The sequence below is a fragment of the Bubalus kerabau genome, chromosome X (genome assembly GCF_029407905.1).
Source record: "Bubalus kerabau isolate K-KA32 ecotype Philippines breed swamp buffalo chromosome X, PCC_UOA_SB_1v2, whole genome shotgun sequence".
NCBI classification, from domain to species: Eukaryota; Metazoa; Chordata; class Mammalia; order Artiodactyla; family Bovidae; genus Bubalus; species Bubalus kerabau.
The window spans coordinates 131,764,589-131,836,677 of NC_073647.1; the positions used below are offsets into that span (position 1 = coordinate 131,764,589).

Here is a 72,089-nt window from a genome sequence, read left to right on the forward strand (position 1 = left end):
TGGTGAGATTAGAGAAAGTGGTATGCAGGGTGGGAATGCTGTAGAAAAAAAGGTGAGGGAGAGTTTAAAACCTTGAAGAGTAGTGAGTTCTCCATTGCTGGAAGTATTCAAGCAAAGATTAGATGGTTACTTGTCATCTAAAAAGCTATAGACCAGATTTAGTTTACAAAACGATAACTGGAGAAGCTTATAAAGATGTTGTACAACACCTCTTTACTTGCTTCTCATATTTAGGTGCCAAAAGTTTTGAAAATTGATAATGCCCATTTGAAGATTGTTTACTAACTTTAAATGATTTCCAAAAATTATTAGGGGACATTAATTGGATACGCCCACATTTAAAACTGACTACTGCAGATTTAAAGCCTTTGTTTGATTGCTTAAAAAGCGATCCTAATTCCAGTTCTAAGCGAAAGTTGACTAAGACGACAGACGGCTCTTGTTAAAGTAGATGAGACTTTAAATGATCAGTTAATTAGGATTAATATTACCAAAAGATGAGATTAAATTATTCTTGCCACAGAACATACACCTACAGAGTGCTTGTGACCAGTGACCCCAAGAAAAATAGTTTTATCTTATCCCAGCTTGGTGGCACAATTAATTATAAAAGGAGGAAAAAAGAAGTGTAGAACTTTTTAGAAAAGAAGTAGCAAATATAATAATTTCACTTAATAAGGATCAACTGCAAGTCTTTTACAAAATAGTGATGATTGGCAAGTTGCCCTGATAGATTTCAGGAGTCAAATTTTGTTTCATTTGCCCTCAAGCCCCCACAGTAGTTAAAAGTTCAAAAATGTTAGATTGGAAGTTTGAGGATACCTGTGGAACTTTCCAACCCTATGTAGTTCCTATGCTCCCCTTTACCCTATGGGGGAGGGACGTGCTGTCTCAAATAGGAGATACTCAGAGAAGGGTTTTCTCAATTTCTTAGTCATCAACAGGCGGTACAATTAACAATACTTTATATGTTGTTATAAATACATAATATAAATATATTTACATAATTACAGTTTGCCTAGTTAGGTATGGGTATAAATAAAATATAATAAAGGTATACCTAATTCTATTTATAGATCTATACTTGATTAATTTGTATATAAATATGTATACTATATATGCATATTATATATATACTGTATAATTAAATATATATTGCAGTAATATAATGTGTGAGTGGCTGATATTAATTGGTATGGATTGATGTACTGTGATATATGTTCTATATACTGTATTATTATATATGTGTGACATGTATTATTGCAGTGCATTGGTTTGTGTTGGTTGGTATTAGATGTGTACGTGTTGTATTGCTGTAATATATATTAATTAACATATTAATTATAAAGATTAATTCAAGTATATTGATTATGTCAATAAGTTTATACTTGTTGCCATATATAAATACATATATAAATACATTTTGCATTTAGGTATATCTGTATACTAAAATGAGATAAGGAGGTTATACATATATTATTTAAATTTATACAGAGACTTAAACTAAACATTAGACCTAAATTAACATATCTTTAAATTCATGTTGTTAAAATGTAAATTTTAAAAATTAAAAAATTAAATTGACAACTGCTTGACAATTCCTTTGCCATAAAACCCCCATAGGTGTAATTGGGGAAGCCAGACAAAAAATTGGTTTTATGGCAAAACGGCTCCCTAGAGTGGGTCCATCTTCCCGCTCAAACTAAAAAAGTAGTGGCTTCTTATCTAGGATTGATAGCTACTTTGATATTAAAGGAAAAAAGAGGAGCATTGAATTATTTGGTAAAGAGTCATCAGAAATTGTAATTCCATATAATAAGGAACAATTTGATGCTCTTCTAATGTTTGAAAATTGGCAGATTGCTATAGGAAACTATTTTGGTCAAAATTTTTGCATCATTTACCTTCACATGTTTTGCTGAATTTTATATCCAGACATCCAGTTATTTTTCCTGTCAGATGTAAACAATCTCCTATTCCAAATGCTCAGATAATTTTTACTGACGGATCAGCAAATGGTAAAGCCTCCATAGTTACTAAAAATCACCAAAAGGTTTTAGAAACACAAAAAACTTCAGCTCAAAGAGCTGAAATAACAGCAGTCATAGAGGCTTTTGCTATGTTTGCAGATGAGGAATTTAATCTTTACTCTGATTCTCAGTATGTGGTCAGGCTGATTCCACACATTGAAACTGCGGTTTTGCCTGAAAATAAAACCACCATATTTCATTTGTTAACTAAATTACAGCAACAAATTTGGAAAAGGAATAAAATATTTTTCATTGGACACATTCAGGCTCATTCCGGATTGCCCGGCCCTTTAAATGCCTTTAATGATTTGGCTGACTTGTTAACCAGAAATACAGTGGCTGCTGTGATTGAGGAGGCCAGAGCCTCTCACTCACTTCATCATCAATACGCTACTGCCTTAAGGTATCAATTCCAAATTCCTAGAGAGACTGCTCGAGAGATTGTGCGTTCTTGCTTACACTGCCCTACTGTTTCTAATAGTCTACCTATGGGAGTTAATCCTCATGGTCTCAAACCTAACGTACTCTGGCAAATGGATGTAACTCATGTTTCTTCATTTGGAAAACTGTCCTTTGTTCATGTAACTGTAGATACCTTTTCTCACATTATTATTGCAACTGCTCGTACCGGAGAGGCAGTTAAAGATGTGATACAACATCTCTTTACTTGTTTTTCATATTTGGGCCTGCCAAAAGCTCTGAAAACTGACAATGCTCCTGCTTACACTTCTAAGTCTTTTCAGGAATTTTGTATAAAGTTTCAAATTAAACATAATACAGGCATCCCTTATTATCCACAGGGACAAGCCATTGTGGAAAGAGCACATCAAACATTAAAAATCCAAATTCAAAAATTGAAAGAAGGGGAGTTTAAGTATAGCTCTCCCCATCAAATCTTGCAACATGCTCTCTTCATAATAAATATTCTAAATACTGATCTGGCTGGAACTACTGCAGTGCTTCCTCATTGGTGCCTGGAGCAATTAAATGCAAAACCATTAGTCAAATGGAAGGACCTCCTCTCAGGACAATGGAAGGGTCCTGACCCATTATTAACTAGCGGTCGAGGATGTGCGTGTATTTTTCCACAGGATGCAGATTCTCCAATTTAGACAGGCTGATTCGCCATGTTGCAGGCCCCCAGACATCCAGTTCACCCATTGCTTCGGTCACAAAAGAGGAGCCCGCCAGAAGGGGAGGCAAGATAAACATCGAGATCCCGGTGGGACCGACGGGGCTGCTGCAGCGCGAACTCCAACCAGAAAATAATTCTACTTATTCTGATTTGGCTTGTCTACCCTCTCCTTATGTTTTTTCTCTTTACCAACGATTCTGGAAAACTTAATGTACATGTGACTTTAAACTGGTGGACCCAATGTAGTGACCTGTGAACAATGTATGCTCTCATCTTGTTTAAACCCTCAATATAATGTTTGCTCCTTTGTAAGTGTTACAACGTCCACCTTATCTTATAATGTAACCACTTATTGATATAACTATAGTCTTGCTGTATTACAACAACTTCAGGATTTAATGCGATTGCGACGATTTGTGGGCTTACTTATTTTAGGAATATCAGCTTTAATAACCGCAATTACTTCTGTTACTGTGGCAGCAATATCATTGACTCAACAAGTGCATACTGCCCAATATGTTGATATCATGTCTAAAAATGTTTCACTAACTCTAGCAACACAGGAAGCTATAGATAGGAAATTAGAGATGAGAGTAGATGCCTTAGAAGAGGCAATAATGCATATTGGGACTGATTTACAGGCTTTAAAAGTGAAAATGGCTCTGTCTTGCCACGCTGATTACCGGTGGATATGCGTGACATCTTTAAAGGTAAACGAGACAGATTAAGAATGGGAAAAAATCAAAAATCATATCTCAGGTGTTTGGAACAGCTCTGACATTGGCCTGGACTTAGGGAAACTTCATAATCAAATACAGACCCTGGAACACTCTCGACTGGATTTTACCGCCACTGGAGCAGCTAATGACTTTTTTCACACCTTCTCTAACTTTTATTTCTGGAAAAAACATTCTGTCTAATCTTCTCATAATCATTCTTCCTTGTATTGTCAGGATTCTTCGGCAGAACATTCAGAAGCTTGCGACTGAGCTGCATCTGGCTGTTTTAAGAAATAAAAAAGGGGGAGATGCCGGGAGACGGCATATTGCATATTGAGTGATGATCTGTAATAGCTCAACTGGAATCCTATCACTGCCAGGAGCCAGCGTGAGGCACTCCGCCCATGACAAAGGTCATGAGGAAGGAGGCTCGGCATACGCAAAGGCGGGATCGAGCCTCAGGAGTCCCCCTGGAAATTCTCGAGCATCTACCCCCAAAACCAGAGTCTGCCTACTTTCTGCTTTGTGCTTTCACCTACACCTCTGACTTTACAGGGGGCTGTCCCTCACTACCTCTCTCTGAAAAAAGAGTTAGCTTACAGCTCCAGTTAATAATTCCTGAGTGTGACAGTGTTTAACCTACAAACTCCTTTGGAAATCCTCTAGCCTGCCTGAATAGGTTTTTCCAGCCACATGTGATTGTTCAGAGCCTCCCAACTGTGAGAGGCAGGAGATGTTCTAAACTGCCTAAACACAGATTCCTTTGAGTAGTTAAAAGATTGATTAGAAATTGTATTGGTGAAGGGTTTTTCACTTGTTGGGCCAATGTTTGCTGCTAAGTCTCCATACTCCTTACCTACTGTGTCCTTGGCAGTGTATTGATTGATATAATGGGTGTATAGAAATGTAAAATGCAGCTTTGTCCAATGCTTTTTGGAAGGCTGGTGCCTGACTTTGGAATAATCACCTTTAGAGAAAAATAAGTTTCTTAAAATGTTAACAGGCCTCCGGGCCAGAAGATGATGTCAATCACCTGAACTTTTGCATATGATAAGGAAGAAAGCCTGGCTTGCTGCATGGCTCTACCCCTTCCCCCATTATCCTCTATGCATACCTTTAGGTATAAAAACTACTTTGGAAAATAAAGTGCGGGCCTTGCTCACCAACGCTTGGTCTCCCCATGTCATTCTTCCCTTTAACTTCCAGCTGAGTGTCCATCTGGAGCGCGGATGTCCTCTGCGACCATTTATTTGCCTGGGCTTCTAAGACCCACTCGAGAAGGTGTCTAAGGTGGGGCACCTTCCGCTATTCGAGAGGGCGCCTGCGGCCTCCGTGGTCAGAGCTAACCTGGTGTCACGGGTTATATTGATTTTCCGCGTAAACCAAGCCACTCAGCTTCTTTTCTCCACTGAATTTTCCTACTGAGCTATCTTTATTTCAGCCGCTTTTCTCCACTGAATTTCCTCACTGAGCTATCCTCATTCTATTACTCTTTATATCTTTGATGAATAAATAATTAAATAGGTCGCCGACGCCGTCCCTGCTTCGAATACCCTGGATCAGCCGGGGCTGGACCCCGGCAATTGACAATCATTTCCATAGAGTACACTGTGTAATGAGTTTTAAAGGTCCCTTTGACCCTCTGATCTATAGGCTGACTTAAAGATGTTGTGTTCAGGGGAAAGGAGACACTTTGACGCCTTCAGTGTTGAACTCATAGGGTTCTGGGTGGCCAAAGCATTGTCCAGTATCAAAAGAATTTTAAAAGGCAGTCCCTTACTGGCAAGGTACTTTCTGCATCCAGGGACGAAGCACTGATGAAACCAATCCCCCAAAGGGTTCCTGCTGTCCAGCCTTCTTGCTGTACAACTGAAACACTGGCAGAGCAGCTCTATAGGTTAGGGGAGTCCTGATCATTTGCACAAAAACCTGACGGCATTTACACAAAATCATAGAATTAGCCTATCTCATTCGGTCTCAAATCCTGGAGCTCATTTCCCTTCCTTACCAATGAATGTACTTTGTGGTATTTTGTCCAGAATAGAGCACTTTTGTTTACCTTAAAACCTGTCCAGACAGATCTCCTTTCTCCTCAGGGATTTTCTTTTTTAAATTTTATTGGAGTATATTTGATTTACAATGTTGTGTTAGTTTCAGGTGTACTGCAAAGTGATTCAGTTATTCATATACATATATGCATCCTTTTAGAGAATCTTCCCTCATATAAGTTATCACAGACCGTTGACTTTCCTGTTCTATACAATAGATCCTTGTTGGCTGTCTATCTTAAATACAGTACTGTTTATATGTTCATCCCAAGCTTCTGATTTAACCCTCCCTGCCACGTTTCCTCCTTGGTAACCATAGGTTCATTTTTGACTTCTGTTCACTCTTTTTCTATTTTGTAAATAAGTTTATTTCTATCATTTTCTCAAATTATATTTCCACATTTGAGTGATGTGATATTTGTCTTTGTCTGACTTCACTTAAGGAGAAGGCGATGGCACCCCACTCCAGTACTCTTGCCTGGAAAATCCCATGGATGGAGGAGCCTGGTAGGCTGCAGTCCATGGGGTCAGGAAGAGTCGGACAGGACTAAGCGACTTCCCTTTCAGTTTTCACTTTCATGCATTGGAGAAGGAAATGGCAACCCACTCCAGTGTTCTTGCCTGGAGAATCCCAGGGATGGGGGAGCCCGGTGGGCTGCCGTCTCTGGGATCACAGAGAGTCGGACATGACTGAAGCGACTTAGCAGCAGCAGCAGACTTCACTTAATATGAAAATTTCAAAGATGTCCATTTTCTCCACTTTTATTCAACATGATTTCAGAGTCCTAGCCGTGGCAATCAGAGAACAGAAGAAATAAAAGGAATCCAAGTTGGAAAAGAAGTGAAACTGGCACTGTTTGCAGATGACATGATACTAGACATAGAAAAGCCTCAAGTTGCTGTGAGAAAACTACTAGAGCCCATCAATGAATTGGTCAAGTTGCAGGATACAAAATTAATACCCAGTGAGTTTCTTGATGACATATGGGAAAGCACCTGTTGCCTCTTGTTTGCAAAAGCTGCTTCCCCTATTATTTAGATATTTTGAAGTCAAACCTCTTTCTGAAATTATCAGATCATCCTTTGCTGGCATTAAATTTTCCAGCTTTAGATCCTTCACCCACTTTTGCTTTAGGATGTCATAACGACTTTGCTTTTTCTTCAGTCATGTTTGAGTCTATAGATATGCCTTGCTTATAGCAATCCTGCACCCACATACAAGCTATGGTACGGGGAGGGAGGAGGGAGGAAGGTTCAGGATGGGGAACACGTGAATACCTGTGGTGGATTCATGTTGATATATGGCAAAACCAATAGAATATTGTAAAGTTAAAAAATAAAAAATAAAGTTAAAAAACAAAAACAAACAAAAAGAATATTTAAATAAGCTCGAAAAAAAAAGATAAAAACATACTTCACAAAAAGCACAAGAGTTTCACACCTGCTGGTGTAGCTGCAGTGATGGCTTCATAAAGTCCCTTTTCTTTTTCTTACAGTAGTCCTTATGCTGGATTCATTCATCTTGAAATGTTGGCAACCATGACTGCAGAATCAAACCAGTATACAAGGAGCAACTCAACTTTTTTGTATAATGTCATGACTTCTCTCTCCTTCGTGAGAGCACTTCCAGCATCACTAGGGGCACTTCACATGAGTCCTATTGTGTTTCTCAAAGTTGAGAGTATCGTACTAAACAGAGTAAGAAATAGCTGTGAACCACTGGTGATCACATTTGCTGAGTTAACAGTTTAGTCCACAAACTGTTCATCATAGATGAATAGTGCTATTCATGATCCATAAGAGTGTGTGTGTGTGTGTGTGTGTGTGTTGTTCTTACCCATTTCAAGTGCAGCTGATCTAAGTTGTATGCTTACCTGTGGTACTGCAATTTCTGAATTGGACTCTGGACCTTCTAGAAAGGTTATTTTGCTACTTATATACTTTTAAGATCTGGGTTGCTGAGGGGAAACAGGGGCTTGGAATTCCTGTTCCACTGTATTGCAGATGCCACACGGACAAGACCATTTTTTTTATTTCCTGATATGAACAATTTCACTCACTGTCCATTATCATTGGCAAGAAATTCCCAATTCTCTTGTCCTGTCATCTTGTTCTGAACCACAAAAGGAGATTCAAGGATTTCTGACTCATTATACAAAATATAAAAACCTTTATACTTATACTGAAATACAGCAATAAATGGGATATACTTTGTTCATAAACACAAATATGGAAGTCAAATTAACTTTCAATTACAAGAAGGTATTTCAATAGTGCCACAAAGAAAGTCCTAAACAGAAAAAGTTACATCGTCCAGTTACTGAGGTCAAGCAAGAACAAAACAAGACATAAAATGTGTTCCCTTCAGATCCACCTTGGCACTCAATTACTTGGAATACTTACTTCTCTTTTCAACCACAAGATAAAGGATCTTCCCTGGATGTCACTATGTGGGAGGAGCTGGCAGACTTGGTTCTGGAACGTGCCCTGCCCATGGCGGTAGCGCTCTGTCTTTCTCAGCTCTCAAGGCCTCTCTCTACCTCATCCCATGATGGAATTCAGGACCTCCGAGGGCTGACAGCAGCAAGTGGACACTACAGAACCCCAGTGGTTCTGGGTGGCTATTTCTTTCCCTTCTTTTTAAGGGGCTTCACATATATATTTGACAATTCCTACTCTGACCTGAGATTGCCCTCCTTAGACCAAAGGTCTCACGTCCCTGACAACTGTACTGAGACAACAGAGAAAAGAGATGTTCGGCTTGAGAGCTCTGGCTGAAGCCTTCTTACACCTAATATTCTGGGGCGTTGCATTCCTCAGTCCAGTTGCATGGGTGTCTTCCTAAAGGGCCTTGCCCCTTTGATTAAAGCCTTCTTGGGAAATGCCACATCCCTGAAAGGCCCTGAGTGCTTTCTCCACTGTGGACCTTGCAGAGAAGGAATCCCTGTCCTAGGAGTGATAAGAGATAGGAAATCCATGGCATAAGTAAGGGGGCCCAGGCAGAGACCTGTGAGGGAAACAAAACGTGGTAACCTGTCCCTTCTCTCCTTCAGCCAGACTTCTCAGGCAACCTCTGTTCTAATAAATAAACTTTATATTTTAGATCTAATAGATATTTTTTATACAAAGGAATGGCTGTGAGATGTTGTTTTTGAGTCCCTTACTGATCTTATAAGCTTATCTGCAAGTTAAAACGTTCAGATATTTTAAGATGTCTGAATCCTCATATGTATGGACAGATGACCCCCTTGTCAGCAAATACTATCTCTTTTTTCCTCTCTTCATATGTCACATTTATTTTGGCATAATTATTATTATTATTGCTCTGGCTATGTATTACAATCTAATAGTTGGACCCGAGAGTCCCTCTTCTTAATGCCTCATACATTTCACAGTAATGAGAATAAAAAGGGAATTAAGGGCACAAGGTCAGATCAGGCTTGCAGGAGTGAGAGGGTGAGCTTTAGACTAACTCAGATCAAGGGCCTATGGCCATCCCTGTCACTTAAACAGCCATGGAGAAGTTTGTCACATCATTCAACTCTCTGAGAGTGCCTCGGGCTCTTTAACTGTGAAGGGAGTTTGACAAGCCCTGTCTGGAAGGACTGCTGGCATGTGGTGGTAACTGTAAAGCATCTGCCACAGTGCCTGGCAGGCACCTACCATACCCCTCCCTTCTCAGGACTGGTGGCTATACTTTGCAACGAAGATCTCACCTCCCTTAGGCCTGATATAGGGCTTCCCTGATGGCTCAGCAGGAAAGGATCCGCCTGTGATACAGGAGCTGCAGGAGACGCAGACTCAGTTTCTGGGTCAGGAAGATCCCCTGGAGGAGGAAATGGCAACCCAGCCTAGAATTCTTCCTTGGAATATCCCATGGACAAAGGAGCCTGGCGGGCTACAGTCCATGGAGTCACAAAAGAGTCAGACATGACTTAGCAATACAAGAAGAAGAAGAAGAAGATGATGAAGAAGAAGGCCTGGTATAATAAGTGAGGGAGAGCCTTGCCTGACAGTCTTCCCCTGAGCTTTCTAGAACTGACATCAAAGGGGAAGGCATGACTCTCCTTTGCTCCCTCTATTCAGGGATGAGTATACCCCTCAGTCTCCACTCGGGCTTCACAATTTGACTTCTTTTGGAGCCTGGGGAATCCCCTCCTTCTTGACCTGAGGCCTATCTCCTCATAATAAGACAGATACCTCACTGTGAGCCTGCAGGAGGAAATAAGGGTGGCCTTATCTAGCCAAGCCTACCCATAGTCTCACAAGAATGAAAGCTGTGGCAAGCTCCTTGGGAATGACAGATGGTTCCTCTCAGGGGCCCAAATCGGGGTCCCAAATGTGACTCTCATCCAAGCCCAAGAGTCCCCCTTCTGTTGACACCACCATCAGATCAAACCCCAACTTTCCTGATACTCCTCGGTCAGAGCTGAAGGGCCCCTTGGCCTGGTAAATCTGCCTGAGGCCTTCTAGGCTGAGAGTAGGGAACATACTGTGTGGCCATCCTGGTATTTGTGTTCTCACGTTCTTTGCTGTCCTCACCGTCCTGGAAAGAACCTGGAAATATTCCCCAACTGGAAACATTCCTTGACTTGCCTTAAAGCTTCTCCACCCAGGCCAATAGTTCCCTGATCCCTGAGGAAGAAGAGGAGTTTGCCTCATAGGGCCACCACAGGCCATGGTCTTCTGAGGCTAACAGGAGTGGAAGGAATATGTTCTGTCTCCACTGTTTTGAGGCGAGTGGTCTTTTCAAGAATTCAGGGTTCTTACCTTGACTTCTGGCACAACGTGGAAATCATCCTTCTGCTGAGCTTCAGCTGCTCCCTTTGATCAGGATGAGGTTCCTTACCTCCATGTGATCCTCTGGGAGGAAGTGAGTAGGACCCACCATGTCACAAGGCTTAAGTGGCACAGTCTCAGGCCTGACAACAGGGACAGTGCCTTCTATATAGCCGCCTTCTTTCTGGGAGTGATCCTTCGCTGTCGGTCAGTATCATCAGTTGATTCCTGATAGGAACGGGGTACCCTTCCTCAAGCTGATAGAGGCTCCCTCCATTAGCCCAAGGACTTTAAGGTCCTGAAGCCATTCGCCTTCAGAAAATAAGGGATAAACCTAGTCTGAAAGCCCTGCTTGTTCCCTCCCAGGGCCCATTACAGTTGCAGGACTTTCTAAGAATTTATCTGTAATGGGGTAGTTGGCTGACACACTCCTCATACAGGACTGTACAAATGTCATGCCTGGGATTTCCACTCTATGATGAAGAGCCAGCCTGTAAACCAAGGTCATCTCCTTGAAACCCTCCAGGCAGAAGTCACGGGGCTCTTGAGCTTGCCAGCACTTACCTATGCCTCCCAGGGCTAACTGGAGAGGAGGGACTTAGTGTCTTAGTGGAGAGGCTACATTTAGTGTAGCCCTGTCGGCTGTGGATTGAGGGGCTTCATGTCCACACTCTGGGTCCTCACTTTGACTCTGCACCCTTCCTGGGGCTCTATTCTCTGCAGATTCCCAATGTCCCCACCTCCCACGGACCTGAGTTCAAAGTGTTAACCACAGCAGCCCAGAGAGTTCTGGACTTCATGGGCTTGCCAATGAGGACGGGTCTTTACAGGAGCCTTCTGTTCTGGATGGGTCTTTCCATCACCCTCACTCAGGTTAATCACCATCACTTCTGCGAGACTGATTCTCTCTACCAACCTCAGAACTCTGCGCCAAGACCAGGTTTCTTAGGTCTCTGAGAAGCCTGAAGAATAAGTGAGGCTATGCTAAGGCTAATAGGCTAAGCCCACCCGTTCTGAATTTCTCTGCGTCTGAGATCAGAAGGGAGTGCTGTCCTAGTGACCACCATCCGCCATATTCTTGGGTCTTGTTCTCCTCAATCCTCCTTCCTGGGGCCCTCATCTTGCTTTCTGTGTCCTGGATTAAAGGCCTTTGGGGAAATTCCACGTCTCTACAAACTCCTGAGCTATGTTTGCTCTGCAGTGCTACAGAGAATGGGTCCCTGTCCCAGGAGTGACGGGAGGTGGAGAAGCTATAGTCTAAGGCGGGAGTCCCAGGACAGGTGGCAGTCCTTTAGGGAGAAAAAAAGTAGATCAATCTATCTCATCAGCCAGGTGAAGATTCTCATGTCATTTCTGTTCTGATAGGTTTACTCTCCACAGGGAAGAGACTGTAAGGATGATATGGAGACTCCTTGGTCTTCAGAGGTTATCTAACATGGCCAATGTACATGCTTGTACTGTCCCTGAATATTGTTTCTTTCACTTATCTATGAGTAATGAATAAGGGATACATATCGTTGGTTAAGTACATCTGGTATTCTTACTGCTCTGGCTACACATTTCAATCCAGTAGCTTGAGCATGAGGGCATTTTTCCCTATCACCTAGGACAAATTTTGAAGTGCTGAGAAAAACACTGAAATAAAAGATACAGGGTGGGGACTTTCCTGGTGGTCCAATTGCTAGGACTCCAGGCTCCCGGTGCAGGGGGCCCAGGTTCGATCCCTGGTCAGGGAACTAGACCACACGTGCAGCAACTAAGATCCAGCACAGCCAAATAAAAAAAATAAATAATAAATAAACAAGGAATTGCCAAATGTTAAAAGGACTTGTTAAAGAACAAAGACAAGAGTATGTCTCAGGTTGGGGGGAGAACAACAGTATGAGTGATAAGTAGTGTAGAGCAGGAGTCTATTGCCAGCTGTCATTTACCAGCCTCATGTATTTCAGCACAAAACCAAACCCTAACTCTATGAGCCTTGGGCTCTCCCCTGTGAAGTAAGTTTGATAAGCCCTTTCTTGGCAGATTCGTGGAATGTAAGTATTTATGGAAAGCTTCTGTCACGGCACCTGTCTCTACTGAGACATTAGGAGCAACGGCAGTTATTACTATGATTATCTTGACCTCAGATGTTACATCAGCTGGATTTTTTTTTTCAATCTATCAGATGTCAGGAACTATGCAGTGTTCCAAGTGGGGAAAAAAAAGACCCAACCTCCCAAATCAGCCAAAATTCCACTTAGGAATGAAACCAAAGTAATATGTTCTCTCCAACCCCTCTTTACCCTGCTTCTTTCTTGTTCTTCCTGAAGTACAGAGTATCTCAGCCTCTTCCATAGAATGACATCATCTCTGAGAAACTGTAATGAGTGGACAGGAGCTAAACTTTTTCTGACTAAACATCACCAGTACAAGCATGAAGACTTCTTAAGAGCAGATTCTCAATGTTTGTGTAAAAGAAGAGCCATGAATAAATCATTTGCTATAATTTATATTCTCATTCTTTTTTTTATTTTTTATTTATTTTTATTTTTATTATTTAAGTTCAACTCAAACATTCTTGAAAACCATAAACCATAAGCAGAGGCAAGTATGTGTCTTTTATATTTACAAAAAAGGAGACTAAGCAGAGAGTAAAGCCAGCCAAAATCTGAAGAAATTTCAGCTCTCTCCCTAACAATGTATCAATGTTCTGAGCCTCTATTAGTGTGGTGTCTTTCACATTTCTAAGGACACTCTCATCCTAAAGTGATGTTATTCTCATCCTGGATCACAAAAGTGATGTGAGGATTTCCAATATTTATTGGAGAAAACAAAATTCTTACTCCTAAATTTCACAAACAGCAAAGTGTATGTGACCCATGTTATTCATATACTTATATCATGACTCTAAATGACCTTTCTGTTGAAAAATTTTAACAACTGAAAATTGGGGGAAATAAAGTCAACAAGTTATTGATGCATATCAGGAACACAGGTTGACCGGCTTCTCTAGCCACAAAGTGAACAACGGGCTTCAGATCACACTAGGGGCGAGATGAGCGGCTGGACTCGGCCCTGGGGTGTGCAGTGGCTGAAGCAGAAGGGCCAGCGCTGGCTGAGGCAGCAGTGCCAGGCCTGGTTGAGGCAGAAGTGCCAGCGCTGGCTGAGGCAGTAGTGCCAGGCCTGGCTGAAGCAGAAGGGCCAGGGCTGGCTGAGGCAGAAGTGCCAGCAGTGGCTGAGGCAGCAGTGTCAGCCTGGTTGAGGCAGAACTGCCAGCAGCGGCTGAGGCGGAAGTGCCAGGCCTGGACGAAGAAGAAAGGCCAGAGCTGGCTGAGGCAGCAGTGCCAGGCCTGGCCGAAGCAGAACGGCCAGCAGCGGCTGAGGCAGCAATGCCAGGCCTGGTTGAGGCAGAACTGCCAGCAGCGGCTGAGGCAGAAGTGCCAGGCCTGGACGAAGAAGAAAGGCCAGAGCTGGCTGAGGCAGCAGTGCCAGGCCTGGCCGAAGCAGAAGGGCCAGCAGCAGCTGAGGCAGCAGTGCCAGGCCTGGTTGAGGCAGAAGTGCCAGAAGCGGCTGAGACAGAAGTGCCAGGCCTGGCCGAAGAAGAAAGGCCAGAGCTGGCTGAGGCAGCAGTGCCAGGCCTGGCCGAAGCAGAACGGCCAGCAGCGGCTGAGGCAGCAGTGCCAGGCCTGGTTGAGGCAGAACTGCCAGCAGCGGCTGAGGCAGAAGTGCCAGGCCTGGACGAAGAAGAAAGGCCAGAGCTGGCTGAGGCAGCAGTGCCAGGCCTGGCCGAAGCAGAACGGCCAGCAGTGGCTGAGGCAGCAGTGCCAGGCCTGGTTGAGGCAGAACTGCCAGCAGCGGCTGAGGCAGCAGTGCCAGGCCTGGTTGAGGCAGAAGTGCCAGCCCTGGCTGCACCTCTGGCTCCGGTGCTCTCTACTTCCTCTCTCCAAGCCTCTTCATATTGCGGCTGCAAGGCAGGATGGACCAAATCCTTGACCTTGGCCAAAAACTGAAGGACTTTCGTCTTGCTGGTTTCTGTGAGCGCTTTAGGACCGCACAGGAACTCATAGCGAGGGGGATCGCTGCCGGGCACCTGCCGGTACTCCAGGTACCCTTCCCGCACCAGATCTTCTGTGATGAGCTTCCTGGGCTCTCCAAAGATGAAGTGACTTCTTCCATCATAGATGCCCAGCATATTCAGGAACTTCCAGATCTTCTCCTCAGGGGCGTGGTTGCCATTCAGGTAGATGACACCCAGCAGAGGCATCAGAAGACCATTCTTTGGCAGCCCCAAGTCACCTCTCATAGACTCACTGTCGCTGAGATCTAGGTTGCTCACCAGGGTATAGCAATGACTGTTGGGCCTGACTTCCTTCAGCACCAGGCCAAACAACATTTCTATGCACTCGGAGGCCCTGCTAAGGATCTCAGGGAATTGTTCCTTGTACCTTCTCTTGATTTCCTGCAGCATTTCGGACCTCTTAATGAGCTCCCTCATCTTATACTTATACAGCATGTACTGCACCAATAGCTCTGCCTTCCAGGTCAGAAGATCTGTGTGAGAGCTCGCAGCAGCAGCTGAAGCCTGGGAGGAATTTTCACCTTCCTGAACTTGGCCCTCAGCACCTACACCAGATCTTGAGCGTGCTGCACTACCTACACCATATCTTGAGCGTGCTGCGCCACCGACACCAGATCTTGAGTGTGCTGCGCCACCGACACCAGATCTTGAGCGTGCTGCGCCACCGACACCAGATCTTGAGCGTGCTGCGCCACCGACACCAGATCTTTTGCGTATAGCACCTGCAGCAGCACTGGTGCTGCCTTGGGCTCCCTGAGGCCCCTTGGAGGTGCCAGCAGCAGACGAGCTTGACGGAGCGCTCTCTGAATCAGGAGGGGAGGAGGAGGTGGTCTCTTCTCCCCCAGATGTGGTAGCCTGATCATGAAGACCCTGGGTCTCAGTTTGGGCCTGGCAACGTTTCTCACAAGCACGGTGCTTACTCTTCTGCCCACGAGGCATGATGGCTGTGGTCTGAGACCGCAGGCAGGAGTCTGGGCCAATACACAGGAGATTGGGGCACCTAGAGGATGGAGAATGAGATGACATGAGCACCTTAAAACAGGGACACTCCACCTTGGCTTAATCAAAGGCTGCCTCTGCAGGTGTCCTTGAGGACACTGCTCTAGGAACCCATAAGGCTCCTGTTTTCCTGCTCAGACCAAACATGGTCTCCTCAGAACAAAATCTGGTGCAGGCAGGTTGATGTCCCTGTGGACCCTCACAAGATCCCAATTCAAGGTCTAAAATATTTTTTTGCTTCTGGTTTCTCCTATATGTCTTTTTGAAATAAAATTATTTTTTGCAATATTACAATATTAATTTATAATAGTGTACCAGTTTCTGCCACACATCAGTATGTATCAGCCATAGGTATATCTTATGTCTCCTCCATCTTGAAACTCCCTCCCACGTTCCCACAGAATCCCACAGAGGAAGAACAGAGGCCTTACTTTTCCTCTGCATCCTCTCAGCCCTGCTTTGGATCTACTCAGGTGACAGCAGGTGCCAGCAGTGGGGTTTTCTAAGTTCTACTTCAGTATTATCATGTCAAGTGCTGGCAGAGCCTTGGCACCCTTCCCTCTGCTACTCTGATGTAGACAATTTAGACCTCCCCATGATCCAGAGGCAAGTGAGGGGATGCCTCAGTCCACCTCCCTGCCAGGAGATAGATAAACAGTGCTGAGAGGTAATTAGGTCTTTTCTATCTTGAGTTCACTGGGATCATCATTCAAGGTCCTTACCTTGGCTCCTTAAAACGTTGGGCACCATCATCCATTTGCGGACTGGTGTCTTCACCTTCAGACAAGACATTTCCCCTCCCGTAGACTTCGTATAAAACAGAAAAGAAGGTGCTCAGCCTCACAGCCCTTCCCTGAGATTTCCTGGGCTGAAATCTGAGGGTTGGGATGGATGCAATGAGTCCTCACTCAGGTTCCTCAATTGGGCTCCCTGTAGAGAAGCTCAACTTTTTCCTGAAGTGATGGCTGCTTGATAGTAAAAGCCAATCACTCCGTGTCCCAAAAGCAGGAAGTGAAGATGACCTTATTTTACCAAACACGGTCTCCTGAGAACAAAATCTGGTGCAGGCAGGTTGATGTCCCTGTGGATCCACACAAGATCCCAATTCAAGGTCTAAAATATTTTTTTGCTTCTGGTTTCTCCTATATGTCTTTTTGAAAATAAAATTATTTTTTTTACAATATTAATTTATAATAGTGTACCAGTTTCTGCCACACATCAATATGAATCGGCCATAGGTATATCTTAGGTCTCCTCCATCTTGAAACTCCCTCCCACGTCACACCCCTCTTAAGTTATCACAGAGTACTGGCTTTGAACTCCCTGGTCATAAAACTACTTCCTACTGGTTATCTATTTTCCATATGATAATGTGTACGTTTTCAATGTTACTCTCTCAATCTGCCCCTCCCTCTCCTTCCCCCACTGGGTACACAAGTGTGTTCTCTATGTCAGCATCTCCCGGCTGCCCTGCAAATAGGTTCATCAGTACCATCTTCCTGGATTCCATATATATGCATTAATATATGATATTGGCTTTCCTCTTTCTGACTTAATTCACTCTGCTTACAAAAACTAGGAATAAAACTACCACATGAGCCAACAATCCCACTAGTGGTCATATATCCTGAGGAAATGGTAACGGAAAAAGACACTTGTACTCATGTTCACTGCAGCACTATTTACAATAGCCATGACACAGAAGCAACCAAGCTCTACATTTGACTCATGACAGGGTCTAACGTTTCTTCCTCTGCTGACCACTCCATTCAGACCAAGACCCTTATGTCCCCATTAGCCCACAGTGGGGACCGACATGTATCCTTGAGGTCTCCCAGGGATGACGACAGGGAGATGTAGTCTGAATGACGTGGTGTCGAACATCCACAGCCCCCAAGGTTCTCACCATCCACCAGGACACCTGAAACCCTCCCTTGTCAACCTGAGGCTGCCCCCACTGACCTGGTCTCTCACTTCCCTGAGATGTCCCAGGAAGTGTCATGTCAAAACGCCCGATTCTCCCAGTCCTCAAAATAGGACTGGCGCCTTATGTGTCTCCATTTCTTATGGGAGGAGCCCCATCCTCACTCAGCGTCAGAGCCATTAATATTGTTGCGGACTAGGTCCCTTTGTGGAGCTGAGTTTATTCCATTACAGCAAGGCTCTCACTTCCCCCAAACCACCTCCAGTGGACACCAGTGGGCACCACAGTTGGCCAGCTCTACCCGGGGCCTCCTACAGCCCAGTACAGGGGGGACCGCTCAGTGTGGTCCCCTGGGCGGTGTCGAAGTCTGCTCATCAGCCCTCAGGTCCCTCATCTAGGACCTAGACCTCCTCCGGGGGTAGAATCCGGGCCTACCTCCACAGACCAACGCCTTAGCCTGAGACACTCTAGACCATCTTCAGCCGATAGCTCTGAGGGACTCATAAGAGCCATATCACAGGGGTGGGATGTGGATGGGTCACTTTTATTACTGGGAGGGTTGGGAAAGACCCATGAGCTACATTCACGGCCTCACCTTGGTTCCGGACGAGTCCTGAACACTAAGTCTCCACCATATGGTCGCCGCAGCTACCGGTCGATCCGCTGGCTTTCAAAGTGGAAGTGGTGGGGAGCTGCATAACGTCCTACGTGGGGTCTCCCAGGGATGACGGCAGGGGCAGCGTGCTATGGGAACCCCGGTAGCTCAATATTCATTCGTCCTTGGGTCCTACTTGTCTGGTATCGGAGCCCAGGATGCCCCCTCCTATGAACCCGAGTCTTGCAGCTCCCAAACAGAGCCCTCGCCTTCCCAACTCCCTAGTGGTGTGAGGCGAGCTCTGCTCTGAGCATCTCTGCTTGTCAGGTGGGTTGCCACTCTGTGAGCCTCCTTCGTTGGGGGAGAGATCCTCTCACTAGCACTGATGGTCCTCACCTTAAGTCCGGTTATGGTCAAGACACCCCCATCTGCAGATCTGGCTTCTGATCTGGCTAAAGGAGACTCTGCCCTCCCTAAGATCACACAGGTTGAATGAGCAGACCACTCAGAAGTAGCTCCTGTGGGCTTCTCAGGGCTAAGAATTTACAGAATTCTGTTCGGCTCCCTCTGCAGGGGTCCCCGCTAACACTCAGCATCTCATGTGAAGTCCTCCTTGGATTCAGGTCCCTCCCTCTGCGAAACTGCAGCTGATTGTATTAGACAGAGGTCTCACCTCGCTAAGACTTTCTAGGCTGAAATCAACCTGACATCTGTGCCCAGAGCTTCCTGGGGACCACAGTATCAGTGATTTTCCAGGGCCTCCTTTTACAGTATGTGCTACTGTGAGTCCACTTTCAGGTCCTCACATTGACACGTGATGAATCCTGTAACTCCACTCTCTGTTTTATGAAGCTTCTTGTCTTACATCAAGGTCCTAGTCTCCTGAGAATTCCAAGTTGGAAGTCAGGATGATCCTCATGTGATCCTAGTCCATCAGGGCCTCTGAGAATAGACTGTGGGAATGCAACTTGAGTCCTTCCGATTCCTTTTGCTTAGCATCCTCTCTACATCTACCACAGCCTGGGACTGCTCCTTCTACTGAGCTAAGATTCCTCTTCTTAGTCTTTGGGTGACCACTATATTCAGGGGTGATTGTCCCTCAGTCCTCCTTCATGGAGGTTCCCATATCAGCTTCTGTCCCTCGATTAAAGGCTTCCTGGGGAATGCATATTCCTACAAATAGTGAGCAGTTACCCTCTAGCAAATCTTGGAGTAAACGGGTCTCAGTCCCAAAAGTGATGTAAGATGAGGAAAATGCAGCAGAAATTAAGGAACTCAGGACAGATGTCACGATGTCAAAGAGATAGCGGTGATATATTCCTGCTCTTCAGCCAGATTTAATCGCTCAGTCATGTCCCACTCTTTGTGACCCCATGTACTGTAGCTTGCCAGGCGCCTCTGTCCACGCAGATTCTCCAGGCAAGAATACTGAAGTGTGTTACATGCCCTCCACCAGGGATTGTGCCCAACCCAGAGATCGAACTCGGGTCTCCTGCATTGCAGGCGCATTCTGTACCATCTGAGTCACCAGATTTAGGGTAGTTCTAAAATATTTACTCTTGGCACCTCCCTGTTGGTCCAGTGGTTATGCACTCCCAATGCAGGGGTCCTAGGTTTGATCCCTAGTCAGGTAACTTGATCCCACTTGCCACAACTAAAAATCTCACATCCAACAACTAAGAGTTCTCGTGCCACAACTAAAATCTCACATTCCGCAACTAAAGAGCCTGCATGTGGCAACAAAGATTCCAAATATCACAACTAAGACCAAGAGCAGTCAAAAAATAAATAGAAATAACTATTTTTAATTAAAACATATAAAATTACTTTCTACATAGAAGGATAGCACCAGATAATCTTGTAAGCCCTCGATCACTTGAGCGTGTTTGAATTTGCACATGCAGGTGATCATATGCTAACTGAGCATTACCCCCTTCTCTCCTTTATTCACACCTCTTAATTATTATGGTGTTTGTATTGTCTTGGCTATGCATTCCATCCCAGTGTTTTCATCACAGAGTCCTTCTTTCTGTCACTCAAGATACATGTTGGACTGCTAGAAGACAGTGAATTTACTGACTCATGAGCACCTCAGGCCGGGACAAGTGGAAGGGTACATGCTGTGGTTAAATTCAGACCAGCGCTCTAGTCCCAGCTCTGTCTCATATCAGTTGTGTGGACTTGGGTCCATCACAAACTGGGGGAGCCTCAGGTGAAGTGGCTGTTGTAGGGCTAGTGGCATGTAGCTAAAGCACCTGGCACAGTGCCTGGACCACACTGAGACTTTACACAATATCTGTTTTTACTAAGATTATGAATATTTTTATCCTGGAGGATACCACCGACCCTGAGGAATCTTTTAAATCCAGGAGATGTCAGAGAATCTGTGGCATTCTCGCACATGGAACACCAAATCAGTCCAAAATGCTGTTTAGAAAGAATCTTTCATTTCCACTACAAGATCGTATTTTGAGTATGGGGGTACGTTTTTAACTGAATGGAATTTGAAGAATCTAAATTTGATTCTGAGACTAATTCTGTCTTCCTTCCCGGCTGCTCTTTCATCTGAACAACTCCTAGAGATTTCCTTAGTGGTCCAGGGGTTAGAACTCTGCACTCCCAATGCAGGAGGCCTGGGTTCCACTGCTGATAAGGGAACTAGGTCCCACATGCCACAGCTTCGCCACAACTAACAGTTCACATGCCACAACTAAAGATCCTATATGCCACAACTGAAACATTCCTCATGCTGCAACTAAAGAACTCTCAGGCTGCAAGGAAGATGAAGGATCCTGTGTGCCAAAGATAAGACCAAGCATAGCCAAATAAATAAGTAACCAAATAAAATAAGCCCCCATCTTCATCAATTTCACCATCAACTAAAATAGACTCACCTCACAGACTTTGGTGGAATTATCAACATAGCCAAAAACGCTGAATGGAATGCCCTTTCAATAAAATGAGCTCTGTTTACACGACTCACAGCAAACAGTGTCAGCCCACTAGCTTCTGAGTTTTCGGTTTCATTCTACTACTACTTTTATTTCACAGAACCTCCTTGGAGATCATGTGCATGAAACATCTAGGTTGTGCACTGTGTTCACGGGCACTGGGGCAGGAGCACAGGGCACATTCCATCCCCACCCCAGGGGGGATTTCTCTTTGGTCTACTCCTGTTCCTGTTTAGTCACTCGGTCGTGTCTGACACTTTTCTACCCCATGGACTGAACAGATTGCTCTGTCCATGGGATTCTCCAGGCAAAAATACTGCATTGGGTAGCCATTTCCTCCTCCAGGGGCAGCTTCCTGACCCAGGGATTGAACCCATGTCTCCTGCATTGGTGGGCGGGTTCTTTACCACTGAGCCACCTGGGAAGCCCCATAATTCCAAAGCAATTGTTCAGGGTAGTTTTCCATTCCAGGCTTAAGTCTCTGAACTTTGACCCGCCATCTGAGGGTCTGACCCCTATTCAGTGTTTCCACAGCCTCCCTGGTGGGCTCGCCCTGTAGCCTAACTTAAAACTACCTTCCACTGCCAGACTTTTATTGTCCTAAAGTCTCCAAGTGCCTTGCCTCAGTGTATTTACACTAGACTCCTCATGAGGAAGCCCTCAATCCCCTCACCTCCTTACACCTCATTTTTATTAGGCCCCTAGATCTCAGTTCACCAGCTACTTTATATGAATGCTGCTCTTAGACTCTAGAATTCTATAAGAAGGGGTTGAGTTTATTTTTCTTAGCATCCCCAAAACCACCCAGAAGCCTTCCAAAGAGCAGATGCTAAATTGATATTTGAACAATTACAGTGCAAGTGTGCAAGAAAGCAATTTACTGGGATTTCACTTCTCCCACATTCTTAAATAAGCGAAGCCAATCCAGGTAAATAAACTTCAATTTTACAAAGAAAGACTAAAGCAAATAAAACAAACGAAGAAGTGAATACTTCTTAAAATTTTTTTCTGTATCTGATAATCACACAGACTTCACTGTGGAAAAATTTCCATATTCACAAAAAAATCCATATTGCAATATCATGTTATCTTGTTCCGAATGACAAGAAATGATTCAAGGATTTCAGTCTGTGCTATGTAATACAAAAATCCTTAGTTTTCAACTGGATAATCTGCAGTACATGTCAAAGCCGTGCCATTAGTATACTTGGACTCTGAAGCTAAACACGTTTAATTAAAAGGAACAATACTTAAAAACAGAAACAAGAAAAACCTCCAATTTGTGCATATTGTATAGGAACACAAATAAATATGTTATATGCTGAATTTCCATGAGCCCCACCATGGCCCTCCTCTTGTGGGAAGATTGCCTGCTTTCTTGAAAAGCAATGTGAAGTATCTGCTCAGACTTCACTAGGGGTGGGAGGAAATTTGGACATGCTCCAGAAAGTGCACTGGCCCTGGCACCATAGGAGCCCTGGCTGCAGCTCTGGCTCTGGCTCTCTCTTCTTCAGCTCTCAAAGCCTCCTCATACTAGAATGGGAAGGCACTGGACTTGGTATCATCGACATTAGCCCCAAACTCCCACATTCGTTTATATATCTCTATCTATCATGGAAGCACTCCATATTAGTTTACAAAATTGTACTCATTCCTTTTTATAGCTTCGTAGTACTCCACTCTGTGGATATATCATGTTCCCTCAATTAACATGTGCCTGGACATTTATGTATTTTCATATGGTTGTGGATGTCTCCTCAGAATTAATTTCTGAAAACACTGAATTACTGGCTCAAATGTAAAAGCACATTTAATTTTCTGACATTACCGAATTGTATTTACGCTCTAATCTCATTCTTCGATATGTAGCTCTCAAAGAATGAGATCAGTATATTCTCTAACACTATATACAGAAGTAAACTGAAAAGGGATTAAAGACCTAGCTATAAGAGTGGAAACCATAAAACTCTTAGAAGATAATATGAGCAGAACACTCTTTGACACAAATCATAACAATATTTTTTTGGATCTGTCTCTGAAAGCTAGGGAAATAAAAGCAAAAGTAAATAAATGTGTTGTAATTACAGTTAAAAGCTTTTGCACAGCAAAGGAAACCATCAACAAAATGAAAAGCCAACCTATTATATAGGATAAAATATTTGCCAATGATGTAAGCAATAAGGGGTTAATATCCAAAATATATAAACAGTTGATATAACAGTTTAAAAAAATCAAGAAAAAGATGGGAGGAAGACTTAAATACACATTTTTCCAAAGAAGACATACAAATAGCTGAGAGGCAAATGAAATGATGTTCAACACCATTAATCATCATATGAATGCAAATTTAAACCACAATGAGGTATTATCTTATACCTATCACAAGGGCTATGATCCAAAAGGAACAGAAGTAACAAATGCTGGTGAGCATGCAGACATGATCTATGCACTGTTGGTGGGAATATCAATTGGTGCAGCCACCATGGATAACAGTAAGGAGAGTCCTCAAAATCTAAAAGCAGAACTAACACATGACCCAGCATTCCCACTCCTGGTTGTGTATCTGAAAAAAAAAAAAGAACCCACTAATTTGGATGGTCTCCATCACGTACTCGATGCTTGTCTGAGTCTAAGGGTTTCCACTGCTCGTCCCCCCTTCCCCTCCAGTCTCATCTACTCTCTGCCAGTGACTCCACCCCAGGCCAACCTCCCTGTTTATTAAGAAGGCACCTGTGACTGGCACAGCCAGTGTGAGAAGAAGAGATAGTCCTTCCCAGCCACCAGATAATCAGGAGTTTTGGCCAGACCTTTGAGCACACACTGAGACAGTGAGGAGTCAGACAAAAAGCACAGACTGTGGCACTGAAATGGATTAATAAGGAACTTAGTGATGTGGCCAGTGACCCTCCAGCACAAGATTCTGCAGGTCCAGTTGGGGATGATACACTTCATTGGCAAATCACAATTACAAAAAAGAACGGCAACCCATATCAAGGCAGTTTATTCTCTGTGACAATTCATTTTCCTAAAGACTACCCGTTCATACTACCTAAGGTTGCATTTGCAACAGAATTTATCATCCAGACATGAACACTAATGGCAACACTCGGTTCGCTACTCTAAGATCACTGTGGTCTCTTGCTTTCATGATTTCTAAAGTTCTGGTATCCATTTGTTCACTGCTATGTGATCTGAACCCAGATGATAGCCTACCCAGTGCCAGAGGTTGCATAGATCTATAAAACAGAAATAATTACAAAAGAATTTTTCAGGAATGTACTCAGAAGTATGCCATGTGATGCTACCTTAAGTCAGAATAACCTGCATTGAAGCTTGAATTAACTTTCAGTTCAGTTCAGTTGTTCAGTCCACTCTTTGCGACCCCATGAATTGCAGCATGCCAGGCCTCCCTGTCCATCACTAACTCCCGAAGTTCACTCAGACTTACATCCATCGAGTCAGTGATGCCATCCAGCCATCTCATCCTCTGTCACAGTCTTTTCCAATGAGACAACTCTTCACATGAGGTGGCCAAGGTACTGGAGTTTCAGCTTTAGCATCATTCCTTCCAAAGAACACCCAGGACTGATCTCCTTTAGAATGGACTGGTTGGATCTCCTTGTAGTCCAAGGGACTCTCAAGAGTCTTCTCCAACAGCACAGTTCAAAAGCATCAATTCTTCGGCGCTCAACTTACTTTAAATTACTGCTAAAAATGAAAAAAAAAAAAAACCCACTAATTTGAAAAGATCCACACACACACAATGGCATATTACTCAGTCAGAAAAAAGAATGAACTTTTGCCATTTTCAAGAACATGGATTGATTGGAAGGCATTATGTTAACTGAAATATGTGAGATAGAGGAAGACAAATGCTGTATAATTCCATTTATATGGAGAATTAAAAAATAAAACAGACTAGGGAGATGAAGCAGACTCACAGCGAACAAGCTAGTAGTAGTTACCAGGGGAGAGTAGCAAGGGGAGGGTAAGGGCAGGCATAGAAGATTAAGAGGTGCAAACTCATATGTATAAAATAGATAAGCTACAAGGATATATTGCAAAACAAGGGGGATATAGCCAATATTCTATAACAACTATAAATGGAACATAACATTTACAAATTGTGAATCACTTTGTTGTGTCCTTGAAACATAAAATATTGTACATCAACTATGAAAATGAAGTGAAAGTGTTAGTTGCTCAGTCTTGTTCAACTCTTTTTGACCCTAAGGACGGTAGCCTGCCAGGCTCCTCTATCGATGGAATTCTCCAAGTAAGAATTACCCACTGGAGTGGGAAACCATTCCCTTCTCCAGGGGATCTTCCTGACTAAGTGATCAAACCCAGGTCTCCTACATTGCAGGCAGATTCTTTGCCATCTGAGCTACCAGGGAAGCCCACAACAACTATACCTCACTTTAAATATATATATATATATTCTCCCAAATCACCCCACCCTCTCCCTCTCCCACAGAGTCCAAAAGACTGTTCTATACATCAGTGTCTCTTTTGCTGTCTCGTATACAGGGTTATTGGGACGACCCAGAGGGATGGTATGGGGAGGGAGGAGGGAGGAGGGTTCAGGATGGGGAACACATGTATACCTGTGGCGGATTCATTTTGATATATGGCAAAACCAATACAATATTGTAAAGTTAAAAAATAAAATACAATTTCAGTAAATATTCTCTCAGGAACTTTCACATATACAATACAGTATTATGAACTATGCGCTTCCCTGGTGGCTCAGTGGTAAAGAATCTGCCTGTTGAGCAGGAGATGCGGGTTCAATTCCTGGGTGGGGAAGATGCCCTGGAGGACGACACGGCAACCCAATCCAGTATTCTTGCATGGAAAATTCCAAAGACAGAGGAGGCTGGCAAGCTACAATCCATGGGGTTGCAGAGAGTAGGAAACCACTTGGCCACTAGCAACAGCAACGATTAACTACAGTCACAATGCTGTACATTATATCCCTGCTGCTGCTGCTGCTGCTATGTCGCTTCAGTCGTGTCCGACTCTGTGCGACCCCATAGACGGCAGCCCACCAGGCTCCCTCATCCCTGGGATTCTCCAGGCAAGAACACTAGGGCTTCTTTATTTTGTAAGTGAAAGTTGTGAATGTTTATGCCATTTGGACACTTACACCCATTTCATCCATCCTCCAACCCTCTCCTGTGACAACCGCCAATCTGCAACATGATGGACCTAGAGATCATTACTGATTGAAGTGACTCAGACAGAGAAGGAGAAATATTATATGACATATCTTAGATGTATAATTTAAGAAGAGATGATACAAATGAATTGAACTACAAAATAGAAAGACTTACAGTCTCAGAGAACAAATTTATGGTTGCCGCTGGGGAAGGATGTGGGACAGGGATAGTTAGGGGATTTCTGATGGACATGTACACACTGCTATATTTAAAATGGATAAGCAACAAGAATGTACCTTGTAACACAGGGAACTCTGCTTAGTATTATGTGGCAGTATTGATGGAGGTTTGGGGGAGAGTGGATACCTGTATATGTATGGCTGAGTCCCTTCACTGTTCACCTGAAAACTGTCACAATATTGTTAATTTGCTATACCCCAACACAAAATAAAAAAGCTAAAATTTTACAAACACTGTGCCTGCAGTGCAAGGGCTGTGAGTTCAAACCCTGGTTGGCGATTTAAGATCCCATGTGCCACATAGCAAACCAATCAACAAAATATCATCACAGAAAAAGTGATGGGGATCCATGAAAGAAATAATTGATAACCTAGATTTTATTCCCTTCAAACTTCTGCTCTATAAAAATACATCAAGAGAACAAGAAGATGAGCCATAGTCTAGGAGAAAATATTTGCAAAAGACATATCTGATGAAGGCTCTAATCTAATATATACAAGGAATTCTTAATATTAATAAGAAGAAAACATCTAATTAAAAAATGGACAAAAGATAGGAATAGATACCTTGCCCAGGAAGATACAGAGATGGAAAACAAGCATATGGAAAGATGCTCCACATCATATACCATTAGGGAACTGCAAATTAAAAAAACAAGCAAATACCACGACATCCCTTTCAGAATGGCCAGCATTCAAAGGACTGACAACACCAAATGCTGGTAAGGATGTGAATCAACAAGAACTCTCATTCCTTGGTGGTGGTGATGCAAAATGGTAGAGCCACTTTGGAAGACAGTTTGCAAGTTTCTTAGTAAACTATACATATTCAACACTGCTGGTAGGAATATAAATTGGTACAGCCAATTTACAGGGAAACCAGTGTAGCAGTTCCTCAAAAAATCAAAAATAACACATAATACTTTCCACATTCCACTACTATCCAAAGGAACTGAAATCAGGACCTCGAAGAGAGCTCTGCACTCCCATGTTCATTGCAGCACTACTCACAATGGCCAAGAAAGGGAAGCAGCCTAGGTGTCCAGTGACAGATGAATGGATAAAGAAGATGCAAAATATACATATAATGGAATACCATTCAGCCTTAAAAAGAAGCTAACCTCTCCAGTTATGACAGCGTGCATAAACCTAGAGGACCTTCTGCTACAGTGAAATAAGCCAGACACAGAAGGACAAATACTGCATGCCATTTAGATGAAGAATCTAAAATGGTCAAAGTCAAAAAAACAGAGAGCAGAGTGGTGGTTACCATGGTCTATGGGAGGGTGAATGAGAAGGAACTGTAGACTTAAAAAACATTCACAGTCTATACATGAGACAGGGTGTTCAGGGCTGGTGCACTGGGATGACCCTGAGAGATGGGATGGGGAGGGAGGTGGGAGGGGGGTCAGGAAAGGGAACAATGTACACCCATGGCTGATTCATGTCAATGTATGGCAAAAGCCACTACAATATTGTAAATAGCCTCCAATTAATATAAATAAATTAAAAGAAAAAAAAAAAACATTCACAACCTAAAAGCTGACAGGTATGTTCTCTTTGGTACAAACATTTAGGACTTCATCCCAGGAGGCAGCGTCTCGAGTAACCCTGAGAGAACTGCTCCAAAGAAGGGAGGGGAGGAGCCAGGTTACATAGAAGTTTTGCAACAAAGGGCAGGTAGTCTGAATATCAAAAGATTATGATAAATGAAGGAAAACCAGATAACCCTGGTTAAGGAATTTAGCCCTTTTCCATATATGGAAAGATGCAAGAATCGGGGCTCACTGAAATCATTCCTTTGATATGAACTTCACATATCTGGGGCCCGTTTCCTGTATTTTTACATCCTGTGTTCCCTCAGGGTTCACCATCCGTGGTGGCTGCAACTGTCGATAACTGACAGTGTTTATTCACTGATACAGCAGGCAGTATTCCAATTTTCAGTATTAATCAAAAGTTACAAAGTTTAATTATACTATATAATATAGAGCTTATAGCTAAAAATACCATATTGTACACTCTCTCTGAGGTCAAATCTTATGGCAAGTGTTCTTATCCCAGACATAAAACATAAATGGTGAGAAGGCATCTGTCAAAATGGCCATCATCAAAAAGTCTATAAACAATAAATGCTGGAGAGGGTGTGGAGAAAAGGGAACTCTCTTGCATTGTTGGTGGGAATGTAAATTGATACAGCCTCTATGGAGAACAGTATAAAGTTTCCTTAAAAATTCGGACTAAAACTACCACATGACCCAACCATCCCACTACTGGGCATAAACCCTTTGGAAACCATAACTGAATAAGGCACATGTACTCCAATGTTCATTGCAGCACTATTTATAACAGATAGGCCACAGACAACCTAGATGTCCATCGCTGAATGGATAAAGAATTCTGGTTTCTGTATAAAATGAAGTACTACTCAGCCATAAAAAGACCATATTTGAGTGAGTTCCAATGTAGTGGGTGAACCTAGGGCCTATTATACAGAGTGAAGAAAGTCAGAAAGAGAAATATAAACATCGTATCCTGACACATATACATGGAATCTAGGAGACAGCATTGATGAATGTATTTGCAGGGCAGGATGGAGATGCAGACGTAGAGGACAGACTTGGTGACGCAGGGGTGGACGAGAGGGAGGGACAAACCGAGAGTAATACTGAAACATACACATTACCATATGGAACATCAACAGCCAATGGGGATTTGCTGTGTGATGCAGGGAGCTCAAAATGGTGCTCTGTGATAATCTAGATGGGTGGGGAGGAGTGGGAGGTGGGGGGATGTTCAAGGGGGAGGGGACATATGTATACCTATGGCCAATTCATGTTGATGTATGGCAGAAACAACACAATATTGTAAAGCAACTAAACTCCAATAAAAAATAAACTTAAAAAAGGATGAGAGGGAAATTTTGGAGGTAATGGATATGTTTATGGCATAAACTGTGGTGGTCATTTCACAGGAGTAGACTTTTCTCCAAACTCATCAATAAATAAATCAGAAAAATACTGGTTAGCAAGGAAACCTAGCATATCCCAGTTAAGAGTATGCCACTGAAGGTCACCATGTGGTAGACATCCTCAGCCGATGTAACAGAAAGCTCCAAAATGTTTCAAAGGCCCCAATCTTACCTATCTCTGACTTGACCTTTTTCATAAACCACTCCCACTTTCATTCATTTAACCACCCAAAAGTGTCTATTCCTTCCCAATTGCTTGCCAAATTACAGTCAAGATAACTTGATTTCAATTATTATTATTTTTTTTAGTGGCGTGGGCTCTGGCACCCCCACCCTGAGGGCAGAGTACGCCAGTCCAGCGACTTCAAATTATCATCCCACCTCAGGGGAGTGCCACCCTGATTTCTGGGAAACTCCACAGACAGAAGACAACATGAATAAACCATCTAATCTGCACAGGGTTTCCCTGTACTTGAATGAGTGCACAGGACACATTCCATGCCAGCTTCACATGATTTCTCTCTGATTTACTCACAATCCCAGGCAGACTCAGAAAATGCTGCAGGTTTGGGTCTCCACCCCCAAAGGAAAGTCCATATCACAATTGAGTCATACAAATTTTTTGGTTTCCAGTGCTTTCATAAAATTTATGTTTATACTATACTATAGGTTATTAAGTGGGCAATAGCATTGTGCCTCAGAACAATATAGATGTCTTAAATAGAAACACCTCTTTGCTAAAAGAAAAAAGATGTTAACCATTATCTGAGCCTTCACTGAGTCCATCATTTTTGCTGCTGAGGGTGTGAACACTGCAAGAGGTATCAAAACGTGACACACAGACATGAAGTGAGCAAACGGTGTTGGAAACATGGAGCCGAAAGACTTGCTGGAAGCAAGGTTGACTGACACAAACTTTTAATTTGGTAAAGAAAAAGAACAAAGAAAAGAAAAGCAGTACCTGTGAAATACAATAAAGCAACGTGCAACAGAGTGAAGTGTGCCTGTGACTGTTAAAGGCAGTTTCCCATCCCAGGCTTTGTCTTTAAACTATGCGGCCCACCATGGAGAACCTGGTCCCTGGTCACGATTGCCACAGCCTCATCCAGCCTGCCATGCACAAAACTTATAATTACTTCCCACGGATAGACTTATACTTTCCCAAGGCCCATCACTACTTTGCATCAGGGAATTCACATTTGGCTGCTGTCATGTCACCATTTCCTTTACATGACAGCTGCTTTTCGACTCTATAATTTTATGGTGAGTGGCTAGATCTTTTTCTCAGCTCTCCAAGTACTAGCATGGAGTCTTCTATGAGCAGAGGCTCAATTACTGTTTAGGGAATAAATGAGCCTGTGAGCATGAGGATGAATTTCTTAGAATTTAATTTTACATTTTTGAATTAACGAAGCATACATGGTCACTTATAATTTTGTAAAACACAATTAGGAAAAATGAGGAAACAAAATACCATCCATCTTACATTCCCTCTATTTCTTGATCCCACATATTGCACTGTTTAGTGTTTTCATGTTGTAAAGGAAATAACATATTGTAATGCCATGTTATCTTGAACCAGCTTACTGAATAAGATGTGGAGTTAGGGCCTAGGTTTCCTTCATTTACAGAATCAAGTAATCGCTTATCTTACAGAATGTCTTAGATCACGATGTACCGAAGAAATCGGCCTAAGAGAGTTGTAGGAACATTCCCCTGCCAATCACAGAGATGAGACTTTGGGAGTTATCTTTGTTACAGGACAGGGGAATGGTCCCTGGAGTCCACATTCAGGTCCTCACTTTGCCTTCAGATCAGTCCTGGGAATCCACTCTTAGCCACACGAACGCGCTGAACATCAGTCCGAGCTCTTCGCCACCAGCACAGAAGTTTTGCAGAGACACTTTCGGCTATGGCTGCCCTGTGCACGATCTCTAAGGGATGATGGAAGGGGCGGGGCTCTGTGGGGACCCCGTCGTTCAGTGTTCAGCGGTCCCTGGGTCATCCCTTAGGGTCCTCACCATGCCGTCTGTCAGAGCCCAGGACCCTTCACACTACGGACTGCAGTCCTCCTGCCCCCAAACGAAGCCCTCACCTCTCCGAGTCCCTAGTGGGGAATCAGGGCACTTCTCTGTGCATCTCTCCTTGACAGGGGAAGCGCCACTCTGTGAGCCTTCCTCCTTGGTGGGAGAGACCCTCTCATCAGCACTGATGGTCCTCATCTTCCCAGTGGTGATGGCCAAGATGCCATCCTCCTAAGAACTGGGGTTCCATCCATTCCCTCGCTGAGACCAGATAGAAATGAAGAGGCTTCTCATCCGTATAACTCTGCCTGGAGCCTCTGGGGTTAGGAATAGGGGCAGGGGTCTGTAAAGCCTCCTCATTTGTGGGTCTAGTGATACTTCTTTCTTCACTCAGGGATCTCACCATGGTCCTGGCCAGTCCTGGGACCTGACCCTCCAACCTGAGATTCTCCCTCTACTGAACTGAGGCCATTTTTCTTAGACTGAGACTTTGACCTCACAGAGAACTACAAGGCTTATAAGATGGAATGTCCTGTCTGGGCATTCTAGGCCTGAGAGCAAGTTTGGGTAGGTCTCTGAATGACCTGTATTTTGCGGTGCTCGTCTCTACAGTCCTCACCTATGGAAGCCCAAATTTTGTCTATCTCTTCGATTAAAGGATTCCTGGTGAGCACCACATTCCGGCAAACTCTTCAGCAGTGTCCCTAATGCAAACCTTAAAGTTTCATGTCCCAGACTTGATCTGAGATGGGTAAAATAACACAGAAGGCAAGGGGCAAAATGGGGTGTGTTCCCTGAGAAAAATGCTGCTCCATTCTTTTCAAAAGCCAGAGTCAGTCTCTTTTCGTGACTGGTTTTAATTGATTAACAGGCATACTTTTCAAACATTCTACTGCATGTAATCATGCACCACAAATACTGTGTTTTGTTACAAACTGCAAGTTTATGGTCCATGCATTGAACACGTCTATGGCATCATTTCCCAACATCATGTATTCACTTGGGGTCCCTGTTCCACATATTGTTAATTCTTCAAATATTTTAATCTCTTTCCTTATTTTATTTCTTATGGTGACCTGATCAGTTGTCTTTGTTACTATTGTAACTGTCTTACCTTTGTAAATTAAGCTATGTGCATTTTTTAGACATCTTCTAGTAAGTGTACAATAGGATTAACAACTTTTATAAGCACTGGGAATCCCCCAATTTCCTAATGATTTACTCTATGGCAATTTTCACTTTATTGCAGTGATCTAGAACCCAAGTCACTGTATTTGAGATATGAGTACAATTCTAAAGGAAAAAAGCCATCCAAGATGGTTTTGTGCTATTCTGAATGAGGTTATCCGACACTGCACTGAGAGACGATCTTACTGTCCCTATCATCTGTTTCTCTTCTTTATTCATGTCATTTATTGATGTAGCCTTCGAGGCTTTGTGCCTGAAGAAGTGTATTGGAATATATCCAGAGTCCTTACTTTTATCCCAGGATACATTTGAGTGTTAAGGAACACAAGCTCTGCTTTAGAGCAAGAGGAGTATAACAGCGTCAGATCTAGAGGAATTCAGAGAGGAATCTAATTCCAGGCCTATCAGTCACTAGTGTTCCCCAGCAAGGGCTTACTGCCTGATGCACCTAGAAGCCAATACTATGGAACGGGCTTTTGAGAGAAAAACTTGAATCTAAGGTGGACTAGCAAGAAGACAGAAGTGGGGCTCTCAAATCTGTCTCCTCAATCCAGAGTTTGAAGTAAAATGAAAGGGTTTAGGGGAACTGCAAACTTGGAAGCTAATTGGCTAGTCTTGAATTAGTTCATGTAAGCTATTCATGCTGCTAGAAGCCCGATTTTCTGCATTGAAGGACTTCATACAGTTCTCCCCTGGCAACATTCCTACTCGGAGAGTTCCACAGACTGAACCCTCTTGGTTCTGCAGTCATCCTAGAAACATAGGCTCCTTTTTGGCATATGCATAGTGCTGCCTCTAAAAATAACTCAAGGTTTGATTAATCAACAGCCTGTTTAAGGAGGCAAAACCACTTTAAACTGGTCAATGCTTTATGCTTCAATCCCCCCATTTCTCCTTGTACATTCTTCAAGCTTGTGGGAAATCATCCTCAATTTGGTTAATGAGTCTCAAATTCTGTAGAAAATGATAATCCCAGGTCACAGAGTTTTCTACCACCAGGACTGGAGTGTTACATAAGCACTGACAAGGTTGGATTAATTGCCATTTAAGAAAGATATTATCAGAGGCTTTGTTTCCTTCACATGTTTCTTTTCAGGCTATTGCTTGAAGTTTGGCGTTTTGGTGCCTGGATGGAATTTATTACTATTGGGTCATCTGTCTTGGCTCTTCCTGGCCACTCCTCAGCCCAAACTGAGCTCTGCAGTTGACTGACCAATTTCTCCCACTGTAGTGCTCAAAATAGTTTACCTTTTGTCCAGAAAACAGAGCCTGGACCAACTGTCTTTAACCAATGCTTGCTGCCTCTTCCCAGACCTCATGGATTGAAGTCGATATCAACCAGTACTCTTATCAGGAACTTGAGGTCTCCCTGGAAAGCCCTTGCATTCGTGGGAGGTGTAGGAAAGCCTTCAGGGCTTCTCTATCTGTGGCTTAGAGCGCTTTGTTCCTCTCTAGGAAGAAAATGGGCAAACTTGAGGCATCACCCCTTAATTTAGGACCCAATTCCATCTCCTAGTTTGGTTTCTGGAAAGCGTTGGCTGTATGAGCTCCCTGGAGAAACCACTGAGAAGAATGGACAGTCTCAAGGTGACCAGCTTGGATCTGAGTGTTCACATAAAGAACCTTGAATAGTTTTCCATTATTATATGTGGTTGTCAAACTGTAGCTTGAAAGGCACACATGCTACCCAGCTTCCAAGGAATCTGTCCCACCAGATCCAAGACCGCAGCCCATTTGGTCACAGGCTCCTAATATTTCTGCCCTCCCATGTGCTGAGGGCATACTTGTCTACTGAGGAGGGTCCTATAGAAGTTCAGGCTCTGTCTCAGTCTCCATGTAGAAAAACTTACCTAGTGTGTAGGAGGCTGAGACAGTGATTGCATCACATTGAAGAAAGTGAAAGAGGAAGCTGTCTTAGACTCAGGCAGAGCTGACTTTCAGAGAGCAATTCAGGAGCACACACATTCAAACACCGATTTCCTCACTTCCTTTCTGAGCATGCTGGGGTTTAATCTTTCTGGTACATGACCAAAATACTTTACCCCTCCAGCAGAGATCACTGATAAGCAAATCTAGATGTCTGGGCAATTTTCAGGGGAAATACATTGACTCCAAGGCCTCTATGTAGCCCATGGCCATTAAGACCACAACCAATGGCTATTTTTCCTGGTAAAATTTCATTTTTAACATCACGCATGCACAAATATCGGAGAAGGCAATGGCACCCCACTCCAGTACTCTTGCCTGGAAAATCCCATGGACGGAGGAGCCTCGTAGCCAGCAGTCCATGGGGCCGCACAGAGTCGGACACGACTGAGCGACTTCACTTTCACTTTTCACTTTCATGCATTGGAGAAGGAAATGGCAACCCACTCCAGTGTTCTTGCCTGGAGAATCCCAGAGACGGGGAAGCCTGGTGGGCTGCTGTCTATGGGGTCGCAGAGAGTAGGACATGCGACTGAAGTGACTTAGCAGCAGCAGCATGCACAAATATATAAAAGTAGTTCAGAACTACCTCCCTGCTATTCTGGCTGATATACAATAGGACTGGACTTTTTAGTGAGGAAACACCAGAATGTCCCCTATTGTATGAAATTCCTTAGCCGGCAGGTTCTTTACCATCTGAACCAATGGGGGAAGCCCAAAGACATTGCATCCCTAGTACTGATTTATCTTATAACTGGAAGTGTGACATTTTTACTTCCTTCATCTGATTTTTTTTCTTTATTTTTATTTTATTTTTTAACTTTACAATATTGTATTGGTTTTGCCATATATCAACATGAATCTACCACAGGTATACATGTGTTTCCCTTCCTGATCCCTCCTCCCTCCTTCCTCCCCGTACCATCCCTCTGGGTCATCCCAGTCCACCATCCCCAAGCATCCAGTATCGTGCATCAAAACAAGGAAAAATTTTTTTCTTTTCTTTTATATCTATATGAGATGACGGATGTTCCCTAAACTTACTGTGGCAATCATTTCATTGTGTGTGTAAGTCAAATCATTGTGCTGTACACCTTAAACTTACCCAGTGCTCTAAGTCAATTATATTGCAATAAAACTGGAAGGAGAAAAAAAAAAAAAAGAAATTCCTTAGCCGGATTAGGGTGCATTCTTCTGTGTGTCCGGGGGAGACTTTTCCTGCTTTATACTCCCTCACCTTACATTTATGCTCACACCACGACAAGGTAATCAGGGCTGGTTTCATCAAGAATACACTCGTGTCGAACTCCAAGTATCATAAGAGACTACTATAAACAACTCTATGCAAATAAAATGGACAATCTAGAAGAAATGACAGATTCTTAGAGAGGTACAGCCTTTCAAGACTAAACAAGGAAGAAATAGAGAACGTGAGTAGACAGATCACAAGTACTGAAACAGTGATTTAAAATTTTCCAATAAAATGTCCAGGATCAGGTGGCTTCTCGGATAGTTCTATCCAACACTTAGAGATTCTATCAACCTCTTCCAAAAAGAATTACAGAGGGAGGAACACTCCCAAGCTCATTCTATGAGGCCACCATCACCTTGAGAGCAAAACCAGACAGAGAAGCACACACACAAAAACAAAAAAAAGAAAATGACAGGCCAATATCACTGAAGAACACAGATGGAAAAATCCTGAACAAAATACTAGCGAACCAAAAAAGACAGTCTCTTCAATAAGTGGTGCCTTGAAAACTGGACAGTTACATGTAAAATAATGAATGTAGAACATTCTCTAACACCATACACAAAAATAAACTCAAAATGGATCAAAGACCGAAATGTAAACCCAGATTCTATAAAACCCTCAGAGGAAAACCTAGGCAGAACATTCACTGTTTGACATAAGTTGCAGCAGTATTTTTTTATTTTAGTAAAATGGTTTTTGATCCACCTCCTGGAGTAATTAAAATAAAAATAAAAACAAACAGGTGACCCTTAATGAAAGTCAAAAGCTTCCACACAGCAAAAGAAACCAAAAACAAAAAGACAACTCACAGAATGAGAGGAAATGTTTTCAAACAAAGCAAACAACAGCAGAATAATCTCCAAAATATATAAATAGCTCATGCACCTCTGTGTCAAATAAACAATCCCATAAAAAGTAGGCAGAGTGTATAAACAAACATTCCTTCAAAGAAGACACACAGATGACCAAAAAGCATATGCAAAGATGCTCAACATCACTAATTATCAGAAACATGCAAATGAAAAGTACAATGAGGTATCACCTCACACCAGCCAGAATGGTCTTCATCCCCAGATCTGCAAACAACAAATGATGGAGTATGGAAAAAAGGGAACACTGTTGCACTCTCGGTGGGAATGCAAATTGACACAGTCTCTACGGAGAACATTATGGAAGTTCCTTGAAAAACGAAAAATAGAGTTACCATATGATTTACCAATCCCACTACTAGTACATATCCAGAGAAAACCATGATTCATAAATATACATGCATGCCAATCTTCATTGCAGCACTATTTACATTTACGAAGATATGGAAGTAACCTAAATGTCCATCAACAGAGGAATGAATAAAGCATTTGTCGTAAATATATTCAATGGAATATTATTCAGCCATAAAAAGAATTAATTAATGACATGTGCAGCAACATGGATGGACCTAGGGAATGTCATAATAAGTAAAGTAAGACAGAGAATACTGGATGCTTGGGGCTGGTGCACTGGGATGACCCAGAGGGATGGAATGGGGAGGGAGGAGGGAGGGGGGTTCGGGATGGGGAACACATGTATACCTGTGGCGGATTCATTTTGATATTTGGCAAAACTAATACAGTTATGTAAAGTTTAAAAATAAAATTAAAAAAAAAATAAATTGTCTACCAGAAAAAAAAAAAAAAGACAGAGAAAGACAAATATCATATGTTATCACTCGTAAGTGGAATCTAATTTTTAAAAAATGACACAAATGAACTTGCTTCCCTGGTGGCTCAGCTAGTAAAGAATCTACCTGCAATGTGGGAGACCTGGCTTTGATCCTGGGGTTGGGAAGACCCCCTGGAGAAGGGAACGGCTACCCACTCCAGTATCCTGGCCTGGAGAATTCTATATAGGCCATGGGGTTGTAAAGAGTCAGATAAGACAGCGACTTTCATTTCACTTCACAAATAAACTCATTTACAAAATAGAAACCAACTTATGGATATCGAAAACAAGCTTATGATTACCACTGGAGACATGCTGGGGGAGGGACACTTTAGGAGCCTGAGATAAACATACACGACTGATGTGTCTGACTCTTCGTGACTCCATGGACTGTAGTCCACCAGGACCCTCCATCCATGGAATTTTCCAGGTCAGAATACTGGAGTGAGTTGTGATTTCCTGCTCTAGGGGATCTTCCTGACCCAGGGACTGAACCCACTTATTTTGTGTCTCCTGCATTGGCAGGTGATTCTTTACCACTGTGCCACTTGGGAAGCCCACATCTACAACTAATATATATAATAGCAATAACCCCAAAGCACCTACTGTATAACACAGGGAACTGTACTCAATAATCTGTAGTAATCTGTATGACAAAAGAGTCTGAAAATGAGTGAATATGTGTATGTATAACTGAATCACTCTGTTATATACCTGAAACTAACACAACATTTTAAATTAATTATACTCAATAAAATGAAATAGAAAAATAATACCATCATAATATCCAGCAATCTGTCTCCTGAGCATATATCCTGAGAAAAACATAATTCAAAAATGGAATAATCACCCCAATGTAAATTACAGCAATATTTACAATACCTAAGACATGGGAACAACCTAAATGTCCATCAACAGAGAAGTAGATAAACATGTGGTCCAGAAATACAAAGGAATATTACTCAGCCATAGGAAAGAATGCCATTTGCAGCAACATGGATGCACCTAGGGATTGTCATACGAAGTGAAGTAAGTCAAAGACAAATATATCCTTCATATGTGGAATCTAATTTTAAAAAGTGATAAAATGAACTTAATACAAAACAGAAAACTTACGGATCCTGAAAACGAACTTATGGATACTAAAGGGAAATGTAGGAGGGAGGGATAAATCAGGAGCTTGGGATCAACGTACACACACCCCTATTTATGAAATAGATAACCAATAAGGACCTCCTGCATAGCACAGGGAACTCTAATCAATATTCTGGGATAACCTACATGAGAAAAGAAACTGAAAATGAATTAATATATATATATATAACAGCATTACTTTGCTATATGCCTAAAACTAACACAACATTGTAAAACAACTATACTCCAATAAATTTTATTCATTTTGATATTTGGCAAAACTAATACAGTTATGTAAAGTTTAAAAATAAAATAAAATTAAAAATATGTTAAATGGCCAAAAAATTAAAAAAATAAAAAAAAATAAAAAATAGACTACCTGGGCATATATCCGAAGAAAACCATAACTTGAATAGGAACAAGCACCCCCATGTTCCTTGGGGCACTGTTTACAAGAGCCAAGACATGGAAACAACCTACAGGTCCATCAACAGATGAAAAAGATGTGATGCATAAATACAATGGAAGAATACTCAGCCATAAAAAAGACTGAAAGAATGCCATTTTCAGCAACATGGATGGATCTAGAGATTGTCATAATGAGAGAAGTCAGACCAAGACAAATACCACAGTATATTGCTCATAGGTACAGTCTAATTTTTTAAAATGACACAAATGGACTTATTCAAAAAACAGAACCAGACTCCCACAATTTGAAAAGAGATTTATGGTTACCAAAGGAGAACTTTGTTGGGGGGGATACTTTAGAAGCTTAAGATGAACATACACACACAACCAATATAGAAAATAGATAACTGAACAGGACCTCCTATATAACAAAGGGAACTCTACTCAATATTCTGTAATAGCCTATATGGAAAAAGAATCTGGAAAAGATTGAGTATATGTGTAACTGAATCACTTTGCTGGACACCTGAAACTAACATAAGATTGTAAATCAACAAATCTGCAACAAATTTTTTTTTTTTTAAAAAGAATATCCATCTGTAACAATACCTCTGTGCTGTCACCTTAGGCAAAGGGGAAAACCCCCATCACCTCCATAGAGCAAGATTTCCAGGCGAGGAGCAAGGTGTTTTATCTCCGGATTCAGAGGACCCTCATTAATTACAGGTTGAATAAAGTCTCGCCACATTCATCCCATGCTGCTGCTACTAAGTCGCTTCAGTCGCGTCCGACTCCGTGCGATCCCATAGGCGGCAGCCCACCAGGCTCCCCCATCCCCGGGATTCTCCAGGCAAGAACACTGGAGTGGGTTGCCATTTCCTTCTCCAATGCATGAAAGTGAAAAGTGAAAGTGAAGTCGCTCAGTCGTGCCCAACTCCTAGCGACCCCATGGACTGCAGCCCACCAGGCTCCTCCCATCCATGGGATTTTCCAGGCAAGAGTATTGGAGTGGGGTGCCATTATAGCCAACTCCTATTAGCCAATCCCAACACATAAAAGAGTCAGACACAGACAAACATAGGCAATTAAATCCAAAGGCCTGGAACCTTAAGCCAGTGTTCAGAACTCTAACCCAATCATTTGAGCACCTCAGTAGCGCTAACCTCTGACATTGTCCTCTTTTGGGTGGGTCTTTAACCCACGACTGTAGCCTTAGGATTCTAATCAGACAGAAGAAACTCCTAGGTGGGACTCTAACCCACAGTGGTGGTGTCGTTCTTCAATTTGTCACGTCTGACTCTGTGCAACCCAATGGACTACAGCATACCAGGCTTCCCTGTCCTTCACTTTCTCCTCGGGTTTGCTCAAACTCATGCCCATTGAGTCAGTGATGCCATCCAACCGTCTCATCCTCTCTAACACACAGTCCTGATGAGATTATTAGACTACAGGCACTTTCTAACTTCATATAGCACATTTAGTTACAGGCATATTTTAAGGAGTTTACTCACCCCAAAGATGTCTGATCCAGGAGCTGTTTCCTTCCTTAAAAGTGAAAGGAGCCCCAGAAGCCAGAGGAGCCCAGAGTGCCATGGCTAGCAAACAGGAACCCGAGAGCCAACTCTCTAGACAAACTCAGTATAGGTGGCCACTCAGGGTTGGTGTTGAGGGCCCATCAGGGGCTACAGTGCATCAAGCAGATGGTCACAAGTCCTAAACCTCAATAAGGCTGCCCAAACTCACAGAACATGGGCTCAAGCCCGATGCTCAGAGAAGTCAATACTTATGGCAAGAGCTTTAGAGAAAAGAGCTTTACTGCAAGGCCAACCAATGCAGGATGCAAGGTATCAGATCTCTCTCCAATCCAGGAGCCTGGGTGCAATTTAAGGGGTCTCGGGAATTTCTATTGGAAGCTAATTGGCTAGTCTTCAATTTCATTTCAGCTACTCAGGTTACAGGAAGCCAGGTTTTCCTCATTGAAGGACTTCTCACTTTGTAAATGGCCCAGGACGATATTTCTCTTCTCTTGAGTTTTGCAGACTGAAGAGCTTGGCTCTGGGGTCATCCTGAGGTCATGTGTTCCCTCTTAGACACTTGCAGTTCTTTCTTTGTAAAATGACTCAAGGTGTGACTAATCAACAATCTATTTGAGAGGGTCAAACCAGTTTAAGCTGGTCAATTGTTTCACATGCTTTTTCACTAGCCCCCTGAACTCCAGCACATTATCCCAACTCCAAGACAAAGATAATCACAGTGCACTAAATGTTGCCTAGCAAGGACAATCATGTAACATTCCCACCACAGGATGTAACATAGAATGTGCCTGAGGTAGAATCTTTCCCAGCTGGAAACAACTCAGAGCTCTTAGAATTTTTGTCATTGACCAGTATCTTCCCTCCCAGATACCCTTTCATCTAATTAATGAATATTTCCACGCATTTAAGTACCAACAAGAAATCTAGAATTTGCCCAATTACACACAAGATAAAATAATCGAGTAGGTCCTTAAGGAGAGGTCTCTGGCTCCCTCAACTCAGTGTAAAGGTCACCAGTCCAGGAGACTGTGGATTCTCTGAGGCCCTCCATCTGAGGATCTGACCGGGCTCACCACTCTCACTGTCTAGGAGTAGCCCACCAGGCAACTTCCCTTGAAATGACCTCTCGCTGAAGGCTTTGCATTTTCCTAAGGCTCCAAAGCGAGACTGTGTATTAAAAAACGGAGACATCCGTTTGCCGACAAAGGTCCCTGTACTCAAAGCTATGGTTTTTCCAGTAGTCATGTATGGATGTGAGAGTTGGACCATAAAGATGGCAGAGCGCTGAAGAATTGATGCTTTCAAACTGTGGTGCTGGAGAAGATTCTTGCGAGTCCCGTGGACAGCAAGGAGATCAAGCCAGTCCATCCAAAAAGAAATCAACCCTGAGTATTCATTGGAAGGACTGATGCTGAAGCTGAAGCTCCAATACTTTGGCCACCTGATGTGAAGAGCCGACTCATTGGAAAAGACCCCGATGCTAGGAAACAGAGATTGAGGGCAGGAGAGGAGGGGGCAGCAGAGGAGAAGATGGTTGGAAGGCATCACTGACTCAATGGACATGAGTTTGAGAAAACTCGAGGAGACAGTGAAGCGCAGAGAGGCCTGGTGAGCTGCAGTCTATGGAGTCACAAAGAGTGGGACATGACTTAATGACTGAACAACAAACAACAAGGCTCCAAACTGCCTCACTGCAGGCCATTTACACTTGCTTTCAACTCCAACTGCCTGCCCCCGCTTACCCCTGCTTTTGACTTGTTCTTTCTGCAGTCCCCAACCTTTTTGGCACCATGGACTGGTTTTGTAGAAGACAATTTTTCCACAGACTTGGAGTGGGGGATGGTTTTGGGGTAATTCAAGCACAGTGCATTTATTGTGAACTTTATTTCAAATGTAAATGCCACTGCTGATCTCACAGGAGGTACTGGTCCAAGGCCTGCAGGTTGGGGACTGCTGCTTTTGGTCAGAGAGTATCTCACCATATTTTTATGTAATGGTACCTCCTAGATTCTAAAATTCAACGGGCAGGGGCTAGACGTTGTTTTGGTGGTTGCTGTTGTTCCTTTTTTTTTTTTTTTTAAACACAAACCATCCACGGTACTAGTAAGCATCCAAAAAGCTCATTCTCAGAACTTCCCTGGTGATCCAGTGGATAAGACTCCCTGAACAATTAATGTAACATCTACCCTTTTAGAAAATCTTTAAGTGTACAATATGGAATTGTTAACTATAGGCTCTATGCTACACGGTATATTTCTAGAAATTATTCACTGTATATAACTGAAAATCAGTGCCCTTTGACAATCACTTCCTCATTACACCTCCTCCCAGCCCCTGGCAATCACCATCCTACTCTGCTTCTATCAGGTTGCCTATTTTAGATTCCTCATTTAAGTGATATCATCTATTTCTCCTTCTGTGTCTGGATTATTTCACTTAGCACAATGTCTTCTAGGTCATCTCTGTTATTGCAAATGACAAAGTTTCCTTTTTTTTTTAAGGCTGAATAATACTCCATTATAGGCTTCACATGTAACTCAGTGGTACAGAATCCACCTGCCAATTTAGGACACACAGGAGACTTGTGTTCAATCCCTTGATTGGGAAGATCCCCTGGAGGAGGAAATGGCAACTCATTCCACTATTCTTCCCTGGGAAATCCCATGGTCAGAGGAGCTTCGTGGGCTACAGTCCATGGGATAGAAAGTGTCAGACACAACTGAGTGACTGAGAACACACACACACAACACTCCATGATATGTATATACCATATATTTATCCATTCATCCATCAAAGGACATTTAGGCTGCTTCCCTGTTTTGGTTATTGTGAATAATGCTGCAACAAATACGGGAATACTGATATCTCCTGGAGAGTGTAATTTTAACTCCTTTGGATAGATACCCAGAAGTGGTTTGCTGAATCATATGGTAATTCAATTTTTAATTTTTTGAGGAACCTTAATACTGTTTTCCACAGTGGCTTTACCCATTGACATTCTCACCAACAGTATAAAAGAGTTCTTTTCTAAATGCTTGCACTTAATCAGCTTACTCTCTACTGGAGAGCAGGGCAATCAAATTTTCAAATTATTGTTGTGGTAAAAACATTTAACATTAAATCTACTCTTAAAATTTTAGGCACACAGCACAGTACGGTTAAAAACAGGTACACTGTTGCACAGCAAATCTCTGGAATTTATTCATCTTGAATAACTGAAACATTATACCAAGTGCAAAGCAACTGCCCATTTCTCCCTCCTGTGGCCCCTCTGTGTTTCTATGTGTTTAAAGACTTTAAATACCTCATATAAGTGGAACCATGCAGCATTTGTCCTTCTGTGACTGACTTATTTCATTTAGAATAATGTCCCTGTGGTTTCTCCATGTTGTCCCATATAACAACATTTCTTTCCTTTTTAAGGTGAAATTATATCTCCTTGTCTGTGTCTACCACATTTTCTTTATCCATATATCTGTTGGTAGATATTTGGGTTGTTACCATATACTGGCTATTGTAAATAATGGTGCAATGAACACAGGAGTGAAGATGTCTCTTCGAGATACTGATTTCACTTCCTTTGGATAAACAATTAACCCTTGCATCATGTGGAGTTTAGAGGCACCAAACCCCCATGCAGTCAAAACCCCCTGTATTCTTTTGACTCTGTCCACACGTAACTAATAATAACCTACTGTTGACTGGAAGCCTGACTGACAAAGGCTCAATGCTTATTTTGTATACTATAAGTATTTTCTACTGTATACTTATGCTAAAGTAAGCTAGAGACAGCAAAATGTTATTCAGAAAATCATAAGAGAAAATATATTAACAGTACTGTGTTTATCAATACTACAGGATTACAGCATCCATTTACAAGAATTGTCTGTCAGTACCTACATCTATATTGTCTTACTGACACAAAAGACTATAGATACAAGACACTATATATCAAAACTGAAAACATAATGTGAAAAGAAATTCATATTTAGTTACAGGTATAATGATTCAAGCATTGATCATGAAGAAGAAGAAATATAATTGCTTTATAGTAGCCTAGTGTCGGAGAAGGCAATGGCACCCCACTCCAGTACTCTTGCCTGGAAAATCCCATGGATGGGAGGAGCCTGGTAGGCTGCAGTCCGTGGGGTCGCTAAAAGTCGGACATGACTGAGCGACTTCACTTTCACTTTTCACTCTCATGCATTGGAGAAGGAAATGGCAACCCACTCCAGTGTTCTTGCCTGGAGAATCCCAGGGACGGGGGAGCCTGGTGGGCTGCCATCTATGGGGTTGCACAGAGTCGGACACGACTGAAGTGACTTAGAAGTAACAGTAGCAGCAGCCTAGAGTACTTGATAGGATTGCTTCGTGGTAGCTGAGAATATACAGTAGTGAATGAATCACTAAAATTTTTTTATATCATACACTATTATGGTCATATTTATAATAGAGTACTGAAAACATTGTTACTTTAAGAGAAAACACCTGTGATGACAGCCTGATATGCATTTATGTTTATCCATTCACAAGAGAGAGGTAGGACAATGTACAGTAATATAATTCCTTGAAAGTAAAGTCATAAAACAGTAAAAAAATGAAACATTATTAATTTTATATTAAATATCACTCACCTTCTGCCTATGCAATGGTAGGCTATCCATTTCAATACAAGTCTTGCACGCAATGTTCTACCTGATGAATACTTAGCTGGTGGTGATGATGAAGATGATGCCACAGAAACATCTCATACAGTCCTTGCCTACAGTTATTAGCTCTTAGAACAAAGACACTCACACACATACTCAACAGATGAGTTGATTACCCATATGGCACAATGATTATTTACTACTCATTGAGTGGAAGTGGATCATCATGTAGGTCTTCATTCCTCACACCTTCTTGCTGAGTAGGCTGAAGAGGAGGAGGAAGAGGAGGCGTTGACCTTGATGAGTGGCAGAGATGGAAGAGCAGAGGAGGTGGAAGGGGAGGCAGAGGAAGCAGGCACACTCAGTGTATCTTTATGGAAATACATTGTAATTTCTGTCTGAAGATTTTGCTTTTTCATTTCTCTAAAAACGTTTCTGTGTGTTATCAGTCCTCCTTCCACCATTTGCTTTCATTTCAGTGCCTTTATCATAGAAGGTTCCATGCCATACAAGAGTCAAAAGCAGTCTTGAGTCCTCAGAATGCTTCTGCCAGATTGTCTAATGTCAATTGTTTTCTGGCACTGCTTCTTCTACATCTTGTTCCTCATCATCCAGCTCTGGTTCGGAACCATTCATCTCCATCAAGTGGTATTTTGTTAATTCCTCTGCTGTAGTGTCTGTTAGCTCTTGGGTTTTTCCAAGATCTGTATTTTGGGACTCTGCACCCCCTCCCACCCTTTCATGTCATATCCACAGTCTCTTTCATGATTTCCTTGACTCTGTCACAAATCCTGTGAAGGCATACACGACAACTGGACTGTTTTCTTTAGCAGGAATTTATTGTTTTGGGCTTTCATGTGTTTTTTTTTTTTTTTTTTTCTGGTAACAACAATCGCATCTTCACTTGTGTAATCCTTCCAGAGTTCATGATGTTCTATCAGGGTTCTCTTCCATAGCATTAACAATCATTTCCATACAGTACCCTGTGTAATGAGCCTGAAAGGTCCTTTTGACCCTCTGATCTATAGGCTGACTTAAAGATGTTGTGTTTAGAGGAAAGGAGACCACTTTCATGCCTTTGGTGTTGAACTCACAGGGTTCTTGGTGACCAAGGGCATTGTCCAATATCAAAAGAATTTTAAAAGGCAGTCCCTTACTGGCAAGGTACTTCCTGAATTCAGGGACAAAGCACTGATGAAACCAATCCCCCCCAAGGTTTCATGCTATCCAGCCGTCTTGTTGTACAACTGAAACACTGGCCCATGATGTTTATTGTTTCCCTTTAAAGCTCAGGGTTAGCAGCTCTATAGGTTAGGGGAGTCCTGATCATTTGCACAAAAACCTGATGACATTTGCACAAAATCATAGAATTAGCCTATCTCTGTCTCAAATCCTGGAGCTCATTTCCCTTCCTAACCAATGAATGTACTTTATGGCATTTCGTCCAGAATAGGGTACTTTCATCTGCCTTAAAACCTGTCCAGACAGATCTTTCTCCTCAGTGATTTTCTTTTTTAAATCTTATTGGAGTATATTTAATTTACAATGTTGTGTTAGTTTCAGGTATACCGCAAAGTGATTCAGTTATTCATATACATATATGCATCCTTTTAGAGAATCTTACCTCATATAAGTTATCACAGAATATCGAGTTTCCTGCTCTATACAGTAGGTCCTTGTTGGTTATCTACCTTATATACAGTAGTATGTATATGTTCATCCCAAGCTCCTGATTTATCCCTCCCTGACACGTTTTCTCCTATTTCCTCTTTGGTAACCATAACTTTGCCTTTGATATCTGTTCAGTCTGTTTATATTTTCTAAAGAAGTTCATTCGTATAATTTTTTTTAAAGAACTACATTTTCAGATGAGAACAAGATGGCAGAGGAATAGGTGGATGTGGAGTACATCTCTCTCCATGGATACATCAGAAATACACCTTCAGACACAGAAGTGCATGCAGAACACCAGCTGAGAGTGGACAGGAGTCCCTGACCAGCAGTAAAGAATATACAGAACCAGGCAAAACTTGATAGGAGGAAGGAACTAGGGGAAAAAACAGGAGTGTTAGTAGGACTGGACCTGCCCTCGGCGGGTGGGGGCACCGAAGCAGGGGTTTGATCCCCACATCAGGGCAACTGTCTGAGTCAGAGGAGAAACATTTAAGGCTGAGAGTGAAACAGCTGATCTGTGGCAGCCTCAATGGAATGAGAATCAGACAGTCCTTGCCGCACCCATACATACCCCAGACAGGGATGCAGGTCCCCTAGAAGGCACAGCAGCTGGGAACTGGAGTTTAGGGATTGTGGAGGAATCCTATGGCGAGGGCTGCTGTTGACCATGGAGAGAACAACTGGGGGGATGTGAGAGGAGATTGTGGTGGGAAATGCCTGTGGAGGAAATACAGGCAGCCATGGAAGCAAGGCAATACTACTGAGCCACATATAGAGAGTGGAGCCATCACCATAGCCTCTTTCGCCCAACATGCCAGCATCGACAGCTGAAGAATACAAAGGCTGGCCCATCAAACGCCTGACGCACTGAACTACAGAATAGGATCGCACCCAGGGTGCTCCTTTAAGTGCCTGACATGCCAATCTACAGAGTAGAGCCCCAGCCCGGGGGGGACCCGCTATGTGCCTAATGTACACAACAGAGAAGGCCCACAGGTAAGGGAGCCCTCTAAGTGCCTGAATGGGAAGAGCTACAGAGAAAGACTGGCCAAAGAGGCCTTCTGATCACCAGCTACAAGAAGCTCGAAAAAAGACTCTGATAGGGCCACAACTCCTGCAGTGGAGGCAGTCCGTGTCCCTGCACACTTGGTGATGCCAGGGTCCCCACAACCCAAGTAGCTGTGCCACCTTCACAATCAACCCTCACTGGGGCTAAGCTGCCACAGGAAAAACAGGCTTGTGTCCATGCATGTAGGGTTGCTCCATTCATGTCCATCTCTTGCAACCCTGTGGACTGTAGCCTGCCAGTCTTCTCTGTCAGGGGGGTTAGCCAGGAAAGAATACTGGAGTGTATTGGCCAATACTGGTTGCCATACCCCTCTAGAGCACTATATTTCCTGCTGCCCTAGCTACCAACTCTCCTGAGTACCTGGTGATGCCAGAACCCCTGTGACCCAAGCAGCTGCACCACCTCCACATCTGGCCCTCATTGGGGCAGACCTCAGTCCTCCAGGGCAGCCTCAGGAGTAACCCCAGTGGATGACTCACATGCAGAGGTGGAAATAAAACCACAATTGAAACCCAGGGGCAGTATGGCTAAGGAAGAAGACCCAAAACCTTCCCACCAGCTGTACAAGCTGCAGATGAAATCCACACAATCAACTAGGCAGACTCTGTGACTATGGAATATATAAAAGGTCATTGAGAGCTCCCACAAAAGAAAATGCACTAGTTCTGATAGCTGTGGACATTGGAGGCAAGAACACAGAGTAGTAGGACCAGATTAGAATCTGAGCTGCCCCCACATCAGGTCCAGAGACCAGCACAGTGTTGGAGGGCATCCTAGGGAGGTGAGGTGGACTGTGACTCCCAGCGAGGGAAAGGACTCTGACAGCAGTGACTCAAGAAAACATTCATTATTCTTATGTTTTGACTTGTTCTGTAGATTCTTTTGGATGTTTTTCTTTTTCTTCCCCCCACCCCTGTTGTAATTTTCAATTTTATAGGCGCTATTAAATCTAATTAAGATTTTGGTTTGTTTTTTTTTTAGTCACACTTTTTTCTGTTATTATAAACCTCTGCCTCTACATTGGGTTTTTGCAGTTCTGTGGAGTTTTCCTTTTTTTTTTTTCTTTCTTTCTTTGTTTTTTCTATTTTAATTTTTAAAGCTATTATTATTTATTCTACATATATGCCTTTGTTTGCTTTTCCTACTGTTCTTTCCCCCTTGCAGTTATTCTTTAATGTATATAAATCTTCTTTATCTACCTCTATTTAACTTTGCATATCTATTCTTTCTTTCCTTTCCTCTCAACACGTTTGTTACTTTTGTTTTCATTGCTTTATTCTCCACTTGCCATCTTGCTTTAGTTTTGTTTTCCAGTTTGTGCTTTAGTAAGCTTTGTTCTTAAATTGTAGATATAATTTTTGGTTTCTTTTGTTTGTTGGGTCAATCTATTGTACTTTATTTTCATCGGACTGTTTTGATTTTGCTTATGGGTTTATATGTATATGGGTATATTCCATTATTTTAATTATTATTTGCCTGATTTTGTAACTGCCATTTGCCTGGGGTTCATCTTTGGCTTCTTGTTTTTGAGTATTTGTTTTAATCTCATTTAATGCCATAACAAATCACTTGTGGAATCTTCATTCCTGACAGAGATCAAGCCCTGAACCTTTGGAATGGGAGTACTGACTGCAAGACCCTAGATAACTGGAGAACTAACCCTAGAGAGTATCAAATAGTGAGAACTCACACAAAAGAAACCACCTGAACACAAGACCCAGCATCACCCAACCACCTGTAGCACCCTCTGCAGGACACCTCATCTAAACAACAAACAAAACAAAAATACAAACCCAATCATCAGCAGACAGGATTACCAAACTCACTCAGCCTTGCCCATTAGAGGAAAAACAAACAAACAAACAAACAAAACATCTCAGCACAAATCTCACCATATACAAGGTTACACAAACCACTGGGCCAACCTTAGGAGGGCATGAGCCAAAAGGAAGAAAGAATTCAACCTTGAAGCCTGGGAAAAGGAGACCTCAAACAAACAAACAAAAAAGAAAGGAAAGGCAGAAAAATACTACACAAGTGAAGGAACAAAGTATAAACACAGAAGTCCAAATAAATGAAGAGGAAATAGTCAAACTACCTGAAAAAGAATTCAGAATAATGAGAGTAAAGATGATCAAAAACCTTGAAAACAAAATGGAGAAAATTCAAATATCAACTAACAAAGCTCTATAAGAATTAAAGAATAAGCATGCAGAAACAAACAACACAATTACTGAAATTAAAAATATGCTAGAAGGAATCAAGAGCAGAATATCTGAAGCAGAAGAACGAATCAGAGAGCTGGAAGATAAAATGGTGGAAATAACTTCTGAAGAGCAGAATAAGGTAAAAGGAATGAAAAGAACTGAGGATAGTCTGAGAGACCTCTGGGACAATATCAAACGTACCAACAGTCGAATTATAGGTGTCCCAGAAGAAGAAGAGAAAAAGAAAGGGTAGGAGAAAATTTTCCAAGAGATTATAGTTGAAAATTTCCCTAACATGGAAAAGGAAATAGCCAATCAAGTCCAAGAGGTGTAAGGAGTCCCATACAGGATCAATCCAAGGAGAAACATGCCAAGATACATACTAATCAAACCAACAAAGATTAAACACACACAAAAAAAGAATATTAAAAGCAGTAAGGGAAAAGCAACATGTGACATACAAGGTAAACCCCAGACATTTAACAGCTGATATTTCAGCAGAAACTCTGCAGGCCAGAAGGGAAGTTGTGAAAGGGAAAAATTTTAAAGTTAAAGTTAAAAATTTTAAATTTAAAGTTCTGAAAGGGAAAAATCTACAACCAAGATTACTGTACCCGGCAAGGATCTCATTCAAAATTGATGGAGAAATAAAAAGCTTTTCAGACAAGCAAAAGTTAAGAGAATTCAGTACCACCTAACCATACTTACATCAAATGTTAAAAGGACTTATATAGTCAGGAAATAGAACAGAAGAAAAAGATCTACAAAATCACACCCAAACAATTAAGAAAATGGCAATAGGAGCATATATATCAATAATTACTTTAAATATAAATGGATTAAAGGCTCCAACCAAAAGACACAGATTGGCTGAATGGATACAAAAACAAGACCCATATATATGCTATCTACAAGAAACCCACATCAGACCTAAAGACACATATAGACTGAAAGTGAGAGGATGGAAAAATATATTCCATGCAAACGGGAAGCAAAAGAAAGCTGGAGTATCAATCCTCATATCAGACAAAATAGACCTTAAAATAAAGAAGATTACAAGAGATAAGAAAGGACACTACATAATGATCAAGGGATCAATCCAAGAGGAAGACATAACAATTGTAAATATCTATGCACCCAACATAGAAGCACCTCAATACATAAGACAAACACTGCTGCTGCTGCTGCTGCTAAGTCACTTCAGTTGTATCCGATTCTGTGCGACCCCATAGACAGCAGCCCACCAGGCTCCCCCGTCCCTGGGATTCTCCAGGCAAGAACACTGGAGTGGGTTGCCATTTCCTTCTCCAATGCATGAACGTGAAAAGTGAAAGTGAAGTCGCTCAGTCGTGTCTGACTCTTAGCGACCCCATGGACTGCAGCCTACCAGGCTCCTCCACCCATGGGATTCTCCAGGCAAGAGTACTGGAGTGGGGTGCCATTAAGAAATTGACAGTAACACAATAATAGTAGGAGACTTTAACACCCCACTCACACCAATGGACAGATCATCAAAACAGAAAATTAATAAGGAAACACAAGTCTTAAATGATACATTAAATGAGATGGATCTCATTGATATCTTCAGCACATTCCATCCAAATGCAGAAAAATACACCTTCTTCTCAAGTGCACATGGAACATTCTCCAGGATAGACCACATCCTGGGTCACAGATCAAACCTCAGTAAATTTAAGAAAACTGAAATTATATCAAGCATCTTCTCTGACAACAATGCTATGAGACTGCTGCTGCTGCTGCTGCTGCTGCTGCTAAGTCGCTTCAGTCGTGTCCGACTCTGTGCGACCCCATGGACTGCAGCCCATCAGGCTCCCCCGTCCCTGGGATTCTCCAGGCAAGAACACTGGCGTGGGTTGCCATTGCCTTCTCCAATGCATGAAAGTGAAAAGTGAAAGTGAAGTTGCTCAGTTGCGTCTGACTTAGCGACCCCATGGACTGCAGCCTACCAGGCTCCTCCGTCCATGGGGTTTTCCAGGCAAGAGTACTGGAGTGGGGTGCCATTGCCTTCTCCAGCTATGAGACTGGATACCAATTACAAGCAAAATCTTTAAAAAACAGAAACACATGGAGAATAAATAATATGTTTCTAAATATCCAACAGGTTACTGAAGAAAGCAAAAGAGAAATAAAAAAAATTTCTAGAAACAAGTAACAATGAAAACACGACAACTGAAAACCTTTGGGATGCAGCAAAAGCAGTTCTAAGAGGGAAGTTTATAGCAATACAATCCTACCTCAAAAGACAAGAAAAACATCAAATAGACAACCTAACTCTACACTTAAAACAACTGGAAAAAGAAGAACAAAAAATATCCCAAAATTAGGAGAAGGAAAGAAATCATAAAGATCAGAGCAGAAATAATTGAAAAAGAATTGAAAGAAATAATAGTAAAGATTAATAGAACTAAAAGTTGGTTCTTTTAGAAGATAAAACTGACAAACCTTTAGCCAGACTCATCAAGAACAAAAGAGAGAAGAATCAAATCAATAAAATTAGAAATGAAAATGAGAGGTTACAATAATGTAGATAATTGTAGAAATACAAAGGAGTATAAGAGGCTATTATGAGCAACTGTATGGCAATAAAATGGATAACCTGGAATAAATGGACACATTCTTAGAAAATTCAATCTTCCAAGAATAAAACAGGAAGAAATAGAAATTATGAATGACCCAATTACAAGCACTGCAGTTGAAGCTGTGATTAAAAATCTTCCAAAAAACAAAAGCCCAGGACCAGGTGGCTTTACAGGAGAATTCCATCAAACATTTAGAGAAGAGCTAATGCCTATACTTCTAAAACTCTTTCAAAAAATTGCAGAGGAAAGAACACTTCCAAACTCATCCTACAAAGCCACTATCACTCTGATACCAAAACCAGACAAAGACAACACACAAAAAAAGAAAAGTACAGGTCAATATCACTGATGAACATAGATACAAAAATCCTCAACAAAATTTTAGCAAACAGAATTCAGCAACACATCAAAAAGCTCATACACCATGATCAAGTTGGGTTTGTTTCAGGGATGCAAGAATTCTTCATTATATGCAAATCAATCAATGTGATACATCATATTAACAAACTGAAACATAAAAAAATGATAATAGATGCAGAAAAAGCCTTTGACAAAATTCAGCACCCATTTATGATTAATACTCTTCAAAAAATGGGCATAGAAGGAACCTACCCAAACATAGTAAAGGCCATATATGAGAAGCCTACAGCACACATTATTGTCAATCGTGAAAAATTGAAAGCATTCCCCCTAAGATTAGGAACACGGCAAGGGTGTCCCCTTTCACCACTATCATTCAACGTAGTTCTGGAAGTCCTATCTACAGCAATCAGAGAAGAAAAAGAAATAAAAGGAATCCTGATCGAAAAAGAAGTAAACCTCTCACTGTTTGCAGATGACATGATACTGTACCTAAAAAACCCTAAAGATAGTATCAGCAATTACTTGTACTAACCAGTGAATTTAGCAAAGTTGCAGGATACAAAATCAATACACAGGAATCACTTGCATTTCTATATACTAACAATGAAAAATCAGAAAGGGAAATCAAGGAGTCAATCCCACTTACCACTGCAACAAAATGAATTAAATATCTAGGAATAAACTTACCTAAGGATAAAAATGACTGTACACAGAAAATTATAAGACACTGATGAAAGAAATCAAAGATGACATAAACAGATGGAGAGATATTCCATGTTCCTGGGTAGGAAGAATCAATATTGTGAAAATGACTATGCTACCAAATGCAATCTACAGATTCAATGTGATCCCTATCAAATCACCAATGGCATTTTTCACAGAACTAGAACAAAACATTTCACAATTCATATGGAACACACAAAAGACCCCAAATAGCCAAAGCAGTCTTGAGAAAGAAGAATGGAGCTGGTGGGATCAACCTTCCTGACTTCAGATTATACTACAAAGCTACAATCATCAAGACAGTATGGTACTGGCACAAAAACAGAAATATAGACCAATGGAACAAGATAGAAAGCCCAGCAATAAACCCATGAACCTACTTATTTTTCACAAAGGATGCAAGAATATACAATGGGGGCAAAGACAGCCTCTTCAATACATGGTGCTGTGAAAACTGGACAGCTACGTGTAAAAGAATAAATTAGAACACTTTCTAATACCATACACAAAGATAAGCTCAAAATGGATTAAAAACCTAAATGTAAGACCAGAAACTATAAAACTCTTAGAGGAAAACATAGGCAGAATACTTGATGACATAAATCAAAGCAAGAGCCTCTATGTCCCACCTCCTGGAGTAAAGGAAATAAAAATAAAAGTAAACAAGTGGGACCTGGTTAAACTTAAAAGCTTTTGCACAGCAAAGGAAACTATAAGCAAGGTAAAAAGACAACCCTCAGAATGGGAGAAAATGATATCAGATGAAACAACTGACAGGATTAATTTTCAAAATATACAAGCAGCTCATACAACTCAATACCAGAAAAACAAACAACCAATCAAAAAGTGGGAAAAGACCTAAACAGACATTTCTCCAAAGAAGACACATAGGTGGATAACAAACACATGAACAGATGTGCAAAATCACTCATTATTAGAGAAATGAAAATCAAAACTACAATGAGATATCACCTCACTCCAGTCAGAATGGCCATCATTAAAAAGTCTACAAACAATAAAGGCTGGCGAAGGTGTGGAGACAAGGGATCGCTCTTGCACTGTTTGTGGGAATGTAAATTGATATAGCCACTATGAAAGATGATGCAAAGATTCCTTAAAATACTAGGAATAAAACCACCATGTAACCCAGCAATCCCACTCCCTGGCATATGCCCTGAGGAAACCAAAATTGAAAAAGACACATATATCCATTGTTCACTGCAGCACTATCTACAATATCTAGAACATGGAAGCAACCTAGATATCCATCAACAGATGAATGGGTAAAGAAGTTGTGGTACATATACACAATGGAATATTACTCAGCCATAAAAAGGAACACGTTTGAGTCAGTTCTAATGAGGTGGATGAACCTAGAGTGAAGTAAGTCAAAAAGAGAAAGATAAATATTGTATTCCAACACATGTATACAGAATCTAGAAAAATGGTACTGAAGAATTTATTTACAGGGCAGCAATGGAGACGAACAAAGCTAGTGGAGGTGATGGAATTCCAGTTGAGCTATTTCAAATCCTGAAAGACAATGCTGTGAAAGTGCTGCACTCAATATGCCAGCAAATTTGGAAAACTCAGCAGTGGCCACAGGACTGGGAAAGGTCAGTTTTCATTCCAATCCCAAAGAAAGGCAATGCCAAAGAATGCACAAACTACTGCACAATTGCACTCATCTCACACACTAGTAAAGTCATGCTCAAAAGTCTCCAAGCCAGGCTTCAGCAATATGTGAACCGTGAACTTCCAGATGTTCAAGGTGGTTTTACAAAAGGCAGAGGAACAAGAGATCAAATTGCCAACATCCGCTGGATCATGGAAAAAGCAAGAGAGTTCCACAAAAACATCTATTTCTGCTTTATTGACTATGCCAAAGCCTTTGACTGTGTGGATCACAACAAACTGTGGAAAATTCTTAAAGAGATGGGAATACCAGACCACCTGACCTGCCTCTTGAGAAACCTCTATGCAGGCCAGGAAGCAACAGTTAGAACATGACATGGAACAAAAGACTGGTTCCAAATAGGAGAAGTGGTACATAAACACTGTATATTGTCACCCTGCTTATTTAACTTATATGCAGAGTACATCATGAGAAACGCTGGACTGGAAGAAGCACAAGCTGGAATCAAGATTGCCGGGAGAAATATCAATAACCTCCGATATGCAGATGACACCAGCCTTATGGCAGAAAGTGAAGAACTGAAGAGCCTCTTGATGAAAGTGAAAGAGGAGAGTGAAAAAGTTGGCTTAAAGCTCAACATTCAGAAAACTAAGATCATGGCATCTGGCCCCATCACTTCATGCCAAATAGATGGGGAAACAGTGGCTGACTTTATTTTTTGGGGCTCCAAAATCACTGCACATAGTGACTGCAGCCATGAAATTAAAAGATGCTTACTCCTTGGAAGGAAGGTTATGACCAACCTAGATAGCATATTCAAAAGCAGTGACATAACTTTGTCAACAAAGGTCTGTGTAGTCAAGGCTATGGTTTTTCCAGTGGTCCTGTATGGATGTGAGAGTTGGACTATAAAGAAACCTGAGCACCAAAGAATTGATGCCTTTGAACTGTGGTGTTGGAGAAGACTCGTGAAAGTCCCTTGGACTGCAAGGAGATCCAACCAGTCCATCCTAAAGGAGATCAGTCCTGGGTGTTCATCGGTAGGACTAATGTTGAAGCTGAAACTCCAATCCTTTGGCCATCTGATGCGAAGAGCTGACTCATTTGAAAAGACCCTGATGCTGGGAAAGATTGAGGGCAGGAGGAGAAGCGGACGACAAAGGATGAGATGGCTAAATGGCATCACCGACTCGATGGACATGAGTTTGGGTAGGCTCTGGGAGTTGGTGATGGACAGCGAGGCCTGGTGTGCTGTGGTTCATGGGGTCACAAAGAGTCGAACACGACTGAGCGACTTCACTTTCACTTTTCACTTTCATGCATTGGAGAAGGAAATGGCAACCCACTCCAGTGGTCTTGCCTGGAGAATCCCAGGGATGGGGGAGCCTGGTGGGCTGCCGTCCATGGGGTCGCACAGAGTCGGACACGACTGAAGCGACTTAGCAGCAGCAGCAGCATGCCTGATTCATGTTGAGCTTTGACAGAAAACAACAAAATTCTGTAAAGAAATTATCCTTCAATTAAAAAAAATTATATTTCCACATGAGTGGTGTGATATCTCTCTTTTTCTGACTTCACTTAATATGAAAATCTCAAGGATGTCCACGGTCTCCACTTTTACTCAACATGATTTCAGAAGTACTAGCTGCAGCAAGCAGAGATGATAAATAATGAAAGGATCCAAGTTGGAAAAGAAGTGAAACTGGCACTGTTTGCAGATGGCATGAAACTAGACACAGAAAAGCCTAAAGATGCTACCAGAAAACTACTAGAGCTCATCAATGAATTGGTAAATTTGCAGGATACAAGATTAATACCCAGTGATTTTCTTAATGGAATCTGGGAATGCATCTGTTGCCTCTTGATTTCTCAAAAGCTGCTTCTACTATTATTTTGATATTTTAAGTCAAACCTCTTTCTAAAATTATCAGACCATCCTTTACTGGGATAAAATTCTCTAGCTTTAGATCCTTTACCACCCTTTTGCTTTACAAGCTATATTTTCAATACAAGATAAAAAGGTATTTCACAAAAAGCACAAGGTTTTCACACCTGCTGGTGTAGCTGCAGTGATGGCTTCTTAAATTTCCTTTTCTTTTTCTTACAGTGGTCCTTATGCTGGATTCATTCATCTTGAAATGGTGGCAACCATGATTGCAGACCCAAACTGTGGTACACAACAAGCAATTCAACTTTTTTGCATAATGTCGTGACTTCTCTCTGCTTCTTGAGAGCACTTCCAGCACCACTAGGGGCACTTCATATGAGTCCTATCATTTTATTCAAGGTTTACAATGTATCATAGTAAACAGAATGAGAACTACCTGAAAACCATTGGTGATCAGTTTTTTGAGATCACAATTTACTACTGAAACTGCTCATCAGGGACGAACAGTGCTATTCATGGTCCATAAGTGTGTGTGTCTGTGTGCGTGCACATAACTTTTGATAAATTTCATCTTTTCATATTTGTGTATATTTTATGGTTCAGTTCAGTTCAGTCACTCAGTCGTGTCTGACTTTTGTGACCCCATGAATCGCAGCACATCAGGCCTCCCTGTCCATCACAAAACTCCCAGAGTTCACTCAGACTCACGTCCATCGAGTCAGTGATGCTATTCTAGCCATCTCATCCTCTGTCCTCCCCTTCTCCTCCTGCCCCCAATCCCTCCCAGCATCAGAGTCTTTTCCAATGAGTCAACTCTTTGCATGAGGTGGCCAAAGTACTAGAGTTTCAGCTTCAGCATCATTCCTTCCAAAGAAATCCCAGGGCTGATCTCCTTCAGAATGGACTGGTTGGATCTCCTTGCAGTCCAAGGGACTCTAAGAGTCTTCTCCAACACCACAGTTCAAAAGCATCAATTCTTAGGCGCTCAGCCTTCTTCACAGTCCAACTCTCACATCCATACATGACCACAGGAAAAACTATAGTGTTGACTAGACGGACCTTTGTTGACAAAGTAATGTCTCTGCTTTTGAATATGCTATCTAAGTTGGTCATAACTTTCCTTCCAAGGAGTAAGCGTCTTTTAATTTCATGGCTGCAGTCACCATCTGCAGTGATTTTGGAGCCCAAAAAATAAAGTCTGACACTGTTTCCACTGTTTCCCCATCTATTTCCCATGAAGTGATAAAATAGACTAGCATCTACATAAATTTTATGCATCCATGACAGCTTTTTCTTAATCTTTTTATATTTCTAGGCTATGTGAGTCACCTGTTTTTTCAAGTCATCTCAAATCTCTGAATAGTTTTCCAATGTATTTATTGAAAAAAATTCATCTATATGTGGACCTGCACAGTTCAAATTTGTGTGGTTCAAGGGTCGACTACATACAAAGAAGTGGCAATGCTGAGTCGTACGATAGTTACAGTTGTGATTTTCTGAGGAACCTCCACACTTCTTTTCCATAGTGGCTGTGCCAATTTATATTCCCAGCAACTGTGTGCAAAGGTTCCCTTTTCTCAACACCCTTGCCAAAACGTGTTATCACTTGGCTTTTTGATAATAGCTCTCCCAACAGGTATGAGGTGATCTCTTACTGTGGTGTGGATTATCATCTCTCTGGTGGTTAGTGATGCTGAGCTCCTTTTCATATAGCTGTTGGCCATTTGTATGTCTTCTTTGGAAAATATTTAGGTTCTTTGCTCCTTTTTTAGTTATTTTCAATTAATTAGTCTGTTATTGAGTTGTCTGAGTTCCTTTTATATTAATTTACCAGATATATGGCTTGCAAACTTTTTCTCCTATTCCACCTTTTCATGTAGTTGATTGTTTCCATTGCTATACAGAATCTTTTTAATTTGATGTAGTGCCATTTATTTTTGTTTTTCTTGCCTGTGTTTCTGTTGTCAAATTAAAAACAACAACAACAACAACAAAACTAAAATCCCCAGAACATTGCCAAGACAAATGACAAAGCGTTCTCCCCTATGTTTTCTTCTAACTGTTTTAAGGTTTCTGATCTCATTTTTAAGTCTTAAATCCATTTTACATTTTTTTGAGTATGATGTAAGATACGACTCCAGTTTGATACTTTTCATGCAAATATTCAGTTTTCTCAACACTATTTGTTGACGGAGGATACTGTCTTTTTCACTGTGTATTCTTAGTGCCTTTGTCAAAGATTACTTGACTATATGTGCATGGTTGTATTTCTAGGCTCTATTCTGTTCCATTGGTCTGTGTATCTATGTATATGCTGGTATCATATTGTCTTGAACAAAGGCAAGAAGAGCCAGGCTTCCACCTTTGCTCGTCTTTCTCAACATTATTTTGTCTATCCAAGGTCTTTTGTGGTTTCATAAGAATTTTAGCATTTCTATTTCTCTGGAAAATTCCAGTGGAATTATGACACACAGTACATTAAGTCTGTAGATCACTTTGGGCAGTATGGATATTTTAACAGTATGACTTCTTCCAATCCATATACTTGGGACATCTTTTTATTTGTGTCTTTTCCAATTTGTTCCATCGGTGTCTTGTTGCCTTCAGTGTATAGATATTTCACTTCCTGGATTAAATTTATTTCTAAGTATTTTATTCTTTTTGACATATTTGAAACAGAACTGTTTTCTTAATTTCTTTTTCAGATAGTTTGTTGTCAGTATTTAGAAACACAACTCACTTTTCTGTGTTATTTTGTGTCCTGCACCTTTCTTGAATACATTTCTTAGTACTAACAGTTTCCTGGACACTCAAAACATTCACCCCACTGTCACTTTCCCCTACCAGGAAAGGTCACAATCTCTTTTGGTACCAAGCTGTACCAGCCCCAGACAGGGGGTGGTGCCAATAGAGTCAAGTCACTGTGCTTATGCATTGCAAGTGCAGCTGATCTAAGTTTTATGCTTACCTGTGGTACTGCAATTTCTTAATTGGGTTCTAGACCTTCTATAAAGGTTTTTTGTTACTTATACAATTTTAACATCTGGGCTGCTGAGGGGAAACAGGGGCTGGGAATTCCTGTTCCACTGTATTGCAGATGCCACACAGTCAAGACCCTTTTCTTTATTTCCTGATATCAACAATTTCACTTAGTCTTCATTCACATTGGCAAGAAACTCCCAATACGTTTGACATATTATCTTTCTCTGAATCACAGAGATTCAAGGATTTCTGATTCATTATCTGATTCATTATAGAAAATACCAAAAGCTTTATACTTATACTGAAAAACTGTAATAAATGGGATATACTTTGTTCATAAACACAGATACGGGAGTCAAACCTTCAATTACAAGGAAGAATATTTCAATACTATGAAAAAGAAAGCCCTAAGCAGAAAAAGATACATATCCCAGTTACTGAAGTCAAGCAAGAGCAAAAAAAGACATACAATGTATTCCCTTAAGCTCCATCTTGGCACTCAATTACTTGGAATACTTACTTCTCTTTTCAACCTCATGATGAAGGATCTGCACTGGATGTCACTATGTGGGAGGAGCTGGAGGACTTAGATCTGGAACGTGCCCTACCCATGGCAGTAGCACTCTCTCTTAGCTCTCAAGGGCTCTCTCTACCTCATCCTATGATGGAATTCAGGACCTCCGAGGGCTGACAGCAGCAAGTGGACACTACAGAACCCCAGTGGTTCTGGGTGGCTATTTCTTTCACTTCTTATTAAGGGGCTTCACATATATATTTGACAATTCCTACTCTGACCTGAGATTGCCCTCCTTAGACAAAAGGTTTCAAGTCCCTGACAACTATACTATGACAACAGACAAATGCAAGTCTGGCCTTTATACCAGGCCTTCTTCTTCTTCTTGTTGTTGAATTGCTAAGTCATGTCTGACTCTCTTGTGACTCCATGGACTGTACCCCGCCAGGCTCCTTTGTCCATGGGATATTCCAAGGAAGAATTCTAGGCTGGGTTGCCATTTCCTCCTCCAGGGGATCTTCCTGACCCAGAGACTGAGTCGGCCATTTGTATGTCTTCTTTGGAAAATACTTAGGTCAAGAGAGATGTTCAACTTGAGGTCTCTCCCTGGAACCTTCTTATACCTAATATTCCTGGGTGTGCTTTCCTCAGTCCAGATGTATGGGTGTCCCCCTATAAGCCCTTGCCCCTTTGATTAAAGGCTTCTTAGGAAATGCCACATCCCTGAAAAGCCCCGATCAGTTTCCCTACTCCAAACCTTGCAGAGAAGGAGTCCCTGTCCTAGGAGTGATAAGAGATGGGAAATCCATGGCATAAATAAGGGGGCCCAGGTAGAGACCTGTGAGAGAAACAAAACGTGGTAACCTGGCCCTCTGTCCTTCAGCCAGACTTCTCAGGCAACCTCTGTTCTAATAAATAAACTTTATATTTTAGATCTAATGATATTTTTTATACAAAAAAATGGTAATGTGATGATTGTTTTGTGAGTCCTTGATCTTTAAGCGTATCTGAAACCTCATATGTATGCATAGATGATCTTATTGCTAGCAAATATTATCTCTTTTTTCCTCTCTTCATATGTCACATTTGTTTTGGCATTATTATTATTATTGCTCTGGCTATGTATTACAATGTAATAGTTCGACCTCAGAGTCTTTCTTCTTATTGCTTCCAATACATTTCACAGTAATGAGAATAAGAAGGGAATTAAGGGTACAAGGTCAGCTCAGGCTTGCAGGAGTGAGAGGGTGAGCTTTAGACTAACTCAGATCAAGGGCCTATGTCACTTACCAGCCATGGAAAAGTTTGTCACATCATTAAACTGAGAGAGCCTTGGACTCTTTAACTGTGAAGGGAGTTTGACAAGCCCTGTCTGGAAAGACTGGTGGCATGTGGTGGTAACTGTAAAGCATCTGTCACATGGCCTGGCAGGCACCATATCCCTCCCTTCTCATGACTGGTGGCTGCACTTTCCAACAAAGATCTCACCTCCCTTAGGCCTGATATCCGGCTTCCCTGGTGGCTCAGCAGTAAAGGATCCGCCTGAGATACAGGAGCTGTAGGAGACGCAGACTCAGTCTCTGGGTCAGGAAGATCCCCTGGAGGAGGAAATGGCAACCCAGCCTAGAATTCTTCCTTGGAATATCCCATGGACAAAGGAGCCTGGCGGGGTACAGTCCATGGAGTCACAAGAGAGTCAGACATGATTTAGCAATTCAACAACAACAAGAAGAAGGCCTGGTATAAAGATGTGAGGGAGAGCCTTGCCTGATAGTCTTCCCCTGAGCTTTCTAGAACTGACATCAAAGGGGAGGGCATGAATCTCCTTTGTCCCCTCTATTCAGGGATGAGTAGACCCCTCAGTCTCCACTCGAGCTTCACAATTTGACTTCTGATGGGGCCTGGGGAATCCCCTCCTTCTTGACCTGAGGCCTATCTCCTCATAGTAAGACTGATACCTCCCTGTGAGCCTGGAGGAGAAAATAAGAGTGGCCTTATCTAGCCACCCCTACCCGTAGTCTCACAAGAATGAAAGCTGTGGCAAGCTCCTTGAGGATGACACGTGGTTCCTTTCAGGGTCCCAAGTCAGGGTCCCAAATTTGACTCTCAGCCAAGCCCAAGACTCCCCGCTCTGTTGACATGGGACCACCACCATCAGACCAAAACCCTAACTTTCCTGCTACTCCTTGGTCAGAGCTGAAGGGCCCCTTGGCCTGACAACTCTACCTGTGGCCTTCTAGCCTGACAGTAGGGAAGATTCTCTGTGGCCATCCTGGTATGTATGTTTAAACAGTTTTGCCATCCTCACTCTGACATGGAAATAACCTGGAAATATTCACAAATGGGAAATATTCACTGACTTGCCTTAAAGCTTCTCCCCTCAGGCCCCCAATTCCGAGACCCCCAAGGAGGAAGTGGAGTTTGCCTCATCGGGCCACAACAGTCTGTGGTCTTCCGAGGCCAACAGTAGTGGAAGCAATATGTTCTGCCCCCATTGTTTTGAGATGGATGGTCTTTTCAGTCATCAGGGTCCTTACCTTCTGGTACAATCTGGAAATCATCCTTCTGCTGACCTGTGGTCTCTCTGTTTGATCAGGATGAGATTCCATACCTCCATGTGATCCTCTGGGAGGAAGAGAGTAGTACTCACCATGTCAGCAGGCCTAAGTGGCACAGTCTAAGATCTAACGGGGACAGTGCCCTCCGAGGCCCCCTTCTTTCTGAGAGGGATCCTTCATTGTCAGTCAGTGCCATCGATTGAATATTATTAGGAACTGGGTACCCTACATCAGCTAAATGAGGCCTCCCCATTAGCCCAAGGACTTTAAGGCCCTGAAGCCATTCACCTTCAGAAAACAAGGGATAAACTTAGTCTGAAAGCCCTGCCTGTTCCCTCCCAGGGCCCATTACATTTGCAGGACTTTCTAAGAATTTATCTGTAATGGGGTAGTTGCCTGCCGCACTCCTCAGACAAGTGTGCCACTGTCATACCTGGGATTTCCACTCTCTGATGAACAGCCAGCCTATAAACCAAGGTCCTCATCTCCTTGACACCAACCAGGCAGAAGTCACGGGGCCCTTGAGCTGGCCAGCACTTACCTATGCCTCCCAGGGCTAACTGGAGAAGATGAGCTAAGTGTAGTCCTGTTGGCTGTGAGTTGAGGGGCTTCCATATCCACACCCTGGGTCTTCACTTTGACTATGCACCCTTCCTGGGGCCCTATTCTCTGCTGATCTGAGGCTGAGGGCTCTGCTGATTCCCAAAATCCCTACCTTCCCGGGACCTGAGTTGAAAGTGTTAACCACAGCAGCCCGGATTGTTCTGGACTTCATATACTTGCCAATAAGGACAAGTATATCTTTACAGGTTCCTACTATGGAGCTGCATCTTTCCATCAGCCTCATTCAGGTTAATCACTGTCATTTCTGAGAGATTGATCCTCTCTGCTCTACCAACCTCAGAACTCTGCACCAAGACCAAGTTTCTTAGGTCTCTGAGAAGCCTGAAGAATAAGCGAGGCCATGCTTAGCCCAACAGTTCTGAGATCCCCTGTGACTGAGAGCAGCTGGGAGTGCTGTTCCAGTGACCAACCTCCATATTCTGGGGTGTTGCTCTCCTCAGTCCTCCTACATGGGGCCCTCATCTTGCTTTGTGTCTTGGATTAAAGGCTTCTGGGGAAATTCCACATCTCTGCAAACTCTTGAACTGTGTTTGCTCTGCAATGCTACGGAGAATGAATGGGTCCCTGTCCCAGGAGTGATAGGAGATGGAGAAGCTACAGCCCAAGGCAGGAGTTCCAGGATAGGTGGTCATCCATCAGAGAAAAAAAGTACATAAATCTATCTCATCAGCCAGGTGAAGATTCTCATGTCATTTCTGTTCTGGTAGATTTACTTTCTACAGACAAGAGACTGTAAGCATGGTATGGAGAGCCCTTGGTCTTCAGAGCTTATCTAACATGGCCAATGCACATGCTAATACTGTCACCGAATAGTGTCTCTTTCATTTATCTATGAATAATGAATAAGGGATACGCATTTCTGGTTAAATATATTTGGTATTCTTACTGCTCTGGCTACACATTCTGATCCAGGAGCTTGAGCACAAGGACATTCTTTTTTATCACCTAGGACAAATTTTGAAGTACTGAGAAAAACACTGAAATAAAAGATACAGGGTGGGGACTTTCCTGGTGGTCCAGTGGCTAACACCTTAGGCTCCCAATGCAGGGGGCCCAGGTTCTATCCCTGGTCAGGGAAGTAGACCCCATGTGCTGCAACTAACATCTAGCACAGCCAAATAAATAAGAAAAAGGACAAGTGAAAAGTGAAAGTGAAGTTGCTCAGTCGTGTCCGACTCTGTGACCCCATGGGCTATAGCCTATCAGGCTCCTCTGTCCATCAGATTTTCCAGGCAAGAGTACTGGAGTGGGTTGCCGTTTCCTTCTCCAGGGGATCTTCCCAACCCAGGGATCTAAATAGGGTCTCCTGCATTGCTGGCAGAGGCTTTTACCATCTGGACTTCCCTGGGCCATCAGGGAAGTCCAAAAGAGAGAATTACCATGTGAAAGTGAAAGTCACGTCCGACTCTTTGCGACCTCATGGACTGTACAGTCCATGGAGTCCATGGAATTCTCCAGGCCAGAATACTGGAGTGGGTAGCTTTTCCCTTCTCCAGGGGATCTTCCCAACCCAGGGATCGAACTCAGGTCTCCCGTGTTGCAGGAGGATTCTTTACCAGCTGAGCCACAAGGGAAATGAAATATCAAATGTTAAAAGTACTTGTTTAAAAGACAAGACAAGGGTATGTCTCAGGGTCGGGGGAGAAGAACAGTATGTACGCTAGAGTAGTTTAGGGCAGGAGTCTAGTCCTAGGTCTGTCATTTACCAGCCTTAAGTATTTTGGCACAAAACCAAACTCTAACTCTATGAGCCTTGGGCTCTCTCCTGTGAAGTGAGTTTGATAAACCCTGCCTTGTCAGACTGGTGGAATATATGTATTTATGGAAAGCATCTGTCATAGCACCTGTCTCTATTGAGAAATTAGGGGCAATCGCAGTTATTACGATGATCTTCACCTCAGATGTTACATCAGCTGGGTTTCTTTTCTTTTTTTGCATCTATCAGATGTCAGAAACTATGCAGCATTCTAACTGAAAGAAAAAAAAAAATGACCCAACCTCCCCAATCAGCCAAAATTCTGCTTAGCAATGAAACCAAAGTAATATATTCTCTCCACCCGCTCTTTACCCTGCTTCTTTTTTGTTCTTCTTGAAGTAGAGAGTATCTCAGCCTCTTCCATAGAATGACAGCTTCCCTGGAAACTATAATTGAATGGGCAGAAACTGGGAGTTTCTTTGACTAAACATCGCCAATACAGGCATGAAAGACTTCTTAAAAGCAGATGCTCAATTAATGTTTGTGTAAAAAAAGAGCCACAAATAAATCATTTGCTTTAATTTATATTCTCAAACATTCTTGAAAACCATAAGCAGATCCAAGCATATATCTTTTATATTTACAAAAAGGGAGACTAAACAGAGAGTAAAGCAAACCAAAACTTGAAGAACTTTTGGCTATCTCTCTATGTATCTATGTTCTGAGCTTCTATTAGTGTGGTGTCTTTCACATTTCTAAGGATATTCTTATCCTAAAGTGATGTTATTCTCATCCGGGATCGCAAAAGTGATATGAGCATTTCCAATATGCATTTCAAAAAACAAAATTGTTACTCATAAATGTGGCAAACAGCAAACTGTGTGTGACCCATTTTACTCAAATACTTGTATCATGAACCTAAATAAACTTTCTGTTGAAAAAAGAAAGAACTGAAAACTAGGGGGGGAAAAATCAACAGGAACACAAGTTGACAGGCTTTTCTGACCACAAAGTGAAGAACGGCCTTCAGACCACACTAGGGGCGAGATGAGTGGCTGGATACGGCCCCAGCGTGGGCACTGGCTGAGGCAGAAGGGCCAGCGCTGGCTGCAGTAGAAATGCCAGGCCTGGCTGAGGCAAGATACTGAGCCTGGGCTGCAGCAGAAGGGCCATCCCAGACCGAGGCAGACATGCCTGCAGTAACCCAGGCAGACATGCCAGCCATGCCCGAGGCAGAAGTGGCAGCCATGCCCGAGGCAGAAGTGGCAGCCATGCCCGAGGCAGAAGTGACAGCCATGCACGAGGCAGAAGTGGCAGCCATGCCCGAGGCAGAAGTGGCAGCCATGCACGAGGCAGAAGTGGCAGCCATGCCCGAGGCAGAAGTGGCAGCCATGCACGAGGCAGAAGTGGCAGCCATGCACGAGGCAGAAGTGGCAGCCATGCCCGAGGCAGAAGTGGCAGCCATGCACGAGGCAGAAGTGGCAGCCATGCACGAGGCAGAAGTGGCAGCCATGCCCGAGGCAGAAGTGGCAGCCATGCACGAGGCAGAAGTGGCAGCCATGCCCGAGGCAGAAGTGGCAGCCATGCCCGAGGCAGAAGTGGCAGCCATGCCCGAGGCAGAAGTGGCAGCCATGCACGAGGCAGAAGTGGCAGCCATGCCCGAGGCAGAAGTGGCAGCCATGCACGAGGCAGAAGTGGCAGCCATGCCCAAGGCAGAAGTGGCAGCCATGCCCAAGGCAGAAATGCCAACCCTGGCTGCAGCTCTGGCCCCGGTGCTCTCTACTTCCTGTCTGAAAGACTCCTCATATTGCGCCAGGAAGGCATCAGTGACCGTATCATTGACCTTGGCCAAAAACTCCATGACTTTATTCTTGATGGTTTCTGTAAGCGCTTTAGGACCCCATAGGAACTCACAGCGAGGGGGATTGCTGCCGGGTACCTGGCGGTACTCCAGGTACTCTTCCCGCACCAGATCTTCTGTGATGAGCTTCCTGGTGTCTCCAAAGATGAAGTGCCTTCTTCCATCATAGATGCCCAGAATATTCAGGAACTTCCAGATGTGCTCCTCAGAGATACGGGGGCCATTCAGGTAGATGAAACTCAGCAGAGGCATCAGAAGACCATTCTTCGGCAGCCCCAAGTCACCTCTCATAGACTCACTGTCGCTGAAATCTAGGTTGCTCACCAGGGTATAGCACTGACTGTTGGGTCTAACTTCCTTCAGCACCAGGCCAAACACAACCTCCATGTGCTCAGAGGCCCTGCTGAGGATCTCTGGGAATTGCTTCATGTAACTTCCACTGATTGCCTTCAGCATTTCAGACTTCTTAATGAGCTCCCTCTTCTTATACTTACACAGCATGTGCTGCACCAACATCTGTGCCTTCTTGGTCAGAAGATCTCTGTGAGAGCTCGCCGCAGCAGCTGAGGCCTGGGAGGAATTTTCACGTTCCTGAACTTGGCCCTTGGCACCTACACCAGATCTCGAGCGTGCTGCGCCACCACCACCAGATCTCGAGCCTGCTGTGCCACCACCACCAGATCTCGAGCCTGCTGCGCCACCACCACCAGATCTCGAGCCTGCTGCGCCACCACCGCCAGATCTCGAGCCTGCTGCGCCACCACCACCAGATCTTTTGGGTATAGCACCTGCAGCAGCACTGGTGGTGCCTTGGGCTCCCTGAGGCCCCTTGGGGGTGCCAGCAGCAGACGAGCTTGACGGAGCGCTCTCTGAATCAGGAGGGGAGAAGGAAGTGGTCTCTTCTCCCCGAGATGTGGTGGCCTGATCATGAAGACCCTGGGTCTCAGACCGGGCCTGGTGACGTTTCTCACGAGCACGGACCTTACTCTTCTGCCCACGGGGCATGATGGCTGTGGTCAGGGACCGCAGGCAGGATTCTGGGCCAGTAGACAGGAGATTGGGGCACCTGGAAGATGGAGAATGAGGTGACATGAGCACCTTAAAACAGGGAGACTCTACCTTGGCCTAATCAAAGGCCACCTCTGCAGGTGTCCTTGAGGACACTGCCCTAGGAATCCACAAGCCTCCTGTTTTCCTGCTCACCTGTCCCCACAGAATCCCACAGAGGAAGAACAGAGGCCTTAGACTTTTCCTCTGCATCCTCTCAGCCCTGCTTTGGATTTACTGACGTGACAGCAGGTCCCGGCAGTGGGGTCCTCTCAGCTCATCTTTCGTATTACCATGTCAAGTCCTGGCGGAGCCTGGGCACCCTTCTCTCTGCTACTCTGATACAGACACTTTAGACCTCCACATGATCCAGAAGCAAGTGAAAGGATACCTCAGTCCACCTCCCTCCAAGGGGATACCCAGTGCTGAGAGCTCAGTAGGGTTTTTTCCATCCCAAGTTCACTGGGATCATCATTCAAGGTCCTTACCTTGGCTCCTTAAAACATCGGGCACCATTCTCCATTTGCTGACTGGTGGCTGCACCTTCAGACTAGACATTTCCCCTCCCTTACACTTGCTATAAAGCAGTGAAGTAGATGCTCAACCTGACAGTCCTTCCCTGAGATTTTCTGGGCTGAAATCCAAGGGTTGGGATAAATGCATTGAGTACTCACTCAGGTTCCTCAACTGGGCTCCTGGCAGAGAAGCTCCACTTTCTCCTGACTTGATGCCTGTGTGATAGTAAAAGCCAATCACTCTGTGTCCCAACAGGAGGAAGTAAGATGACCTTACCTTACCAAACAGTCTTCTAAGAACAGTTGCTGTTACAGGCAGGTTGATGTCCCTGTGGTCCCACACAGATCCCAATTCAAGGCCTATAGTAGTTTTTTGCTTCTCTTTTCTTCTCTATGTCTTTTTAAAATTAAATGTATTTACTATTGATTGGAGGATGATCACTTTACAGTATTGTATTTGCTTCAGCCACACATCAGTATGAATGAACCATAGGTATAGCTTATGTCCCCTCCCTCTTGAAACTCCCTCGCACCTCCCACCGCATCCCACTCCTCTAAGCTATTACAGAGCACTGAGTTTGAGCTCTCTGTGTCATATGACTAATTCCCACTGGTTATCTATTTTATATATGGTAATGCGTATGTTTTCAATGTTACTCTCTCAGTCTGTCCCTCCCTCTCTTTCCCCCACTGTGTCCACGAGTGTGTTCTCTATATCTGCATCTCCACTGCTGCCCTGCAAATAGGTTCATCAGTACCACCTTTCTGAAATCCATGTATATGTGTTAATATACAATATTGGCTTTCCTCTTTCTGACTTAATTCACTCTGCATAAAAAATTAGGACTAAAATTACCACATCAGCCAACAATCCCATTACTGTGCATATACCGAGGAAACAGTAACTTACAAAACACTTGTACTCTAATGTTCGTTGCAGCACTCTTTACAATAGCCAGTACATAGAAGCAACCAAGGCCTACATTTGACTTATGACAGGGTTTAAAATTTCTCAATCTGCTGACCACACACCTCGGACCAGGGTGGAGTGGTCTGAGGGGAGTTGCTTTTCCCCTTTGGCCTGCAGTGGGAACCGCCATGTATTCTTGAGGTCTCAAAGGGATGATGACAAGGAGGATGTGGTCTGAATGATGTGGTGAGGAATATCCCCACAGCCCCTGAGGTTCTCACCATCCCACAAGGGAACCTGAAACTCTCCCTTCCCAACCTGAGGCTCCCCGCTTTAACCTGGTCTCTCACTTCCCTGAGATGATCTGGGAAATGTCATGTCAAAATGCCCGCTTCTCCCAGTCCTCAAAATAGGACTGGCGCTTTCTGTGACTCTATTTCTTATGGGAGGAGCCCCCATCCTCACTCAGCGTCACAGCCATTAATATTGTTGGGGACTAGGTCCCTTTGTTGAACTGGGTTTATTCCATTACAACAGGGCTCTCACTTCCCCAAAACCACCTCCAGTGGACACCAGGGGGCACCACAGTTGGCCAGCTCTACCCGGGGTATCCTAGAGCCCAGTACAGGGGGGCCGCTCAGTGTGGCCCCCTTGGCGGGGTCGAAGTCCGCTCATCAGCCCTCAGGGCCCTCCTCTAAGTCCTAGAGCTCCTCCGGGGGTAGAAACCGGGCCTACCACCACAGACCAACGCCTTAGCCTGAGACACTCTAGACCACATTCAGCCGATAGCTCCGAGGGACCTGTAAGAGCCATATCACAGGGGTGGGATGTGGATGGGTCACTTTTATTACTGGGAGGGTTGGGAAAGTCCCTTCAGCTCCATTCAGGTCCTCACCTTGGTTCTGGACGAGTCCTGGATAGTAAGTCTCCGCCAAACGGTCACCGCAGTTACTAGTCAATCCGCAGGCTTTCAAAGCGGAAGTGGAGGGGAGCTGCGTAAGGTCCTACGTGGGGTCTCTCAGGGATAACGGCAGGGACAGCGTGTTACGGGAACCCCAGTAGCTCAATATTCATCCGTCCTTGGGTCCTCCGCAGGCTTTCAAAGCGGAAGTGGAGGGGAGCTGCGTAAGGTCCTACGTGGGGTCTCTCAGGGATAACGGCAGGGACAGCGTGTTACGGGAACCCCAGTAGCTCAATATTCATCCGTCCTTGGGTCCTCCGCAGGCTTTCAAAGCGGAAGTGGAGGGGAGCTGCGTAAGGTCCTACGTGGGGTCTCTCAGGGATAACGGCAGGGACAGCGTGCTACGGGAACCCCAGTAGCTCAATATTCATCCGTCCTTGGGTCCTCCGCAGGCTTTCAAAGCGGAAGTGGAGGGGAGCTGCGTAAGGTCCTATGTGGGGTCTCTCAGGGATAACGGCAGGGACAGCGTGCTACGGGAACCCCAGTAGCTCAATATTCATCCGTCCTTGGGTCCTCCTTGTGCAGTGTATCAAAGCCCAGGATGCCCCCTCCTATGAACCCGAGTCTTCCAGCTCCCAAACAAAGCCCTTGCCTTCCCAAGTGCCTAGAGGTGGGAGGCCAGCTCTGCTCTGAGCATCTCTGCTTGTCAGGTGGGTTGCCACTCTGTGAGCCTCCTTCGTTGGGGGAGAGATCCTCTCACTAGCACTGATGGTCTTCACCTTATGTCCGGTTATGTTCAAGACATCCCCATCTGCAGATCTGGGTTCTGATCTGGCTAGAGGAGACTCAGCCCTCCCTAAGATCACACAGGTTGAATGAGCGGACCACT

At 43.0% G+C, this 72,089-nt stretch overlaps 2 protein-coding genes and 1 long non-coding RNA gene across 8 annotated transcripts in view; 1 reads left to right on the forward strand and 2 right to left on the reverse strand.

The window, feature by feature from the left end:
- Positions 1–4,400, forward strand: part of LOC129639608 (uncharacterized) — a 6,194-nt gene extending 1,794 nt beyond the window's left edge. Inside the window, exon 2 of the long non-coding RNA XR_008708502.1 lies at positions 4,119–4,400. This is a non-coding gene — a long non-coding RNA (uncharacterized LOC129639608). The remainder of the gene's footprint in view (positions 1–4,118) is intronic.
- Positions 4,401–13,211: 8,811 nt separating this feature from the next.
- Positions 13,212–45,588, reverse strand: LOC129638731 (melanoma-associated antigen B1-like). Of its 6 annotated transcripts, XM_055563369.1 has the most exons (4): positions 40,760–40,896; positions 34,073–34,275; positions 24,689–24,948; positions 13,212–15,771 (listed from the first exon to the last, which is right to left on the reverse strand). In XM_055563369.1, the coding sequence occupies exons 3-4, from the start codon at positions 24,709–24,711 to the stop codon at positions 13,728–13,730; spliced, it is 2,067 nt and encodes a 688-aa protein (XP_055419344.1). In that variant the 5' UTR covers positions 24,712–24,948; positions 34,073–34,275; positions 40,760–40,896; the 3' UTR covers positions 13,212–13,727. The 6 variants fall into 6 exon arrangements, 5 of the variants coding, with proteins under 5 accessions (XP_055419344.1, XP_055419345.1, XP_055419342.1 ...); XM_055563370.1 differs by lacking the exons at positions 34,073–34,275; positions 40,760–40,896 and adding an exon at positions 45,418–45,588; XM_055563367.1 differs by lacking the exon at positions 34,073–34,275 and having other exon boundaries at positions 40,760–40,890.
- Positions 45,589–66,530: 20,942 nt separating this feature from the next.
- LOC129638758 (melanoma-associated antigen B2-like) lies at positions 66,531–71,381 on the reverse strand. Its single transcript, XM_055563414.1, has 5 exons — positions 71,195–71,381; positions 69,549–69,605; positions 68,595–68,893; positions 67,712–68,486; positions 66,531–67,255 (listed from the first exon to the last, which is right to left on the reverse strand). Exons 3-5 carry the CDS (start codon positions 68,830–68,832, stop codon positions 67,003–67,005), a joined length of 1,266 nt encoding a protein of 421 aa, XP_055419389.1. The 5' UTR covers positions 68,833–68,893; positions 69,549–69,605; positions 71,195–71,381; the 3' UTR covers positions 66,531–67,002.
- Positions 71,382–72,089: the final 708 nt, after the last annotated feature.

What these genes read in the sequence shown, in the direction of transcription:
- LOC129638731 (XM_055563370.1), bottom strand. Translation starts at nt 24,711, where the DNA reads ATGGCATCACTGACTCGATGGAT. An exon ending in GCATCACTGACTCGATGGAT is followed by an intron (nt 15,772 to 24,688) that starts GTAAGTCTGAGT and finishes TCCATCCTCTAG; the next exon opens with GTGCCCCAATCTCCTGTGTA.
- LOC129638758 (XM_055563414.1), bottom strand. Translation starts at nt 68,832, where the DNA reads ATGCCCCGTGGGCAGAAGAGTAAGGTCCGTGCTCGTGAGAAACGTCAC. An exon ending in TGCTATACCCAAAAGATCTG is followed by an intron (nt 68,487 to 68,594) that starts GTGGTGGTGGCG and finishes GTGGCACAGCAG; the next exon opens with GCTCGAGATCTGGTGGTGGT. An exon ending in AGAGCTGCAGCCAGGGTTGG is followed by an intron (nt 67,256 to 67,711) that starts CATTTCTGCCTT and finishes GTGCATGGCTGT; the next exon opens with CACTTCTGCCTCGGGCATGG.